Source organism: Lutra lutra, chromosome X (assembly GCF_902655055.1).
Source record: "Lutra lutra chromosome X, mLutLut1.2, whole genome shotgun sequence".
NCBI lineage: Eukaryota > Metazoa > Chordata > Mammalia > Carnivora > Mustelidae > Lutra > Lutra lutra.
Window position 1 is genome coordinate 11,819,856 of NC_062296.1, and position 72,089 is coordinate 11,891,944.

Below are 72,089 nucleotides of genomic sequence, written 5' to 3' on the forward strand. Positions count from 1 at the left end.
AGCTATGAATTTAACACAAGTTACCCAGTATGCCTCCTGAGATTGTTGAGAACATTAAATTTTTAAAAGTCTAAAAAACAGGGATGCTTGGGTGGCTCAGTTGGTTGGACGACTGCCTTCGGCTCAGGTCATGATCCTGGAGTCCTGGGATCGAGTCCCGCATCGGGCTCCTGGCTCCGCGGGAGTCTGCTTCTCTCTTTGACCTTCTCCTCGCTCATCCTCTCTCTCACTGTCTCTCTCTCAAATAAATAAAATCTTTAAAAAAAAAAGTCTAAAAAACACACCAAGCAGGTTCTCAAGGGCTGATTCTACTGCCTGGAATTCTCCTCCTCCAGGTATTTATCTAACGGTCCCCCATTTGCTCAAATGGTACCTCCTCCGAGACCCATTCCCTGACCACCCAGCTTCATTTTCTTAAGAACACTTATTACTATATGCTGTTAAATTAATATTAAATTATGCATTTATAGTCTCTTACCAACTAGAAAGTAGTTCCGTAAGAGCAAGGACTTTTTTTCATTATATCCCCAATACCTAAAACAGTTCCTTGTACACAATGGGCCCCGGTGTGATGAAGAAATGAGTCTTGTGTCCCTTTCCTGCTCACTCCTTCAGTCACTGGGAGACATTGGTCTCCTTTCAATGCTCTGGGCTCTTTCCCATTTCAAGGGCTGTGCCTCTAGAGTTCTCTGCCTGGCACACTCTTTCTCCTACTCTGTGTCTATTGAAACTCTACTCATTCTTCCAATCTTGGCCAAAATGGACAATTCCTTAGAGTGGGCTTCCCTGATCCTGGACTAGGCCAGTTCTCCCTATTATAAGCTCTAATAGCACAATGTACTTTTCCTTCATGGCACTTATCACAGTTCTTAATTATTAATTTACTTGGGTGATTAATTACTTAAGATCTGTCCCCACCACTGGGGAATCTATGAGTTCATTGCTGTTTATATCTAGCACCTAACACATAGTAGACACTGAATAAGTATATACAAAATGGATAAAGGAAAAAAGGCATGCACGTGCAGGAAACTCAGCAGTCCTATAGAACATTTGCTTGTTTATTAAAAACCCAAAGGATTGGTTTTGGAGAAAAAAGGATTCATTTCATGAGAATTATGAATGCAAGACTATAAATTGGGGCCATGTTTCCCCTTGCACAAGCAGAAAGGATCCACTGGCAAGAAGGTAAAGCTGTTCTAGTCACATGAGTAAGTAGCTAATCCAAAGGTCATTTCAAAATATTGTCCAATGGGCACACAAGCAATTTCCCCTGAAATTGTTTTTTCTGTTGAACCTATTTTCTTTCAAAAAATCAACCAAGAGGGCTTGCACTCTCTATGTAACTTCTTATAAACAAGTATGTGGTTCATTGACTCCCAACTCTGAAAACCGTTCCAATTTCATCGTGATACTGCAGAGTAAATATAATGGTTAACTAGGTAGCTATGCCTCCAGCTCAAGAACAAACTTCATTAAGAATTGGAATCTTTGGGTCATGGGTCTTCTATATAGGGCCTTCTACCCTTCAACAGGAGAGGATATGAAGAACCACATATTTCACTTGACATTTATATGTGCACTTGACATTTGTAAGTATACTTGACATTTAAGATTAAAATCTGGCCCTTGGCACTAAATTGACTTAAAAATGAGAGATACTGAGAGAGGGGAGCATTTTTCCCAAGTAAGGAGTGAGTCAACACAATCAAACTTTATAATCCAAATGCTTGCTTTCTTTAGAAGAAAAAGAACAGAACTCAGTATTTGCTAGATTTCACTCTCCAAGGTCAATAGCAATGGAGGCAACATATATCCATTTTGTCTTGGTTATGTAACTTGTCCTTTGTTAAATAGTAAAAAATTAAAATTATTGGATAATGCACTTCTATGTACATAAGTCAAGTTGTACCAAACCATCCTATCTCCTTCAAGCATCTCAGACACCCTAATCTGTGACTCACCTACTCCCCAATTTTTCTCCTATGGCATCCTGGCACAGTGGAGAATATCAGGGGAGACAAAAGGAAGACATTAAGAAATCAGGATTATTGAAAATGTAGAGGAGACAATGAATTGGATAGCAGTTCCCATCTTGCAAGGTTGGATGACTGATCTACTTTATTACTCTGATTTTTAAGGCTTATTATCAAATCAAGTTAGTCAATTGACTTTATTTCTTGTCCCCTAGACTAGGGGTGAAAAAACTACAGCCTGCCCACAGGACAAATATGGCCCTCCAGCTATTTTTGTAATAAAGTTTGTTGGAACATGGCCATGCCTATCCATTTATGCAGTGTCTATGGTTGCTTTTATGATATGATGGCAGAGTTGAGTAGGTTTCCTTAACTATCCAAAAGTAGAGAAAAAAGAAAAAATTGAGCAGAGTAAAGGGGGCTGAAATGTGAAAAAGGTGGTTGCTATTTTAAATAGGCTGGGTACAATGGGCTCCATTAAGAAAGCAGCATTTGAGGAGAGACTTGAAGGAAATGTGAACATTAGCTGTGGAGCTCTGAAAACTTTCATAAGCCAAAATGGCATAAAGCAAAGCAAAGGAGCAATTACTATTAATTTACACAGAAACATTTGTGAGTGTTCCCGGGCCCCCCAAAATAATCTCTCTTGGGCTTTTCTGATACCTTAGGACACATCTTGCTAACAGGTGCACAAAATAAACCAAGGTAAAAACATACATGCTCACAGACCCAGTTCAAGCACAGGCACCTTGATGCTGAGAGGCTGAGTGCGGTTCCTGGAGAAGGAGCTAGGCGGTGCCACTCTCACTGCTCAGGGAGCACAACTGCCCAACAGCTAGCCGCCTGCAAGACAAACGCTCAGTGCTCTTTTTGCTTTGGGGTTTTTTTTCATAAAAGCCAAAATCCTCTTCAAATTTCTTTCAGTTAGCAAAAACAGGTACTAATGTAGGTCTTTCCTCAAAGCTAGGTAGTTTCATGGGAACTTTTAAAAAAGTGGGGGCTACCTAGAGTTGCAACAGAGACTATCTGTCCCACAATGCCCAAAATACTCACTCTATTGTTCTTTACAGAAAAAGTTTATTGACCCCTTGCCTTAGACTATGGTTACCTGACAACTGAAAAAAAAAATCTGGACAATTTAGGATATCAAATTGTGTTAATAAATGAAATATAGTAATGTCTTCTCTCTGTTGGTCAGTATTTCAACAACCAAAAGCCTTTAACTTTTAAGCAATAAATTGTTTTTATTTTTGCTTCAGATCATTATAAAATTTAACCAGATTGCCCTCATTCCACACATTGAACAGAAGATACTGAGCATAATTTAATAATGCAATGCAACAGAATAAGCCTGGGCTCTGGAGTCCAACCAGAGATTTTACAGGATTTATGCTAATTCCATTAACAAATAGCCCAATGGGTGTTTAGATAAGGACTTAGGAGTTCCAACGCCTATCAGATATTTCCCTTTTCTATTCCTCTATTTTGAGCAGACTATATGTTCCCAAGAATTTGTCAGCCATTGGTCCTTTCTGCAAAAGGAAAAATTAAGGTCCCATCCTCCATTTGGTGGCAATTTGCTCACCCAACCTGCTGACCTTTCTCTGTGTTCTCCATGCTCACCAGCACTGATTTAATCTAGATCAAATTTCCCAGTGCCTAATAAAAACCAATCAACATCAAAACCAGAAGTATCGCCCTGCTCTGAGCAATACTAGGACAGAAATAGAAGTTGCAGGAGACATTACAAAGAACTAAGTAGTGATTATAAACTAACAGCAGTGGGATGCCTTGGTGGCTCAGTCGGTTAGGCATCCAACTCTTAACTTTGGCTCAGGGCATGATCTCAGGGTTGTGAGATAGAGCCCCGCATTGGGTTCCATGCTGGGCATGGAGCCTGCCTAAGATTTTCTCCCTCTGCCCTGCCCTCCACTCACTCACTCTCTGTCTCAAAAAATAAGTTAATTAATTAATTAACAGCAGAATTTTACCAATTTACTTAACTGTCTCCAGTAATGACTCTCTTTACAACAATGAATCACCTGGAGTGTGGCTATTTACTGTAGGAATTGGAAGGGTCAGGAGATAGTTTTGCCTCATTGAGCTTTTGCAAATGATAAATGAGATTTTTTGCCACAAAAGAGGGATCCTTTACTCCTAGATCTCCAGAAACAGTTTGAATTAATGGCCCTGGAACACTTGAAAGAGACTTTTTCTTTTTATTTAAATTCAATTTGTGAGCATATAATACATCCTTAATTTTTGTCATATACTCTTTTTTTATTATTATGTTCAGTTAGCTAACATATAGTACATTAGTAGTTTTTGATGTAGTGTTCAACAATTCATTAGTTGTGTATAACACCCAGTGCTCATCACAACACATTCCCTCCTTAATACACATCACCCGGCTACCCCGTCCCCCCCACCCCCTTCCCTTCGGTAACCCTCAGTTTGTTTCCCAGAGTCCAGAGTCTCTCATGGTTTGTCTCCCTCTCTGATTTCTTCCCATTCAGTTTTCCCTCCCTTCCCCTATGGTCCTCTGTGCTATTTCTTATGTTCCGTATATGAGTGAAACCAAATGATAAACACTTTCTGATTTTTCTCTCCTGTTTTATTTCTGTTCTTAGCTTTGTTTAGGGAAAGGGGAATAGAGCAAGTTGTAAAAGTACATCTGTCTGCTGACTTGAGCACTTAGAAGGTATTTGGTTTCTCTGTCATCTGTGCAGAACCAATAAAAATATAAGCTACTCTAAAAAGTTCTTGGTTCTCCTGAAAAAATAATGCTCTTCTGCAGAAAGGCCTATCAGACTAGATAGCTATTGAGATTATACCCTTTACCCGCTCAACCACACCAGACGCCAAAATTCCCCGCCTCAGATGCTGGACTGGGAACAGTTCCTTTGGAACCTTTCACCAGGCTTCCCATAATCAGGAACACAGTTTTCCCCTCTTCTCTGGCACAAAATGTCCAGAGTTATCTGAAGGAGGCAATCCTGTTTGAGTGTTAGAAGCCTACTAGAAACCATCCTGGCTTGGTCCTGAAGTCCAAGTCCTGATGAAGACTTGAAATTGAAAGCCTAACAGCTGTCCTCCTGAGCTTCACCAGGTGATTCCTTAGTGACCCTGGCTCCATCTCAGTTCTTATGGAAGTAGCAGATATATTCATGAAGAAGCCATCATCACCATGTCTACCAGAGGATGAGCCTGGAAACAATTTTACTATACTTTCTCCCTGGCAGGCAGTATGTTCAGTGGCTTCTTCTTTTTAGGCTCTTCTTTTTAGGCTTCTTCTTTTAGGCTCTGGAACAGGAACTCCACTTTGCATTCCTTCAAAGGGCATTACTGAAATTGCAGTCCATGTGTGAGTGCTGCCCCCTTGGAACTGTATTGTGCACAACTTACACACCCACACTGTGGTAGGCAGAATAATGGTCCCAAAGATATTCATGAACTAATCCCTGGGAATGACAAAATGTTAAGTTACCTGTCAAGGTAAAATTAGGTTGAGGATGGAAAGGAGGCCACTAGTCTACTGACCCTGAGAGGGGAAATTACCCTGTGTGATGGGTAATTTTAAGTGTCAACATGGCTGGGTCACAGTGCCTAGTTATTTGATCAAACATTATTTTGGAGTTTCCTGTAGAGGTGTTTTTAGGTGAGAAGAACGTTTAAATCGGTGGACTTTGAGTAAGGCAGATTGCCCTCCAAAATGTGGGTGGGCTTCATCCAGTCAGCTGAAGGCCTTAATAGAACAAAACACTGACTCTCCTAAGCAAGAAAGAATCCTCCAGCAGACGGCCTTTTGACTTAAACTGCAATACTGGTGCTTCCTTGGTCCCCAGCCTGTTGGCCTACCCTGCAGATTTTGGACTTGCTCACCTCTATATTGGCATCAGCCAATTCCTTAAATCAATCTCTCTCTCTCTCTCTCTCTCTTTCTCTCCCCCTTTCCCTCTCTCTCTATCCAAACACACACACACACACACACACACACACACACACACACACACCCTGTGGGTTCTGTTTCTCTGGACAACCCTGGTCAGTACCCCTTGCTTTATCTAATTGGACCCAAGGTAATCACAAGAGCCCTTTAAATATGGAAGAGGGTGGTAGAAGAGAAGGTCTGAGTGATGGGATGTGAGAAGAATTCAAGTGCCATTGCTGGCTTTAAAGATAGAGGAAGGGCCATGAGTTGAGGAATGTGGGCAGTCTCTAGAAGCTAGAAAAGGCAAGAGAGTGGATTCTCCCTTCGAGTCCCCAGAAGAAACACAGCCCTACTAACACCTTGATTTTAGCCAAAGGAGATCCATCTTGGATTTCCAGTCTCCAGAACTGTAGGAGAACACATCTGCGTTGCTAAGCTCCTCACTTTGTAGTAACTTGTTCAACAGCAATGGGAACTCCTACAGCAAGGAAGTGGCCCTTTGCTGGAGTCTGACACCCCTGAGTTCTCACTTGTCTCTACTACCTACCAAAGGCCTATCATCCCTTATCTGGAATCCCAAAATCAAAAAAAGCTTTGAAAAATATGTCTTGTGACTTATTCGGCATTAATACCTGGCCTCATCTAGACTAATATGGAGCTACTTGTGGTCTTTATTTATATCACTAGCTGTGACTGTTCCCATACTTCAGTGTAGGAATATTAATGCATTTGACTATGTGGCATGACCACCGGAGTTACCTGTGGAAGATGTTATGTAGTCTGTGGGATACATAGCATATATCTTTCTAAAATCCAAAGGTTTCTGAATTTTGAAACATATCTGACTTCAGATCAGATTGTGGATCTGAGTATGAGTTCGGCATCCTCTTCAGCATGTACTAAACATTCAGTGATCGTAATGGGTGTTCGCTAGCATCACCCCCTTCTATCTTTGCCTCATCCTTTTCCTTCTGCCTATGTGTGCACCGCCCCCTGCTCCTAATATATTCTACGAATATTTGAATGCCTGCTCCATACCAGGCCTTCTTCCTCTCTCCTCTTCTTCGGTGCTTGTACTGAAATAAATCCCTCACAAACAACCATTAAAAAAAAAAAAACCTGGCCCAGATTGTCTGCAACAGATAATCTCTGAACCTGACAGAGAAACGACACTGAGGAACGTACTGGTCCAAGGACCAGAGGGATAAGTAGGAAGAAGAAACTTACTTGCTGAGCAGAGGCAAGTGAAAATCATTTATTACAAACCCAATGCATACTACAGAGCTGAGAACAAAGAATCCCACAGGTATGGTCCCTGGTCTCAGAAGCTTATAAAGAAAGCCAGTCTACACTAGAACAGAGACATCACAGTGACTTAACAAGACAAACATTTACAAATATCAGTTGCTTCAAATCATTCAACAAACATTTCTTAATCACCTATGAAGTGCCAGGACTGGCCCATACATTACTTCACTGAACCCTCAAATTGGTGTGACATACTTTCCTATGACAATATTTAATTGATAAGAAACTGGTACAGAGAGAGATGAAGTGACTTGCTCAGGGCGATGTAGTGGCAGAGTCAAGATTTGAAGACAATTCCTCCGTTTGCATTGCCTATGCTGCCCTGCTGCTGACTTTTTAAAAATGGCTCTTGATTTCAATACACTGACTGAGGTAGTAGATACGAGAAAACAAAGATTTCCACAGAAGGGATTAGGGAAGAGCTGAAAACTTTGTTGAGTTCTTTGCTTCGCTAAGGGTTACAGATACAATCCCTCGAATTTTTTTTTTTTTAAAGTGTTCCTCTTCCAGTTCTTAGAAAGAAAAGCCTTGGGCAAAATGCCTTCGAAGACCTTCTTTTGAACCTTTGAACGACTAGAAAACCAGCAAAAGCTCCTTTCCTTTGAGGGTTTTTTCCCCCTCTTCTTACACATGCAGATCACACCCCTTTGAGATGCTGATCTTTCTCCCATGATGCACTTGGCTGACAGAAAGACAAGCTTACGGCACAGAAATGCCAGTTGAGTTGACAAGCAAACCCCATCAGTATGCAATGTTTACACAGTACAGTTTAGCAACAGCAGTTCACACAGTCTGCTGTCTTGGATCAGAATTCTAATTAAGCCTTAAATCTTCTGAGTTCAGATTAATTCTTATCACCGAGGTCTTAGACTTTGTGTTGTAGAAATCTGAAGCCTTGTTTGTCTGCAAAGAAAACAGCTTGGTCTGAGCAGTTGTGTATAAACATCCCGGAGCAGGATTTGTGGTGTGAATGCAATTCGCTTTGGTCCGCCTCAGTTCTTTTTCTCATTAATTACCACCTTCAGTGGTTGCTGTGGATCACAGAACTGTACTTTTCTGGAGTTGCCTATCCTCCAACTAACACGCCAGATAAGTGGGTTTGTGAGACAGACTTGTGGTTGTTGGCAGTAATGACTACTCAGCCTCAGGTTACAAGCATCTCCCTACCACATTAAAAAAAAAAACTGTATTGGTAAGCTTAAAGCAAATAGTATCTTAATTCAAACAGTTTCTACCTATTAAAACTTCTGAAGTATACTTCAAAAGAGACAGCTGGAAAGCCAAATGCCAATTCCATCTCTTTGAGTTTTTATCTCTTCCACAAATTTCACCATCTCTGTCACAAAGGCACAAATGAAGCTTATGAAGTACCAATTACTGTGGAGCAGCCCTACTGAAGTCAATGCCTTCCCCTCCCTTAATTCAGACTCCATATCATCAACGTTTCCACCTAAGATGCTTTATTGGAAATTAAAAAGAAGTGATTAGCGCTAATCCTTTTCCAGAATTAGAAAGTGGCAAAAAAATAACACATTTAGAACTTCACTCTTTAAAAAGCAATTTTGTTTCCATTGCTATTCCTGAACAATGCACTCTGATGACAGTTCAAAAGGCGTGGGGGTGGGGAGAGCGATTATCCAGCTAACAAAAGGCTTGTGATTCTGAGACCAAAATGAAGGATTCCAAAGACTCAGCCACGTGCAGGACTTGGCTCCTGGTATTGCCAGAGATACACCACCCAGGAAGTTCTACAGGGTCAACAGGACATTCTACAATTTGAGATCCAGTTGAGAGACACTGCCATCTGGTAGGAGCACCACTAAAGGGAGGCAGAAATTGCTAGCCTGGACAAGAGACCTCATCAATCTGCTAACGGGTGGGGAAAGCGTGTTGTGCTTAAGTGTTATGCTGACAGTGTCAGAAAGAGAGGCGTAATTTCCTTTCTGCAAATATTGAGTTAAAAGAACATTTCAGAATCATTCCCATTTTGTTGGCTATGACCGTGCATTTCACATCTAAGCAAAACTGAGCTTGATTCCACAGAACTGAAGTATGGAGAGGACTATTCCAAAATTACTTAGAAAGAGGGAAGTTTCAAGGATTCTGGACTTGGGGGTTAGTTCCACACCACACAGATTATTATTGGTGGCGAAACATCACTGTCCCTCTCCATGGGCCTAGCGCAGGTTATGTCCCATAACAGACACTCAATAAATATCTGATAGAGCAAAGAGAAGATTTTTGATCAGGAAAATTTTTGATTAGGAATATTCACTAGGTAGCACTATGCAGGCTGACCTGGATCTCGAAGAAACAGGAGAAGGGGAGAAACTGATGAAGTGGCAGAATGATATATGAATGGAAATTATGAGTTAAAAATAAAGCAACAGGTCAACCTCATTAGTAATCAGAAAAATACAAATTAAAATAACAATGAAATAATTTTCCCCTGTCAGATTTGCAATGAATAAGAAGTCTAGCAATATCAAGTGGTAGCAAGGATTTGAGGAAAGAGACCTTTTAGAGAACAACTTGACGGTATCTCATAGGCTTTAAAATGTACAAGTCCTTCGACTCAGGAATTTTACATATAGAAATAATATCACTCGTGCACATCCATGTGTAGGATGCTCACTGCCGCATGGTTTATAATCAAATAAACACAAAATAACGACCAAAAACACTCTTGGAAAACAACCTAAATGTCTACCAGAAAAGGACTGGCAAAATTAATGACACATCCTTATTTTGTTGACACAGTTTCAACAGCAGTTTAAAAGAGTGAGGAAGACCTAAGTGTACTGACATGAGATGATGATCACAATGTGCTAATGGGGGAAAAAAAAAACAAGTTAACATACTACTGTATGTGGCACGATCCCATTTATATAAAATAACCCAAACCAACCAAATATGTATATATGTATAGAAAAAAGTCTGGTGGGATACACACCAAACTATTATTAACTGAAGCTATCTTTTTGTTGATTATTGAGTTGGAAGTATGCCTAAGACATATTGTTAAGTGGGAAAAAAAGCATGTCATAGTGAAATATGTATAGTATGATCCTATGTAGGTGTTGGAAAATCTGGTATGTACATTTCAGTTTCAACTGTTATAACAAATACCATAGACTGGATGGTTTAAATGATAGAAATTTATTTCTCACAGTTCTGGAGGCTGGAAAATCTGAGCTCAAGGTGCTGGCAGCTTCAGTGTCTGGTCAGAAACTCCCTCCTGATTTGTAGACAGCTACCTTCTTACTGTACCCTCGCATGGCCAAGAAAGAGAACGTCTCTCTTGTGTCTTACAAGGGCATTAACACCATTCACGGGGGCTCTACTGTCATGACCTAATTATCTCCCAAAGGCCCCAGTTCCAAATACCATCACACTGGAGACTAGGGCTTCAACATATGAATTTTGGGGAAGGGGGTCACCTTGCTATGCTCATATATAAATAGAAAATGGCCTGGGAGGACTCATACCAATGATTCCAAGCAGACATCAGTGGTTACCTCTGAGCAAAAAAGTAGGATGTGTGTGGAGGGTACTACATGGATAAGGTTGATGAAACTGGTTGATAAAAGGACATTTTCATTGTTTTTTATATATAATTTTGCTTTAGTTATATTTTTATAATAACCATGTATAATTTAGAAAATTTTGCTTGTTTTGAAAAAAATATATCAAAAAGAACAATCCCAGGTCTGTATAGTATTCATTTTTTTAAAAGATTTTTTATTGTTTTTTATTTGACACAGAGAGAGAGATCACAAGTAGTCAGAGAGTCAGGTAGAGAGAGAGGGGGGAAGCAGGCTCCCTGCCAAGCAGAGAGCTGGATGCACGGCTCGATCCCAGGACCCTGAGATCATGACCTGAACCGAAAGCAGATGCTCAACCCACTGAGCCACCCAGGCGCCCCATGTATGGTATTCATTCTGAACCCATCTACGAGCCATCTACGAGCCACCCCAGAGCCAGTCAGCTGCAGATCACCACTTGAAATACAGGTTGGCTCACTCTCCCCGGGGCCAAGTCTACCCCCTGAGGCAGTTAATCACAGCCTTCTGATAGTCTCACATATGGAGGCTCAAAAGGCCGATTGAGTAGATGAAGCTCCAATGATAAGTGCTGCCCAGAATCCCCATCCCCAACACACACACACACACACACACACACACACACACACACACACACTGCAGCAGTTATCTTGGTCCTTGGGAAATTCTGTACAAAATCACTGTGGCATAAGGCGTTGGGGCCCAGTCTGCTGATGCTCTGGATGATTGGTTAAACAGCAAATCGATCTGCTCTCATCCCTAGGCAATGTCTCACTACACTACACACTGTAGATCAAATGGCACATTGCTTACACACCTAGCTAAAGCACAGGGTAGGGTTTCCTTCAAGCAACTGTAATTTATACCGCTTCTTCTTAAATAAAGGGCCCCTGTGTTTCCTATAGGCACACAATTCTTCCCAACCGAGCATACTTCTTTTGGAGCTGTCCATATTTGGGGCACTGACTGTCTCCTGGGGATAATTGTAAGTCAGCAATCTGTACTGAATGAAGACGGCTTTAGCACAACCGTTGGCACCAGTTGTTTTATGATGCGTCACACTTTCAGACAATACAGTTCTGGGGAATTGGTATAAGCAAAGTGAAACTTATACTTAATAGAGACTTTTTTAAAGGATACCTAGGAGGCTTCCATCAGGATTCTTCACAAAGTTTTGTCTTAGCTGTTTTTAAAATTATTTTAGGGTAGAAAATGAAACCACTCATCCTCATTCTATCATATGATATTCAATCATTCATTCAATCATTTCACTTCATTCATTCATTCAACTAATGTTTTCTGAGTACCATTTATTTAACAGACATTCACTGCAACTTACTGTTCTAGGAACTGTGCCAGGTACTGAAATGCAGCATTCTCTGTGGATGACAGGACTGGTGATCAATGCGGGCATGGAAGAAAAAGAATCATCTCTGACCTCACTGCTATCAGAGAGATACTGACACTCAACTAACTTGGTTCAATTAGCTCTTCTTTTTTAAAAGATTTTATTTATTTATTTATTTATTTATTTATTTATTTGAAAGAGAATGCACGTGTTGGGTGGGGGCAGAAGGAGAGGGAAAGAAAGAATCTCAAGCAGACTCCGTGGTCAGCATAGAACCTAACATGGGGCTTGGATCTCATGACCCTGAAATCATGACCTGAGCCAAAACCAAGAGTCAGATACTTAACGGACTGAGCCACCCAGGCATCACCCAATTAGCTCTGCTTGGCTTCCGCCATCTATTCATTCATCAACACATGTATATATTGAGTTCCTAGCATTGTATTAGGCATTAGGGATGCAACTAGAAGCAGAATGAAATAAAGCTCCAGCCTGGAGTGCTCTCTGTTGGTCACATAATCACACTGCAGCAATGACACATACACCAAGATACCCATTTTGCCCCTCATTCCTGCCCCCAACCCTCTTAAAATCCAAATAAAGCAGCTTCACTTTAACTTATTTTTTGTATTGAACTTCCAAGTGAGATTTATTTAAGGCAAAGATGATGTTTGATTGTTTAAAGATGGAAAATTAACTTTGGGTTATGACATTGGCTATGAATTTTCTTTCTACTGAGTCTTCACAACTATATGTTTCAAATCTAGGAAGAAATGTGCTTTCTCAAAAATTATTTCTTAATCTTGCTGACAGGTTCTTACTTCCCTAGGATTTTACATTCTCTCATTTTATAATCATTTCCTCTGAGATTTTCATCTATCTTTACAGCCCAAATGAATTCTTATGAGTGCAAAAAAATCAAGCAAGAAGGAATTCATCTTGCTGACTCACCTACTTCATATATAAGGAGCTTGGTCTCTAATGCAAATTCAATTCATCCCTGATGATGGATATAACCTGTTAAACTGATTTAAGAGCAGACAGTAAACTCCTATGACTGCCCCCACTAGGTACAAACCTGTTTGATGTGTTGAACAAAAATGTCCTTACCTTCTACTTAGTGGGCATTTTTTGATAGCATCCAACGATGAGATTGTACTTGTTCCCACCCCTGCACAAATAACAATGATAATTCTTTATACTAGAATGACATAACACAATTTATAAAGAACTTCAAATCCATATTTTCTGTTTTATGAAATTTCAATTATGCCCTTACTTCCCATTTCCCATTTATAGGTTGATAATTATGGGATTATGCTGATTACAGGCAAACTTTAAGGATGTGGAAGCTGATTAGTTAAACATTATGTTTTGGTCAAACATGCTACCATAGCTAGCAAAACTACATCCATATCTTCATTATGCAAATAAGATATTGACATATTTCTCGGCTTCTCCTAATTACTTGAATGTTTCTGAGCAGAAGGTTCATCCTGAATCCCACTAAAAGAAACTGGAGTGGCTTGAATGGTAACCTCCCAAAGATACATACATATACATCCAAATACTTGGAACCTGTGAATGTTGCCTTATTTGGAAAAAAGGGTCTTTGCAGATATAATTGAAGATCTTAAGATGAGATCATACTGCATTATCCAGATTGGCCCCACATGCAACGACAAGTGTCCTAATAAGAAAACAGAAGGGGTCACAAAGATATGGAGGAGAAGGTAATAATGTAAAGACAGAGGCAGAAATTGGAGAAAAGCTGCCAAAGCCAAAGGAGACCTGGAGCCACCAGAAGCTGGGAAAGTAAAGGAAGAAACTCCTCTAGAGCCTCCAAAGGGAGGGTGACTCTACAGATGCCTTGATTTCAGACTTCTAACCCTCAGAGCTGTGAGAGAACAAATTTCTGTTATTTTAAAACACCCACTTTGTGGTGATGTGTTATAACAACCACTGGAGTCAAATACACTAACCAAGTGAAAATTTCAAGTACTTGTATCCATTCCCCACATTAAAGTCTGGACATTGACTCTGTTCTTACTCAGTCAGATCCCTCCTAAGACTAACCAGCTTTTATCACTGTCGAGCAAGAGTGACCTTTTAGCCTTTCTAAAATTGTAATTCTACCTCAGAAGCCTTTTAAAAATTAATCAATATTTTTAAATTCAAGCAAAAAAAAAAGATTAATTTTCTATATGAAACCACCACAAAGAAACTATTCATTTCAAAGGCCTCGATTAGGGGCGCCTGGGTGGCTCAGTGGGTTAAGCCGCTGCCTTCGGCTCAGGTCATGATCTCGGGGTCCTGAGATCGAGTCCCGCATCGGGCTCTCAGCTCAGCGGGGAGCCTGCTTCTGTCTCTCTCTCTCTCTCTGCCTGCCTCTCCGTCTACTTGTGATCTCGCTCTGTCAAATAAATAAATAAAATCTTAAAAAAAAAAAAACAAAGGCCTCGATTAAACCTTGTTATTTTGGGGGTGCCTGGGTGGCTCAGTAAGCCTCTGACTCTTGATTTCGGCTCAGGTCATGCCCACCCCCCACTCCCTATCCTAAAAAAAAGTTTAAACTTTACTATTTCGGTTTATTGTAGAAAACGTAAAATGCTGCATCTATAAACCTCTAAAAAGAAACTTCTAAAATCATTGCATTAAATCTTACTACAATATGGTTTTTGCTTGCTTCTGAAGTATTCTCTATTTTTATTGCTCTAATTCAGTTAGCTAGGATGTTTTCTATTTAGAAACTCTGTATATGTGTGTGCGAGTGTGTACGTGGCGGGGGGGCAGGTAGGTGTTTCAATAGACCACTAAGCTAGCTATTCAATGCTCTAGCTGGGCTTCACATATGATATTATTTACTGTATTCACTGTACATGAGGTAAAATAAAAGTGGAAATATAAAAATCAGTTTTACTTAGCACGCTAGCATAGATTTAAAAAACAAATAGCCAAATCTATCAGAGTTCACTAAATATTAAGCCTTTTATATTTATACCATAAAACACTCCAAACAAAAACTCTTTTCATATAGCTTATAATTATAATCCAGATCATAGAGAACAGTTCTCATTACGGGAGGAATACGAATATAAATTTGATCTGCATTAAAAAGGTCACAGTGTTATTTTACTTCAAAATCTACTCAAAACTTGTGACTATTTTTACTTTGAAATGATGTAAGGGATTTCTTTGAACTCTTGTTAATTACCCCAGTCCTGCTTAGTTTTGACAGCCTGGAATGGTAGAAAAGACCATTGTCTCTGAAGTTAGAAGACTTGACCATTATCCCTGCTCTGACAGTGTGAATGTGAACGTAGTCTCTCGAAACCCCCCGATTGTTAATCTGAAAATACAAAGGTAAAAGCATCAGTGCCACCCACCTCAGAGTCCTTACCAGCATCTTTACTGAAATTTCACTCATCCTTGGGTAAGACCATCACACCTCCATGTAAAGTCGATCCTATAGCTGCACATTGGAATTTCCTAGGAGGCTGGGACCACTCCCAGAGATCCCAAATTGACGGGTTTAGGTTTGGGTGTGGATACCAAAACATTTTTAAAGTCCCCTAGATGATTTTGATGTACACCCAGAGTTTAGAACCATTGCGGTAATGCCTTTTTTCGATCTACAGTCGCAGGATTCATCCTTATCTCACTAATACTCTTAACCTAATCAAACTCAGGTGATCAATTACTCCCTGAAAATGGCAACAGCTGAAGTTTATGTAAGGTACTGCTCCAGGAATTCTATAATTACTAACTCATACAATCCTCACAATGATAACAACATCATCCTCATTTAATTGATGAGCACGCTGGGCCCAGAGAAATTAAGTAAATTGCTCACAGTCAGCATGCAATACACTGAGCTGTGGTTTGAACCCGAGTAGTCACTAGGCAACACTGCAGCCCAGTGGAATGACAGCTCAATTTTATTCCCACCCAGGGGGTTATATGCCTAAGGAAAACAGGTATGGTTTGTTCCCAAACCTTCTTATACCTATTGTGTTATAATTTCATAATTTACTTAACTATTATGTCAATACCACCCCCAAAAAACTGGATGAGTGCAAAAAAAGAGTTATTATTCTTTTTTTTTAAATATTTTATTTATTTATTTGACAGACAGAGATCACAAGTAGGCAGAGAGCCAGGCAGAGAGAGAGGGGGAAGCAGGCTCCCTGCTGAGCAGAGAACCTGATGCGGGGCTCGATGCGGGGCTCGATCCCAGGACCCTGAGATCATGACCTGAGCCGAAGGCAGAGGCTTAACCCCCTGAGCCACCCAGGCGCCCCAGAGTTGCTATTCTTATGAAAACTGAGATGATTGTTTTAGAAGGAAATTCACTAAAAAATTGCTATCAAATTCAAGTGTGGGTGAGCCAACTATAAATTATTTGTGAAAAATCATTAAATTCTAGGATTCTGTGCCCTGATTGGTTTCCAGGTATTTTTTTAATTTAATTTTGTGTTCCAATTCAAAGAAGCTGACAGTATAAACCATAAGTAAAACATGGATATGGTTAAGCAAGAAGGAGGGGGGCAACTTTACTTGCAGATCCATAATCAAAGAAAAGCCCTTAGACCAGTATCAAAATATAAGCAAGTATATATACATGTAAATATTTAAATTGAAATAGAACATTTCAGGCATGTATGTATACATTTTTTATAATTATCGAATCTAATCAATTTTAAATGACCAATCACTAATACCCCTCACGTTGGCTAAAAGTCTAAAGAAATAGAATATTCTTTATTGTTTGCTATGCTGACTATCTATTTACAAGTCTGTTTACCTCACCTTATTATGAGTACCTTGAGGACAGGGACACCAACTGATTCATCATTTCATGTCCAGGCCTAAAACAGTGCCTGGCACAGAATAGAAATGCAATTAATACAAAATTAAAAGAGATCATGTGTATGAAAGTACTTCGAAGCTATAAAGAGCTGTGGTACTGCCAGCTGTGAATGGGCACACACATCAGTGTGTTATGGTTTCTCAAGGTAGACACTCAGGAATACAACCACTCCCAGGATTCATCAGAAATGTCAGGAGAACCTGTTGGCTCAAAGAGTAGGCTCTAGAGTCAGACCTAGTTTTGAATCGTGGCTTCACAACTTTCTAGCTGGGTGACCATGGAAGATGGTAGATGCTTAGCACTGAGACTATCACTCAGAGTGACTTCAAGTATGTTATTCTAAGAAAGCCAAAAGGGTTACAGCCCCAGTCTTTCCTATCTGAAACTAAAATCTCCACAGAGATAGCACCATAATGAACATTCCCACTTCATAATCTGGCATTTCTTTAACACTTTCCAAATCAGTACATTTTTACATCAATATGATTGGCAGTTTGGTTTTGTCTTGGCCCCACCACCTGGTGAGCTAGGCAGTGCAGATGTTATTAAATTCTACTGTGTCAATAAAACCCCCTGGTTGCTGAGCAATAAAGTGGCTTGCCTGGGATCACACACACTGAACTAGGATCCTGAGTTCATGACAATCAGTCTAGGGCTCTTTCCTTGAATGTCAGTTTAAGTGAAGGTGGGTTGATTGGTGACCCAAGCTAGGAGAGTAAAGAGTGAGGGATATGTATGTTATTATAGTGATGTGATCTATTTTGTATGCACTGGCTTATGGATTCTGAGGATCATTTAGATATGATAGGAATTAACTGAGCACCAACTACGTACCCAGCACTGTGCTGAGCAGTTTATGTTTATTGTCTCATTGAAGTTTTCTGTTGCGCAGACCAAAAAACATGAAGTTTCCTCAACTCCATTCTTTCTCTCTGACCCCACATCTCGTCTGTCAGAAAATCCTGTCACGCTGCTATCAAAATCTACCCAGGGTAGGTGTGCTTTTAACCCTCTTCAACACTGTATCTCATCATCTCTCTCTCAATGATGGCAATCACTTCCCCGCTGGCCTCCATCCTTCCACCTTTTCCCTAGCTCTATTCTCAATACGGCAGCCAGGATGATCTTTTGAAAAACTGAATTATACTATGTCACTACCCTCAAAACCCTCAAAACCCTGCTATGGCTCCCAATTTCACTCATAGTAAAAGCAAAAGTCTTGGCCTTTTGAGGCCTACATGATCTACCAAACTGCCTTCCATATGGTTCCCTTCCTTTTCCTGGTCTTTGTACTTGTTGTGCTCTCTCCTTGGAGAGTTCTTTTCCAAGAATCTGCATGGTCTTTCCCCTCACCTTCAGATTTCTGCTCATACTATCTAATCAGAGAAGCCTTCCCTGACCCCTCTAGTTAAAATGACTTTCTTCTCCCTACCCCAGTACTCTCTAACCTTTCATGCTTTTTTTCTACAGCACTTATTCCATATGATATACTAAAATTGTCTCTTACATATTTTGTTTATTTTGTGAATTCCCTTATAAGAATATAGGCCCATGAGGGGCCTCCAGCACCTAAAACAGTGCCAGATATAGAACAGGTTCTCGATTAATACAAAAAAAGAGTTGTGCGCCATAATTATTCTCATTTTCCAGAAAACAAAATGTAGGGTCACAGAGTTGAAGTGATTTGTTTAGGGTCACTCATCTAGTAAGAGAGGAATCAGGAGTTGAATGCAGGCCTAATTCTGTAAAGATAGCATTCTGCGTGCGTGTGCCTCTCTCTCATTTTTCTTTCTCCATCTTTTGTATGATAAGTTGAATCTTTTAAGAAAAAGTTCTTTTTCATGAGACTCATCAGCTCAGAATGCACTAAAATTTGTGTTTTGAAATGATTCATTAAAAATTTATCCCAATGTTGTCATAGCCTCAAAAATACTCTTAAAATCTCTAGATCCTTCTAGATCTAGAAAGATCCTTCTCAAAATTAAAAAAATCATCAAAACTTACTTGCAATCTTACATTTGCCAAAAACAATTGATGATTCTTTCAATTATATAAATTGAAAATAAACTTGTTAAGGGATGCCTGGGTGACTCAGTAGGTTAAGCAGCTGACTCTGGATTCCAGTTCAGGTCATGATCTCAGGGTCCTAGGATTGAGCCCCATGTTGGGCTCTGTGCTCAGTGGGGAGTCTGCTTGAGATTCTCTCTCTCCCTCTGCTCCTTCCCCCACTTGTGCATGCAAGTGATCTCTCTCTCTCTCTAAGATAAATAAATCTTTAAAAAAAGGAAAGGAAACTTGTTATAAGTATAAATTTGGATTATATAATTAATAAGTTTGCAGAAATGTGAACCAGAAGTCTTGTGATATGCTGACAAGTATTATCATCATAATCATGTATTGTATTTATCAAATTATGACACCAAAATATTATTATTTGCAATTTGAAAGGTTATATTCTTACTCATATGTCACTATTACTCCTAATATGTTTCACAAGTAATCAAATATTTTTAAAGGGAAAAACTTTATATTTTTGTTCCTTCAGTGTTACTTTTTCCCGCCCTTTGAACAAGGGGCTCTGTATTTTCATTTTGTGCTGCGTCTTTGATAAGAAATACATGGAGATAATACCCTAGGAAGATAATTCCCCTTCTGAGTTTGATATGTAGCTTGCCATGTTTTAGGACTGTACTATTCCCCCACCTCCTACCTGACTCTGCTGCCATATACACACAGCTAGTTAAGTGAACTTGCCCTTGCCTTTTAATCATTTAATTAAGGCCCAACATTAGCCAGGGACTAATCACCTGATTAATGTTGGAATGCTCCAGACTGATAGTAAACCTATTCTCTATCCCAGATAATATATGGGTTTTAACAGAGGCCTCCACTGATAAGTCTCAAAGAACTTAGTGCTTTGGATCTCTAGTTCCTGGCACCAGTTCTAACCCAGAGTTGATGCTTGATAAATGTCTGCTGAACTAAATGTATAATAGGAGGCTTTGGAGCTCCCTAGCCAACTGTTAGTGGTACTATTCTTAGTCAAGGGTACTTTTCTTGGTGCTCCTTTGCCAGTCCCCCTCAGATGATGATATGTAAATCAAAGTAAATAATTTATTATTGTCTATGAGGGCAGGAACTGCCTGTCTCATTTCCCATTATCCCTTCACCCTAAAACAGTACCCGGCACTCAATTAATAATTGGTACATGATAAATGAGTAAATTGAGTGCATGTAGATCACTGCTCTACTCTGGTCCCAAAGTATAATTGAAGTCTACATTGGGCTTTCCTGTGTGACTGGAGCCTAGTGAAGGAGGTAACTTGCACTCCTACCCAGGAACACTGTATCAAAAATAAGGGATGGCCTTCATTTTTAAAGCACCAAGATGTCCCTGAATTCCAAAGCAAGAGTCCCCAAAGAGTGCGCAGAATAAAAAAGTTGACTCTACTGTCAGCTCCTAATGCCTTCCTTCTTCTTTTATTTCCCAACAAGACTCCCTTATTAAAATGCCAGTCTACAGTTAGACAAGAATCCATTCTGTAGGGTGGAGCAGGGTGACATTAATCAAAAGTTTTACTACATGCGATGGAAATATAAAAATTAAATTGACACAAAATATAAATACACAACACAAACGGGAATAAACAATATTTATGGGGCACCTGGATGGCTCAGTTGGTATCTGCCTTTAGCTCAGGTCATGACACCAGGGTCCTGGAATTAAGCCCCTCATCAAGCTCCCTGCTCACACATCCTGCTCTCTCTCTCTTTCAAATAAATAAATAAAATCTTTTTTTAAAAAGGCAATATTTCCAAAGTACATGTTTTCGGTTCTAAGAATGTCAATAAGTGAATCAGTTTGACTGTCTCAAATCACCTGACAAAATTTTACCTTCCTAATCTATGCAATGAGCCTCTTTCCCTCCCAGCACCATGCCTATCTCTCGGGTTTTCTGCATCATATTGTCCCTCAACCTGAGACCCACACCCCAACTTCTACCACCAAAGACTTGTCAAATCCTCAGGTGCTTCCCAGTCCTTTCTAGAGCTACAGATAAGTTAGATTATTGGGTGCAAAAGAGGACTACTTTACAAATCTTTGCCAGATTGGGTGTTTACCCTAGTTTTAAACTCCATTCTATCACTCAGAAAAAATTTCACTAAAGAACATTAGCTTTTTGCAAAATTCCATAATAGCACTTTAAACATATAGCACTTGAAGTACAAATAGGTCGGCACATATACACAAGTGGTGGGGGTGTCAGAAATAAAATGATTCAGATCAAGGTACACAACGAGTACTAAGGTAAGATGAAATAAGTCCATGTTATGAATCACTTCTGATACCTGTAGAGATAAATGTGTGTCTGTGATGTGCTATGGTTCATACTTCACTGCATCTCCCATAGAACTCTGCACCTAGTATATGCTTTCCAACAATGGAGTGCTCCATAAAGGTCTAATAAGTGATTGACTCATTGTTAGTCCTTCTGCACCTAGCATATGCTTTCCAACAATGGAGTGCTCCATAAAGGTCTAATAAGTGAATCACATTCTAAAGTGGTTTGTATTTAAGATCCAAATCAGACATCTAGATTATTTTTCTTCAAAAATAGCAATCAATTACCATATTACAAATAAATATAGAATGCAATGTCTTCAAGGAAATATTTTGGATGTAGGGGTACAAAGTCAAAAGGAATACATTGAAAGAATACCCAAGGTGGGAGCTATGATGGTGGTGTGGTAGGGGGACCCCAGGCTTGCCGCATCCCTTGAACACAGCTAGGTAACTATCAAATCATTCTGAATACCCAAGAAATTGAACTGAGGACTTAAAGAACAAACTGCACAACTAGAGGAAGAGAAGATGCCACATCAAGGAAGGTAGGAAGTGCAGACACATGGTTTCAGAGAGAAATGGATTGAGTGTGCCACCTGTGGAGAGGAGAGAGCTCCAGTCTTAGAGAAAGGCAACAAACAGAGGAGCACATGGGGGAATTACAAAGGGATAACACTTCCCCAAAGCCACTGGTAGGGAAAACAAGAGGGGCTGAATTTTGCGAGTTCTTGCAATCAGTGGGACTTGAAGACTGGAGGGTTTTTTGGTTTTTTTTGTTTGTTTGTTTGTTTGTTTTAACATATAATGTATTATTTATTTCAGGGGTATAGGTCTGTGAATCATCAGTCTTACACAATGTGCAGCACTCACCATAGCACATACCCTCCCCAGTGTCCATCCCCCAGCCACCCCATCCCTCCCAACCCCCTCCACTCCAGCAACCCTCAGGCTGTTTCCTGATATTAAGAGTCTGTTATGGTTTATCTCCCTCCTTGGTCCCATCTTGTTTCATTTCTCCCTCCCTTCTCCCCATGACCCCATGTCCTACCTCTTAAATTCCTCAATCAGAGAGATCATGATATAGTTGTCTTTCTTTGATTGATTTGTTTCACTTAACATATCATCTAGTTCCATCCACGTCCTGCAAATGGCAAGATTTCATTTTTTAAAAGATTTCATTTATTTATTTGACAGAGAGAAAGAGATCACAAGTAGGCAGAGAGGCAGGCAGAGAGAGGGGGAAGCAGATTCCCTTCTGAGCAGAGAGCCTGATGTGGGACTTGATCCCAGAACCCTGAGATCATGACCTGAGCCGAAGGCAGAGGCTTAACCCACTGAGCCACCCAGGTGCCCCAAGATTTCATTTTTTGATGGCTGCATAATATTTATATATATGTATATATATACAACTTCTTCTTTATCCATTCATCTGTTGATGGACATCTAGGCTCTTTCCATAGTTTGGCTATTGTGGAAAGTGCTGCTATAAACATTTGGGTGCACGTGCCCCTTTGGATCACTACATTTACATCTTTAGGGTAGATACCCAGTAGTCCAGTTGCTGGGTCATAGAGTAGCTCTATTTTCAACTTTTTGAGGAACCTCCGTACTATTTCCCAGAGTGGCTACACCAGCTTGCATTCCCATCAACAATGTAGGAGGGTCCCCCTTTCTCTGCATCTTCGCCAACACCTGTTATTTCCTGACTTGTTAATTTTAGCCATTCTGACTGGTGTGAGGTGGTTTCTCATTGTGGTTTTGATTTGTATCTCTCTGATGCTGAGTGATGTTAGCATTTTCTCATGGGTCTGCTAGCCATTTGGATGTCTTCTTTGCAGAAATGTCTGTTCATGTCTTCTGCCCATTTCTTGATTGGATTATTTGTTCTTTGGGTGTTGAGTTTGATAAGTTCTTTTTTTTTTTAATTTTATTTATTTGACAGACAGAGATCACAAGTAGGCGGAGAGGCAGGCAGAGAGAGAGGAGGAAGCAGGCTCTCTGTGGAGCGGAGAGCCCAATGCAGGGCTCGATCCCAGGACCCTGGGATCATGACCTAAGCGGAAGGCAGAAACTTTAACCCACTGAGCCACCCAGGCGCCCCTGATAAGTTCTTTATAAATTTTGGATACTAGCCCTTTATCTGATATGTCATTTGCAAATAGCCTTTTCCATTCTGTTGGTTGTCTTTTGGTTTTGTTAACTGTTTCCTTTGCTGTGCAAATGTTTTTGATCTTGATGAAGTCCCAATAGTTCATTTTTGCCCTTGCTTCCCTTGCCTTTCGTAATGTTTCTAGAAAAAGTTGCTGTGGCTGAGGTCGAAGAGGTTGTTGCCTATGTTCTCCTCAAGGATTTTGATAGATTCCTGTCTCACACTGAGGTCTTGCATCCACTTTGAGTCTATTTTTGTGTGTGGTGTAAGGAAATGGTCCAGTTTCATTCTTCTGCATGTGGCTGTCCAATTTTCCCAACACCATTTGTTGAAGAAGCTGTCTTTTTCCATTGGACACTCTTTCCTGCTTTGTTGAAGATTAGTTGACCATAGAGTTGAGGGACCATTTCTGGGCTCTCTATTCCGTTGCATTGATCTATGTGTCTGGTTTTGTGAAGGTACCATACTGTCTTGATGATTACAGCTTTGTAATAGAGCTTGAAGTCTGGAATTGTGATGCTGCCGACTTTGGTTTTCTTTTTCAACACTCCTCTGGCTATTCGAGGTCTTTTCTGGTTCCATATAAATTTTACAATTATTTTTTCCATTTCTTTGAAAAAAGTGGATGGTATATGTAAAAGAATATGATCAGGCTGGTGAATAGAACAGAGCCACACACTAGATTATGGGTGTATTTTGGTCTGTTAGAAGAAACTGCCTCCCAAAATTTTAAAGAAAGAAAAACTTTTATGTATACAAAAATAAGGGTAAACACAATGGAGGGATGGAATATGACTGTAAAGATGAAAATTTAAAAAGATTTTTAAAAAGGAATTGATAAGATAAGAAGTTGGTCGAAAAAAGGGGGAAAAAAAGGAAAGAATGTAATGTGATCAGGCCAGAGACTAGAACAAAGCCATATGCTAGATTTAGGGTATATTTTGATCTGTTAGAAGAAATTCTATTCTAAAATTTGAAAGAAAGAAAAACTTATATGTATACAAAAATAAGGTTAAATGCAATGAAGGGATAGAATATGACTATAACAATGAAAATGTAAAAAGATTTTTTAAAAGGTATTGATAAGATTAAATAGTCAAAAAGGTTAAAATAGGGAAGAAGAAACATTTAAAAAAAGAATAAAAAAATAAAATCTTAAAAATTAACTTGGAAAGACTAAAGAATCATGGGAAAAAGCCATGAATTCTATGTGCTATATTCCTATATCTCTGAAGTTTTGCAGTTTTCATTGATCGGTGAACTTGGTCTTGGCTGGATGTTTTTGCTAATCTTCTGGGGGAGGGGCCTGTTGCCGTGAGTCTCAAATGTCTTTGCTCGAGGCAGAATTGCACCTCCCTTACCAGGGACCAGGCTAAGAAATCTGCTCGGGTTCGCTCTCGGAAGCTTTTGTTCCCTGAACGCTTTCCATAGAGTTCCGGAGGATGGGAATGAAAATGGCGGCCTACCAGTCTCCGGCTCAGAGGAGCTGAGGGCTTGGGGCCCCACTCCTCAGTGCATCCTCGGAGAAAAGCAGTCAATCCCTCCCATCTCCCTGGTCTCTGGCTGCGCTCCGAGCTCACCCAGCCAATGACTGAGCATCTCTGTTTCTGCCACACGGCCCCGTTTGGAGTCTCAAAACCCAGCAGATTCATGCCTTGTGCTCCTGCGCTTCTCCTCCCAAAGGAGGAAGGTGAGTCTCCCTGGCTCTGCCACTTGTGGGGTCCCTGCTCAAAGAGCAGTGATCCAACTGTGCCTTGGATCACAGTTTAAGGTAACTCCAAGCTGAGAGCCCATTGCTTGGCTTCATCTCTGTAGCCGGCTTCCCACTCCAATACCTGGCAGCTCTGCTGCACTCAGACACCCCTGGTATTTCTGTGACCCTGTGGGTCCTGAGACCACACTCTCCCTGCGAGGTCTCTACCCCCCACTTAGCCACTGGAGTGATGTCTCTCAGTGGAGCAGACTTCTAAAAATTCTGATTTTGTGCTCTGGTGCTCCTTTCCTTGCCAGGGGTCACCCCCACCACCTGCAGTCTAGCTTCCCGTGATCGCCTCGGATTCACTTTTCCACACATCCTACCTTCCAGATAGTGGTCGTTTTTCTCTCCCTAGAATTGTTGCTCTTCTTCTCTTCTATCTCCTGTTGAGTCTGTAGGTGTTTGGAATGGTCTGATAACTATCTAGCTGAATTCCTGAGACCCAATGAAATGTAGGTCTCCTACTCCTCCACCATCTTGCTCCTCCCCCCTGCCCTGGTTTTTTAAGATTTTATTTATGTGTCAGAGAGAGAGAGCACAAGTTGGGGGAGTGGCAGGGAAAGGAAGAAGCAGTATCCTTGCTGAGCAGGGAGCCTGATGTGGGACTCAATCCAGGACCCTGGGACCATGACCTGAGCAGAAAGCAGACATTTAACTGACTGAGTCACCCAGGCATCCGAAGACTGGAGTTTTAAAGGTTGGCAGGCTTGGCCGGGATAGAGCCTTAAGAGTGCTACCCTACTCCTGGAGAAAAGCTGGGCAAGCAACCTGGGGGGAGGATGGCACAATCTGAAGAATACCTGAGGCTCATAAGGGAGAGATTGTTTGCCCTTCTTGGAGCACATTTGTGAAAAGTGGCATTCACAGAGATGCTTCTCTGGGGACCAAAAACCAGCATGTGGCATTCCCCTCCCCAACCCCTCAGCATAGGCACAGATCCACCAGCTGAGGGTGGCTCTCCCAGACACTGACTGCCTAGCTTGCTTGCTACAGGTCCAACCCCACTGTGCTCTGGCACAACTGCCCTTCTCAGTCAAACCTGTATCTGTCTCAGTGTGGCAGACACTAGAAGACCAGTGCAGGCCCCTACCACGCCACATCCCTAAACTTTGGAGTTTTCAAAGTGAGCAAGTTTGGCTGGTATATAGCGCAAAGTGCTCTGTGCTGCCCCAGGCAGGCAAGGAACCTGGAAACAGAATGAAAACACCAATCTGAAAAATGCCAGGGACACACAGGGGGAGCTAATTCACTCTTCTGCGTGGGATTGCCTGAAAACAGCAAGCACAGAGACCCCCTCTCCCAGGACAAAAGAGCTTGTAGCACTATTTCCCTCTCTAACCCTTCAGCATAAGCATAGAATCGACTTCAGTAAAGAGCACAGTGCCAACACTGGTTGCCTAACCTGCTTACACCAACTCCCATCCCATGCGCTCTGCTGATACGCCCTTCTTGTGCAAGTGTGCCCAAGTCCCAACACAGTGGACCCATTTCCAAAAGACCATTAGGAACCCCACAAATGGGGCACCTGGGTGGCTCAGCAGGTTGGGCCTCTTCCTTTGGCTCAGGTCATGATCTTGGGGTACAGGGATCGAGCCCCACATCGGGCTCTTTGCTTGGTGGGGAGCCTGCTTCCCCCTCTTTCTCTGCCTGCCTCTCTGCCTACTTGTGATATCTCTTTGTGACAAATGACAAATGAATAAATAAAGTCTAAGAAAAGAAAAAAGTAAAAAGAAACCCCACAAACACCACAAATCCCAACCACAGAATTCTTCAAAGCTTCATTTCTAGCAGAAGTAGCATCAGGTCTCATTTAACAAGCAGATCAGAGCATGCCTAGTTAGAACTTGCCACACTCTGGCCAAGGTCCAAACACTCCCCAAGGCAGGCAAGGAAAGCCTCTTCCAACCACTGGCCTGAAGGATAGAGCAGCCAAAACACAGCAGCAGAGTGCATACAGCACACACCAGACACTCCCTGAAGCACCAGGCCCTGGACACTATATGGCCTCTTTTTCATAAAGCCATTACTCTCAAGATCAGGAAACATAACAGACTTTTCTAATACAGAGAAGAAGACAGAGATTTAGACAAAATGCCAAGACAGAGAAATTCATCTCAATTGAAACAACAAGAAAAGGTCATGGCCAGATATCTAATCAAAATAGATATAAGTAATATGCCTGACAGAGAATTTAAACCAACAGTCATTAAGGATACTCACTAGTCTTGAAAAAAGAATGGAAGATTTCAGGGAGGCCCTTACCAGAGAGATAAAAGAGTTAAAAAACAGAAATGAAAAATTGCAATAACTGAGATACAAAATATACTGGATGTAATGAACACAAGGACAGATTAAGCAGAAGAATGAATAAGTGATATAGAAGCTAGAATAATAGAAAATAATGAAGCTGAAAAGAAGAGGGAAAGAAGAACATTAGGCCATGAATATAGAATTAAGAAGCTCAGTGACTCCATGAAGCATAATACATTCAGATCATCAGAGTCCCAGAAGAAGAAGAGAGAGAAAAGAAAGCAGAAAATTTATTTGAGAAAATTATAGCTGAAAACTTCCCTTTATGGAAAAGGAAATAGACATCCAAATTCAGGAGGCATGGAGGACTCGCATCAAATTCAACAAACGCAGGCCAACACCAAGATATATTGCAATTAAATTTGCAAAATATAGTGATAAAGAAAAAATCCTTAAAAAAAGGCAAGAAAAAAGAAGTCCCTAACTTACAAGGAAAGACCCTAAGGGTAGCTGCAGATCAATCCACAGAAACCTGGCAACAAAAAAGAAAGTGGCATAATATATTTAACACACTGAATGGGAAAAATCTGTAGCCAAAAAACTCTATCCAGTAAGGCTTTCATTCAGATTAGAAGGAAGGATAGTTTCTCAAACAAACAAAAACCAAAGGAGTTCATAACCACTAAATAAGCCCTGCAAGAAATATTAAAGTGTACTCTGAGTGGAAAGGAAAGAACAAAAATGACAAAGAGTAGAAAGGAAGAAAGAAAATCTCCAGAAATGACAAAACAAGTAATAAAATGGCACCAAATTCATATCTATCAATAATTACTCTGAATGCAAATGTACTAAACACTCCAATCAAAGAAATAGGGTGGCAGAATGGATAAAAAACAAGATCCATCTCTGTGCTGTCTTTAAGACTCATTTTAGACCTAAATACAACTGCAGATTGAAAGTGAGGGGATGGAGAAATATTTATCATGCAAATGGACATCAAAAGAAAGCCAAAGTAGCAATACTTACATCAGAAAAACTACATTTTAAACCAAAGACTTAACAAGGGATGAAGAAGGGCACTATATCACAATAAAAGAGACTATCCGACAAGAAGATCTAACAATTGTAAATATTTCTTCACCAAACATGGGAGGACCCAATCATATAAAACAATTAGTAACAAAAATAAAGGAACTCATTGATAATAATACAGTAATAGTGGGGGACCTTAACACCCTACTTACATCAATGGACAGATCGTCTAAGCAGAAAATCAACAAGGAAACAATGGCTTTGAATGACACACTGGACCAAATGGACTTAACAGATATATTCAGAACATTTCATCCTAAAACAGTGGAATATATATTCTTCTCCAGTGCTTTTGGGACATTCTTCAGGATAGATGACATACTGGATCACAAAAAGATTGACATCATACCATGCATAATTTCAGACCAAATATTATGAAACTTTAAGTCAACCACAAGAAAAAATTTGGAAAGACCACACATACATTGGAGGTTAAAGAACATGCTACTAAAGAATGAACCAGATAATCAAAGAAGAAACTTTTAAAAATACATGGAAACAAAGGAAAATGAAATCCCAAAAACCTTTGGGATTCAGTAAAAGCAGTTTTAAGAGGGAATTATATAACAATACAGTCCTACCTCAAGAAGCAAGAAAAATCTCAAATATGGAACTTCACCTTACATCTAAAGGAGCTAGAAAAATAACAATAAATGAGGCCTAAAACCAGCTGAAGGGAAATAATAAAGATTAAAGCATATATAAATTATATAGAAACTAAAATAACAATAGAACAGATCAATGAAACCAAGAGCTGTTTTTTTAAAAAATTAATAAAATTGATAAACCACTAGCCAGATTTATCAAAAAGAAAGAGAAAGTAACCAAATAAATAAAATCACAAATGAGAATGGAGAAGTACCAACCAACACCACAAAAATACAATTACAAGAGAATATTATGAAAAATTATATGCCAAAAAATTGGACAATCTATGAGAAATGGATAAATTCCTAGTTTATATGTTTCTAGAAAGAAACAGAAAACTTGAACAGACCAATAAACAGCAAAGAAGTTGAATCAGTAATCAAACAACTCCCAACAAATGAAGTTCACATGGCTTCCCAGGGGAATTCTACCAAACATTTAAAGAAGAGTTACTACCTATTCTTCTCAAACTATTCCAAAAACTAGAAATGGAAGGAAAAGTCCCAAATTTATTCTGAGGCCAGCATCACCCTAATACCAAAACCAAAGACTCCACTGAAAAAGAGAACTACAGGCCAATATCCCTGATGAGCATGGTTGAAAAAATTCTCAATAAATACTAGTAAATCAAATCCAGCAGTATGTGAAAAGAATCATTCACCACAATCAAGTGGGATATATTCCTGGATTGTAAGGGTGGTTCAATATTCACAAACCAATCAATGTGATATACCACATTAATAAAAGAAAGGATAAAAACCATATGATCTCTCAATAGATGCAGAAAAAGCATTTGATAAAGTACAATATCCATTCATGATATAAACCCTCAACAAAGTAGGGCTAAAGGGAATATACCTCAATATAATAAAGGCCATATACAAAAACCCCACAGATAATATCATGCTCAATGGGGAAAAACTGAGAACTTTTCCTCTACACTCAGGAACAAGACAGGGAAGTCCACTCTCACCAGTTATTTAACATGGTGCTGGAAGTCCTAGCATCAGCAAACAGACAACAAAAAGAAATAAAAAGCATCCGGTCGGCAAGGAACAAGTCAAACTTTCACTATTTACAGATGACATGGCATGATACTCTATATAGTAAACCCAAAAGACTGCACCAAAAAATTGCTAGAATTCATATACAAATTCAGTAAATTTGCAGAAGACAAAATCAATGTACAGAAATCTGTTGCATTTTTATACACCACTAATGAAGCAGTAGAAAGAGAAATCAGGGAATTGATCCCATTTACAACCACGCCAAAAACCATAAGATGCCAGGAATAAACCTAATAAACCTGTTCTCTGAAAACTATAAAACACTGATGAAAGAAATTGAAGATGACACAAAGAAATTGAAAAACATTCTATGCTCAAAAATTGGAAGAACAAATATTGTTAAAATGTCTATATGGCCCAAAGCAAACTACACATTTAATGCAATCCCTATCAACATACCACCAGCATTTTTCATAGAGCTAGAAGAAATAATTCTAAAATTTACATGGAACCACAAAAGACCCTGTATAGCCAAAGCAATCTTGAAAAAGAAAAGTAAAGTTAGAAGCATCACAATTCAGGCTTTCAAGTAATATTACAAAGTTGTAGTGATCAAGACAGTATGGTACCGGCACAAAAACAGACACATCAATTAATGGAACAGAATAGAAAACCCAGAAATAAACCTACAGCTATGGTCAACTAATCTTTGACAAAATGGGAAAGATTATCCAATGGGAAAAAGATAATCTCTTCAACAAATGGTGTTGGGAAAACTGGACAGCAACATGCAAAAGAATGAAATTAGACCACTTTCTTACTCCATACAAAAAAATAAATTCAAAATGGATGAAAGACCTAAACATGAGACAGGAAACCATCAAAATCATAGAGGAAATCACAGGCAGTTACCTTTTTGACGTGGGCCTTAGCAACTTCTTACTAGATATGTCTCCTGAGGCAAGGGAAACAAAGCAAAAATGAACTATTGGGACTTCATCAAGATAAAGATCTTTTGCACATCAAAGGAAACAATCAACAAAACTAAAAGGCAACCTATGGAATGGGAGAAGATATTTGCAAATGGCATATATGATAAAGGATTAGTATCCAAAATATATAGAGAACTTATACAACTCAAAACCGCCAAAACAATCCAGATTAAAAAATGGGCAGAAGACAACAATAGACAGTTTTTCCAAAGAAGACATCCAGATGGCTAATAGATTCATGAAAAGATGCTCAATATCACTCATTATCAGGGAAATACAAATGAAAACTACATGGAAAGATCACCTCACCCCAGTCAGAATGGCCAAAATTAACAACACAGGAAATAACACCTGTTGGCAAGGATGCAGAGAAAGGGGAACCTCTTGCACTTTTGGTGGGAATGCAAACTGGTGCAGCCACTCTGGAAAACAGTATGGATGGTCCTCAAGAAGTTAAAAATGAAACTACCCAGCAATCCAGCAATTGCTCTACTAAGTATTTACCCAAAGGATAAAAAAATAGTGATTCGAGGGGATCCATGCATCCCAATGTTTATCACAGCATTATCAACAATAGCCAAGTTATGGAAAGAGCCCAAACAGCCATTGACTGATGAGTGGATAAAGAAGTTGTGGTATGTATGTTTGTGTGTATGTATACACACACACACACACACACACACACACACACTGGAATATTATTCAGCCGTAAAAAGAATGAAATCTTTCCATTTACAATGACGTGGATGGAACTACAGAGTATTGGGATAAGCGAAGTAAGTCAGTCAGAAAAACACAAATACCATATGATTTCATTCATATATGGAATTTAGGAAACAAAAGAGGGGTGCCTGGGTGACTCAGTCAGTTGGGCACCCGACTTGGTTTCAGCTCAGGCCATGATCTTGGGGTCCTGGGATCAGGCCCCAAGTCCGGCCCCATGCTCGGCAGGGAGTCTTCTTGAGGATTTTCTCTCTCTCTCCTTCTGCCCCTCTCCCATTCTCTATCTCTCAAATAAATAGATAAATCCTAAAAAAGAAAAAGAAAAAATATGTAACTCATTGCTATTAAAAGATAAGAAAAAATGATTTTTAAAAAAAGAAACAAAACAAATGAACATAAGGGGGAAAAGAGAGGCAAACCAAGAAGCAGACTCTTAAATAGAACAAACTGATAGTTACTGCAGGGGAGGTCGGTGGGGAGATGGGTTAATTAGTTGATGGGTATTAAGAAGGGCACTTGTGGGGCACCTGGGTGGCTCAGTGGTTAAGCCTCTGCCTTCAGCTCAGGTCATGATCTCAGGGTCCTGGGATCGAGTCCCACATCGGGCTCTCTGCTCTGCAGGGAGCCTGCTTCCTCCTCTCTCTCTCTCTCTGCTTGCCTGTCTGCCCACTTGTGATCTCTCTCTGTCAGATAAATAAAATCTTAAAAAAAAAAAAGAAAAAAAAAAAAAAGAAGGGAACTTGTGATGAGCACCAGGTGTTACATGTAACTGATGAATCACTAAATTCCAACCTGAAACTAATATTGCCCTGTATATTAACTGGCTGGAAATTAAATAAAAACTTCAAAGAAAAAAAATAATAGAACTAAGGAAAAATACCCTGAGAAGATATTCCCCTGTCCGAGTTTAATAAATGACTATTTTAACAAAAGCTTATGAAATGAAATTGCTGTATGAATGAGACATTTTATGTCAAGTTCCAGCCAGTAGCCAACATTTTCAATGCAATGTTAATAATTTGAAATATATTGAAATAATTTTATAAATTAATACTGTAGCTTTGAAAAGCTCAACCCCATAATCATTCTTCTCTGGAAACATTCTATCCCATCTTATTTTTATAAGCACTTTATATGGAAATATGATACGTTGTTCCTGTTAAACAAACTACTTTAGGAGGCACTAAATGGATTTATTAAATAATTAGCATGCAGATAGAGGAAAGCTATGTGCTTTGCAGAAGATCTAAAATTGTTATTGGAAGCCAAGTGATATTCATATTTTTAAACTATATCAGAAATTGCAGATGCCAAGCACATTCACAATAACGGTCAATTCAGTCATGGATTAGATATGGACACAGTGCTAGCATTTTAGTGTGAGAATAATTTTGGTAATATCAATGTGAGCAAACCTATGAGGATCTAGAAAGGCCAGATAAGGCATAAAATATATCCTGGCTGCAGCAGGGTAACAGAGTCATTCCAGGAAGAAGGTATATAAAGTATATTATTCATAACCTAAGAGAAGACTCAGCAACACATGGAAGACTCTTATGAATAGAAATAGAGATGATAATACACACATTTATTAAATGCCCAGAGGGTAGCAAGTATAATATTGGACATATAAAAAGGCCAAGTGTTTCTCTCTCAGCACTATAAAAGAAATATCAGAATGTCCCTAAAGATAGATAAAGCATAAGCCAGTGAGTTTTGTTTTAATAAAAGATGTGGTTGGCAGAGACAATGGAAATTAATGACAGACAAGCTCCATCTCTCTGTTAAAGAAAAACAAACAAACAAAAAGAAAACCCTAAAGATTTAGGATGACATCCAAATTATTCTTCATTTATATTCTCCTTCAGAATAACCATGAGGGAGGAAACATGAAAATATGACAATAAGGTGAAGTTTTAGAGATTAAGAAAATAATTACCTCAAAGTGCTTTTGTAGTTAGTAAATAACTAATGAAAAATAGTTTTATGATTTGTAGTACAGTCTTGTGATTTCCAATATGTTTTCAGATTCCTGTTCTGATTTAAGCCAGGTGTTCTCACATATCTATTATTTCATTTACTACTCAAAATGTTAATGATTCACATGGAAAACAGAGATTCCAAATAATAATAATAATAATAATAATAAATGACTTCCTTCTCTGGTCAGGCAAGCCAGTGAGTGGGTAGATCTAGAGGGTCAAACTCAAGTGCTCTGCTTCCTCGCCCAAAAACATGGCTATTAGAGCTTTACTTGGTTCTTGATTAATCCATCTCTCTTCTCACTCAGAAAGTCCCTATTTTCTCAAGGTAGAAGCCACCTCATGTTAGTAGTCTACCCAAAATGTAAACGCTGGCTTGGGACACAATTTTTTCATGTTCCTATGACTCCTTTAATTAATTTTTTCCTTTATTCTAAATAGTCTAAATCTTTGTTTTTAAATCACAAGAACAGTCACCCAATAACACTGATGAAATTCTGACTTGAAAATCCAGCATCATTTCAGTCAATACAACAAACAGAAACTAGTTAACCTATGAGGCAATGTGCAACTCTTAATGTCTCTTCCCTGAACATTCAGAGTTGCTGGCAGTAGAAACCAATGCAGTAAAAAATGCCTCTAAGAATAGGAGATGCTTGACTTTATTGAGCATACGCCATGTTAAACTGAACTGCAACTTTAGTGATAACAACTGCTAATCAGATCATTCTTTTAAATAATTTAAATGCATCTAACTCTTCAACTTAAAATTTGCTATTGTGTGATTTTCCAGTTTCTGCATTCCATGTTCAACTTAGTATGAAATATTTGCTATATACAAATAGGAAGAGAGGTAAATTATTATTTCAAGGCTTTTTGGTATGCCGTTGAAGTTTGGAAATATGCTGATTAGCATAAAAAACAATTCCCCTAGTAGCTGAAGGAAGTATTAGGTATATAGAAACATATCTCCCAGCCCTGCTGAGAATGAGAGCCAGTGAAACTTAGGGATTTCCCACATTCAGAAATAGCCTGGGAATGAGCAAGTGACAAGTAGGCTAAAAGGGAAATTCTTTCCTTCCTTTACTGAAAGATAGGAAGCTGAACTTCTCTAAAGTTTGCTCATGACTTAACAAATAAAATGTTTGTAATAATAAATCTGAATCATTGGCCCCTAATTCTCCTCCTTAATACTCATACAAAACAATTCCATAAAAGACAACACAGAGAAAAAAGATGCAAACATAGGCATAGCTTTATCAGATCTTCTGGGGAAAGTAAAACAAAACAAAACATAAAAGGAACAAAAGGTAGAAAGCAAAACTCAATAATGTCCTGTGGTATAAGCTATAAAAGTATGACAAACCAAAATGCTTGTGTCATATCCTGAAGGGTCATATGTATATTTTCCTTGTGCTCAAGGTGAAGGTCCTGGCTTCTGTCTCCCATGTAAGCCAATTGGGTTTTATTTACCTCCCAAGTCTCTCTATCTGTGCCTCTAACCCCACAGGCGATCCTATTGCAAAGGTGTACCTGTGGCCAAAAAAAGCTAAGTGATACAGTGAAGGGAACTCACCATGAGAAAAGTAATCAAAAGCACAAGTTACCAGCCATTTAAACAAACTACTGTGGTGAAACAGAGCCTACAGAAAACTGGTAGACATAAGTTCTATCCTTAGACCACTTAGAAGTAAGCTGGAGGAGGTGACAGATTTAAAACAATAAAGGGGGAACCTCAAAAAGACTCTTGGGACAATTCAACTTCAAAGAAGAAAAAGATCAGGGCATACCAGATTTGTCCACAAAGTCCACATGGAGAACACAGGTATTGAATTGCCTCTTAAAGACTGGGTAGGATTTGAGGCACCTGGGTGGCTCAGTGGGTTAAGACTGGGCAGGATTTAACTCAGAAGAGAATGACAGTATCCATGGCTTGAGCACTTACTCTCTACCAAACACTGGTATCACATTATGTGATTGACTTCTTATCTAGGGGACATTACATTACCCCCATGTTACAAATCAGGAAAAAGAGGCTCAGGAAGATTAAAAGACTTTCCCAAAGTCAGACTGCTACAAAGTGCCTTCAGGAAAATGTCACAATCATGATTTACATGGTTTTGCATAGTCGACCCCTGCTTGACTCTCCGGCCTCATCTCACACCAATCACATGCACATTCAACACACTCCAACCATAAATGAACCAATCTCTTTCATCATAGATTGTTCACAGTTTGAGTTACTTCTCCTTTCACAAATCTGTCTTCTTTGCTTACAAAACTTCTATGTATCTAGCAAATTTTTTAAAAAGTTACTTCTTTAAAGAGACATCCTCTGACTGCTGAATTACCTTAGGTCCCACTTAGAGACATACAATTCATAGCACTTATCATAATCTATATATAAATAATTACATACATGTTGTGTTAGATTTTTTTCAGTCCAGCAAGCTGGAAATTCAGGTAAGAGTTGATATTGGAGTCTTGAGTCTGAATTCTGCATGTTGGAAACACAGACAGGATATATGTGTTGCAGTCTTGAGATTAATTCCCTCTCCTTGTGGGACCATCAGTCTTTGTCTTCTCAAAGCTTTCAGTTGATTTGATGAGGCCTACCCACTCCATGGAGAGCAATCTGCTTTTTTCAATGTATTTTAAGTAATATGTTTTTTTTATTTGTTTGTTTTTAGAGAGAGAGAGAAAGAATGCACACAAGTAGCAGAGGGAGGGCAGAGGGAGAAGGAGAGAGAAAATCTTAAGCAGGCTCCACACCCAGCACAGAGCCTGTCATGGGACTTGATCTCACAACCCTGAGATCATGAACTGAACTGAAATCAAGAGTAGGATGCCTAATCAACTGAGCCACTCAGGTACCCCTATTAAGTTATATGTTAATCACATATTCTTAAAAAAAAAACTCCATAGCAATATCTACATTGCTATTTGACTGGAACAATGTTGCACTATAGCCTGGCCAAGTTGACATATAAAATTAAACATCAGATATGTCTGTTTAAGGACTGTTATCCCTATTTGACTATAAGCTCCATGAGGATAGAGATCCAGTCCATTTTTTTCTTTTTTTTAAATTATGTTCAGTTAGCTAACATATAGTACATCATTAGTTTTTGATGTAGTGTTCAACAATTCATTATTTGCATATAATACCCAATGCTTATCACAACACATGCCCTCCTTAATACCCATCACCTGGTTACTCCATCCCCCTACCCAACCCTTCTGTAACCTTCAACTTGTTTCCTAGAGTCCAGAGTCTCTCGTGGTTTGTCTCCCTCTCTGATTTCTTCCCATTCAGTTTTCTCTTACTTTCCTTCTGCTCCTCTGCACTTTTCCTTATGTTCCACATATAAGTGAATGTATCCACAATGCCTAGAACAGTGTTTGACATATAACATATGCTCAAAATTTATTCATTGCTGAATGAAAGAAATACCCACTAAGTCTTGTTGACTGGTTGATCTAGCACTGGCACAAAATGGAAAACAGCAAGTGACAACAGTAAGCATTTCTAGACAGTCAGATTTAATTCAGTAACCAATAATTATGTACTGGCTTTCTTCAGCACAAAACTATCTTAGGCATACAAAGAATACCAAAATGAATATAACAGAAGTCAAACAAAGATTATAATACAAAGATGTTTTTTGTTGCACTATTTATAGCATCAAAGGTTGAAAACAATCTCTGTGTCCAACAATAGGGAACTGAATAAATGATTATTGGTGTTACAGTGAGTGCCAATAACTACGTTTGAAGAATTTATGTATAGCATACATTTTCTACTATGGACCTGTAATAACTCATTCATATATATGCAAAATTAGGTGCCATGAAGCAGCACTGAATGGCAGTTCTAGTACATCATCATATTAGTATTCATGGTCAGCATGGGCTCACTTAGAAACAAGGTTGCTTCAACAGGGTGATCCCATCTTCAGATATTGATATTTACTATGTGCCAAGCACTGTTTCAGGTGTTAGACATACAATGATGAACAAAACAGATAAACAAATATTCATGTACTTGTGGAGAAAAAAATAAAGCATGAAAAGGGAAAACAAAATGTTTGGAATGAGGATTAACATATTAGATAGAAACATCCAAGAAAGCCTTCACAGAGAAAGTCACAATTTAAAAATTTAAAGAAGTGTGGGGGTGAGCTATTTGTATAGCTATAGGGGAGAGTTCCATGCAGAAGGAACAGCAAGTGCAAAGTTCCAGGATGGGAGTTGTCCTGGCATGTTTAGGTGCAAGCAAGGTGAAAAAGAGGAAGAACAGTAGTACATGAGATCAGAGATGTAATGGTAAGGGTGAGGGGAAGATGAGAGGGAAACATGGTATCATGTGTGAATGTGAGAAGAAAACTAATTTTGGAACTGATTGGAGCATGAGGTACAAGATGGTGGGGAAAGTTAAACCCAAATGTAATATCTATCCCTATTAAGCACAAAGAAAGACCTTGTCCCCATAAGCAACTTATCTAGACCCTAGTCAAACTAGAAAACCCTTGAAATTAGCTTATATAACATTTTAGGCCAAGCTGTAGATCACACCATTTTAGTAACCATGCCTAAAAATATCCCACCAACATCAGAATGTCTCTCTTGCTGCCCAAGCATTATGGGAAATTCCTCTTATTTTTAATAGGCTTCATAATTAGATTATTCAAATTAGAAAGAATATTGACTTTGAGTTGCTGGATGAAGTGCTTCAAATATCCCAAATCAGAAAGTCTACAATACGGTCTTGCTTTCTGTAAGGAGACAGTAAACTGGGTAGACATAACCGACCTTCATTAAGTCTACTGAGAAGACTGGGAGTGGAGAAAAAGAGACACTGAAAGCAGTATAAAATTCAGGATGGTAGTTACTTTGGTAGGAGGGGCATAGTGACAGGGAAGGATCATAAAGATGGTCTGAGGGGTACATGATATGATTGATGTGTAAATAAGTGTATTTACATTATAAAAATTTATAGAATTACATGCCTATGATTTGTGCACCTTTTTTTATTCATGCCTACTTAAAAGAAGTGTGCTTAAATATATATCAGAATGTAAACCAGAGGTAGAGCTGTCAAGGTAAATGAATGATCACAATCAGCAAATACTGTCCAGGAGCTCGTGAAGACAGATCCAATCCTACCCTAGGAAACCTGGCAGAGTTGAAAGAAAGTATCTCTAATATGGGCCCAAAAAAAGCCCTTCCCAGTTCTAGAGGATGAATGTGAGGCTAAATGTAGGATGGGAAAATAAGTAGAGGGAAGAATGAGGGTAGTTGGCTCCCCAGAATGGGAAGTGGAAATCCTACCATGAAGGGTGGTATAATAATTGCCATCCAGCCATGAGGTGATGGAGGATAAGATGCAACCCAACTTCCTTGTAATCCCAAAGCAATACTCATGTGTCTTTGTAGTATACTTCTGAATCACCAAAAATAATTCTACCAGAGCAGAGTTTGGCTGAATTTCTGAAGGAGTGAAGTTAATGCCTGAAAGCAGGACATTTACCTTATATCTCTTTGGCTTATGATGGGTCATACATTCTCGGTAGAAAACACATTCCAAGTGGTCAGAAGCTGCCCATTATGTAGAACTCAGGGACAATATATTAGGCACCAGCATTTCTCCATGCTCATAAGCACAAAGAGAATCTCTCCCAGTCTATTTTTTGGAAAGATTCAACTACTCCACTAGAAGAGAGTGTCCATCATATGACCTCCTGCTCTGGATAGATAAAGCATGATAAACTGCAGGACTGCCTATTCACCCACAAAGCCACCGAATCACATACATACAACTATAAAACCATTAAACTAAGTATAATATTTGGATGTGTAACTTGAACATATTGCCAATCTGCCCATAAAAATTTATGACTGGTTTCATAATGCCTCGCATCCCTGTTTACCCTCTCTCTTAGACTTTCCTCCCTATACTCCTTTCTATATTCCTTAATCTGACCCAGTCTCCTGCCTGTCCTATTTAAATTCTTGGGAACTTGTTTCCTATTTAATCTAGTCTCTTATATCTTCAACCCCTTCCTAGAACTATCCCTTCATCCCCTTACCTTAATTGAGAACTGGCTGTCCCATGAGAACATGCAGCTGTAAAAACTGAATATTTTTCTCTCATAATCTTAGAATCCAGAGCCAGGGACAGACTTATTCCTCACTGCTACTTCAAAATCATGTCTTTTCTTCAAAATCTCAAGCTCCATTAAAGCCCAGGGCATCAGACAAAACCACCTGCTACCCTTCCTGGTTGCTGCCAACTACTGACCTCTCAGTGCCTCTTCTTCATTCATTAGAGACTTGTGCTATGGTTTGCTGACACCATTTCCAATTCTGTTCCAGTCATAATGTTTATAGAACATTATGTCAATAACCACATATATTGAATGTCCAATACTGTATATATACAGCTTCTTAACTTTCTCCAGTACTTTTTCCCCTCCACCTCACCTAAGTCACTTACTCTCATGTACACATACTCAAGTTTAGTATTATAAATAACTCTGAAATCTTGATTTCAACCTCTCATCCTTCCTCCTGTACCCCCACTCCAACAATTTCTCAACCAACTTATAGTCTCCAATCCATCAACCCCATTGCATTTTCAAGTCCCATCACCATTTTTTGCATCCTCCTTTCTTTATCCAAATTAAATTCCATTATCACTCTCTTTCTCTTAGCCCTTCTAGGGATAGAAGGGATCTAAGCAAGGAGTAAAATCTCAACCTTGGTTTAACCCAAAAATATCACTTCCTCACATGTAAAACTTAACAGCTGAACATTGTTTGGGAAAATTCTCTTTAAATCCATCATCCTAAGCCTCACATGGTCAATTTACAGTGCCCAGCAATCCTACACTTCCCTAGCAAATTTGCTTTCACTATATCCATTATGTACCTTTTCTTCTTTCCTCAAACCTATAATAGCCTCACTCACACACTCACAGCAGATGGCTTCACCTTATTCTTCTTTGAGAAATTAGAAGTAACTGACTTGAATTCCTAATCTTCTTCTTAAGGTAACCAATGATCCCCATGCTTCCAAATCCCAGAGACCCTTCTCTGTTTCTGTCTTAAACTCTCCTTCTTAAACTCCTCTCACCTGTCAACACTCAGGACATTACACTCTTCTGATGTTCTTCACACCCAGCTGGCCAAACCTCAATATCATCTTCCTTTTCTTGGCCTTTCATTGTTGAAGAGCCCCAATATTGAAGTACTCTGCTCTAAAAATACTTTATCTCTAAAAAAATCTCACCCAAGTGTATGGCTTTAACTATCATCCATATACCAAATTTATAACTTCAGCTTTGACATTTTCTATGAACTTCAGATTGCTTTATTCATAATATTTCCACACAGTTCTCTATTACTGTTTAAACTCAATATGACTCAAGATCCTGATTTTTCACTCCAAAATTAATGCTTACTCATTCGTCAGTCTTTGTGTTCTAGTAAATGGCACTACCATCCATCCAGTTGCTCAAACCAAGAATCAAGAGGCCATCCTTCATTCTTTCCATTCTCTAATCATTGATATCCAATCCAACAAGTTTTGTTAATCTACCTTCAAGATATATCCCTGAACCCAAGCACTTCTCTCCAGCCTTACTGGGGTCATGATAATCCAAATCACTATTATCTCTCTCCAGTTTGCTTTCACTCTTGCCCCTCACACCTGAGAGTCTAATCACCAAACACAGTTAACTCCCAAACATAAATCAGATCATATCGTTCTCCTGTTTAAATCCCCTAAGTGGTTTCCCATCGCACTCAGAATATGGTTCCACATTGTTCTCATAAGTTACCTGGTCGCAGAGGATCTGCTCTTGCTAGTTTTCCGATCTTACTTTAGCCATCTCTTCTTATTTTAACTACACTGGCCTCGTTTTTGTTCCTTAAAGCAGCAAAGCTCTTTCTGACCTCAGAATCTATGTGCTTGCTGATTTCTCTACCTGAGTGTTCTTTTCTTAGCTTTTCATGTAACTGGCCTTTTTTCTGATCTTTTAAATCTTAAGACAAAGGTGATGTCTTCAGAGAGGTCTTTCCTGAGAAGTCTTTCCATCCCTCTTCCACCACACTAACACACCACTCTGTTCATTCTTTCATATCAAAACAACCTGTATTTATATTTTTTGTTTGTTAATTGGATTATTTTCTTATAATCCAGCTAGAATACAAGCTTTTAGAAGACATTTCTTGTTTTTCACATTCTGGGCATATGGAGAACCTTAATTATATGTCCAATGAGTTGTAAGGAGTATGCCCCAACAAGAGACAACTCAATGGGAAAAAAAAATGACAATTCCAACTTTTCTCCTCCTAATAGGGTCACTAGAAGCATTGCTTAAAGATATCTGCCACCTGAGTCTCATACTATCCTCTGCTTCACTATGCAGAAAATAAATCTATAGTGAAACTAACTTGAAAAAATATTTTGTTGCTGCATATATCTAGAACCAAAATCTACTCTTCAATTCCATTAAGCAAATATTTATTTCATGCCCACATTAGTACTGAACCCCTTCCCTCAACATATGTGATACAGTGATCAATTACACAGGGACTCTGTCCTCAAGAAACACACAGCCTGGTGGGCAAGGGAGGAAGAAGCTGTAAAACTGAAATATCTCTACTATAACTCCTTTATAAAGCAGTGAGAAATGCTGTCCTAAAGGTGCAAAAGGAGGTCAGAACACAAAAACTGTAGGATCTGTGAAAGCTTTTGCCAAAAAGAGACATACTTAGACTACTCTTTGAAGCCAACATCACTGAAGCAAAGACATAAATCATACACAAACTAACCCAGAGTGCATCTGGAGGTTTCTTGAATGGAAATGGAAACACACTAACTGAGGCATTTTCTATACCTGTTAGCAAGATCAAGTCCAACCCTGAGGTCCCTAGACTGTTTGAAAGCTTCATGCATCAGAAGCACTTCTGTGTCCTTGAACTTTCTTTGCAGTCAGAACCACAGAGTGTCGGGGCAGGGAAATAACTTAGTGGAAATCATTTATCTGTTCAGCTATCAAAGAATCAGGTACTCACCATGTCGTGTCTAAAGGGTCAAGATGTCAGAAAAAGTACAACTCCCTGATGTGCAATTGATTACATAAAAGCAAAAGGACAGTTTTTCAGAAACTTCTATTCTAACACTTGAACACCAGTAGGACAATATATAAAACTACCATATAATATAGACTGGTCTTAGCACTTACAGAAGAGGCCAGGGTTTCCCCAACTCATAAATCAGGATCTCTAAATAGATCAGTGATTCTTGGAGCATTGAATGAGAACTCATAAGTATGTGTAAGTTTAGGTAGAATCTTCTATTGTCTGAATTCTAGTTTTTCTATATGTAAAAAGAAGTTAGTGATACCAATATCTGTGAGTTATTCTAAGCACCAAATGAAATAGATGTTCTGTAATATCACTTGATATTACAAGTGTACTTGTACTTGTGTACAATATTACTTCCATGCTACAATTCCTTCTGAAAAAAATTGCCATTTTTTTCTCTTCAATTCAGGGGATGGATTTTACTATTGACTCCTGCCTCAATGAAGAACATTAATGGTTTTACCCTCATTCCATCAATACAATGGAAACTCTGTCAAGAAATGTTGGAGTCTCTTTGAACAATCAGTCTCATCACTCAGTAAGTACTTTCTAGAAACCCTGTCAATGTATCATTGAAAATTGATCCCAGAACCCTTAATAAAATATTATTTTTTACTTAAAGATAAAAGTAAGACCTAGCCAGTGTAATAAGTCAAGAAAAAGTAATAAAATGCATACCTATTGGAGAGGAAGAAATACAACTGTCTCTATTCACAGATGACTTGGCTGTCTCCACAGAAAATCCCAAGGAATCTGAATATACATGTATATCTTAGAACTAAGTGAGTTCAGCAAAGTTGTGGGATACAACATGATGTAAGGACAATATACAAAAGTCAAGTGCATTCTTACATACCAGCAAGGAAAAATTGGAAATTAAAATTTGAAGTAAAAAATACCACTTGCAACAGCACTAAAATGTGAAGAATTTAGATATGAATCTAACAAAATACATTCAGGATCTGTACATAGAAATGATAAAGCACTGATGAAAGAAATTTTTAAAAGCTATATAAGTAGATATATAGTCCATATTTTTATGGATTAGAAGACTCAATATTGTTAAGATGTTGATTCTTCCTCACTTCATTTGTAGATTCAGTGCAAATCCAATCAATTCCCAGCAAAAATTTGTAGCTATTGACAAGCCAACTGTAAGATTTATGTGGAAATATAAAGGACATAGAGCAGCCAAAACAACTTTGAATAAGAACAAAGTTGTAAGATACTACCTGATATTACAGTTTTTTATAAAACTACATTAAGCAATACAGCATAGCATTAGCATAACAATAGACAAGTAGTTTGATGGAAGAAAATAGAGTCCATAAATTAGCACACATGTATATGGACAACTGATTTTTAACAATTACACAAAGGCAATACTGATGTGATAGAATGGTCTTTTCCATAAGTGGAGCTGGAAGAATGAATATTCAAGTGCAAAAAAATAAAAAAAAAAAGAAATAACTTAAATCTATACCTCACACCATTGGTGGGAATGCAAGTTAGTGCAGCCACTTTGGAAAACAGTATGGAGATTCCTCAAAAAATTAAAAATAGAGCTACCCTATGACCCTGCAATTACACTGCTGGGTATTTACCCCACAGATACAGATGTAGTGAAAAGCAGGGCCATGTGTACCCCAATGTTTATAGCAGCAATGGCCACAATCATCAAACTGTGGAAAGAGCCAAGATGCCCTTCAACAGGTGAATGGATAAAGAAAATATGGTACATATATACTATGGAATATTATGCAGTCAGAAAAGATGAATATCCAACTTTGTATGAACACAGACAGGACTAGAGGAGATTATCCTGAGTGAAATAAGTCAAGCAGATAAAGTCAATTATCATATGGTTTCACTTACTTGTGGAACATAACAAATAACATGGAGGACATTAGAAGAAGGAAAGGAAAAGTGAATTGGGGCAAATTGGAGGGGGAGAGGAAACATGAGAGACTGTGGACCCTGAGAAACAAACTGAGGGTTTTGGAGGGGAGGGGGGGTGGGGGGATAGGTGAGCCTGGTGGTGGGTATTAAGGAGGGCACAAATTACATGGAATACTGGGTGTGGTGCATAAACAATGAATCTTGGAACACTGAAAAAAATAAAATTAAATTAAGATGTTAAAAAAATTAATCCAGGGGCGCCTGGGTGGCTCAGTGGGTTAAGCCGCTGCCTTCTGCTCGGGTCATGATCCCAGGGTCCTGGGATCGAGCCCCGCATCGGGCTCTCTGCACAGCGGGGAGCCTGCTTCCCTTCCTCTCTCTCTGCCTGCCTCTCTGCCTACTTGTGATCTCTCTGTCAAATAAATAAATAAAATCTTAAAAAAAAATTAATCCAAAAAGAAACATAGACCTAAATGTAAACTTTAAAACTATGAAACTTCTAGACCAAAGCATAGAAGAAAATCTTTGTGATTCTAAGTTAGACAGCCATTTCTTAGATATGATGCCAAAACACCAAATCCATAAAAAATAAACTGATAGATCGGGCTTCAAAATTTTAAAAATCCTCTCTTAACTGTTGTTAAGAAAATGTTAAGCCAAAACCTGGGAGAAAATATTGGAAAATCACATATCTAATCAAAGACATGTGTCCAGTTTATATATATAGAATTTTCAAAACTCAACAATAAGAAAACTAGTAACCCAATAAAAATAGGTTAAAAATTTGAACATACATAGCAACAAATAAGAGTCAAAAATGGCCAATATGCACATGAAAAGATGCTCAGTGTGGTAATTTGGAAAATACAGGTTAAAACCACAAGGTAATACCATTACATACTTACCAAATGGCTGAACTGAAAAGACTAATCATATGAAGTGTTGGTGAGTGCACACTAATCTTTCCACTTTCCCATTCCCACTATTACTCTTCAAATTCTTATGAATGCTTGTCTTTACTGTTCAAATAATTTCACAACAGGTCTCCCCATTCTTATTACTGCCACCCTCCAGTTGTTGACACTGCAAAGAGTGTGCTCTGATCTGAATGTTTGTGTCCCCCACAAAATTTACATGTTGAAATCCTAACATCCATTGTGATGGATTAATAGGTGTAGCCTTTGGGGGTGATTAGGTCATGTGAATAAAGCCCTCATGAATGAGATTAATCCCCTTATAAAATCATGAGACCTGAGAGAGCTCTCTTGCCACTTTTCACCATGTAAGGATGACCCAGAAGAGGGCTTTCATCCAACTGTGCTGGTGCCCAGATCTCAGACTTTCAGCCTCCAGAACTATGAGAAATAAACTTGCTATTTATAAGCTATCCATTCTGTGGTATTTTGTTATAGTGGCCTAAACAAACTAAAACAGAAAACTGGTCCTGGAAGTGAGGTTGCTGCTATAACAAATAGCCAAAAATGAGGAATCAGCTTTGGAACTGGGTAATGGGCAGAGGCTGAAAGAGCTGGAGGTACATTTTAGAAAAAATCTACATTTCAGTGAATAGATGTTTAGGGCAATTCTCACTGAAGACTCAGAAAGAGAAGAGAAAGGATAGAGAAAGCCTCAATCTTTTTTTTTTCTGTTTTCTTCAATTGTTTTTTTTTCTTTTCTTTTTTTATTTTATGTTTTTCTTTTTCTTTTTCTTTTTTTTTGCAATTTTTTTTTATTTTCAGCATAACAGTATTCGTTGTTTTTGCACTACATCCAGTGCTCCATGCAATTTGTGCCCTCTCTAATACCCACCACCTGGTTCCCCCAACCTCCCAGCCCCTGCCGCTTCAAACCCCTCAGATTGTTTTTCAGAGTCCATGGTCTCTCATGGTTCACCTCCCCTTCCAATTTCCCCCAACTCCCTTCTCCTCTCTAACTCCCCTTGTCCTCTCTAACTCCCCTTGTCCTCCATGTTATTTGTTATGCTCCACAAATAAGTGAAACCAAATGATAATTGACTCTCTCTGCTTGACTTATTTCATTCAGCATAATCTCTGCCAGTCCCGTCCATGTTGCTACAAAAGTTGGGGATTCATCCTTTCTGATGGAGGCATAATACTCCATAGTGTATATGGACCACATCTTCCTTATCCATTTGTCTGTTGAAGGGCATCTTGGTTCTTTCCACAGTTTGGCGACCGTGGCCATTGTTGCTATAAACATTGGGGTACAGATGGCCCTTCTTTTCACTACATCTGTATCTTTGGGGTAAATACCCAGTAGTGCAATTGAAGGCTCATAGGGAAGCTCTATTTTTAATTTCTTGAGGAATCTCCACACTGTTCTCCAAAGAGGCTGCACTAACTTGCATTCCCACCAACAGTGTAAGAGGGTTCCCCTTTCTCCACATCCCCTCCAACACATGTTGTTTCCTGTCTTGCTAATTTTGGCCATTCTAACTGGTGTAAGGTGGTATCTCAATGTGGTTTTAATTTGAATCTCCCTGATGGCTAGTGATGATGAACATTTTTTCATGTGTCTGATAGCCATTTGTATGTCTTCATTGGAGAAGTGTCTGTTCATATCTTCTGCCCATTTTTTGATATGCTTATCTGTTTTGTGTGTGTTGAGTTTGAGGAGTTCTTTATAGATCCTGGATATCAACCTTTTGTCTGTACTGTCATTTGCAAATATCTTCTCCCATTCCGTGGGTTGCCTCTTTGTTTTCTTGACTATTTCCTTTGCTGTGCAGAAGCTTTTGATTTTGATGAAGTCCCAAAAGTTTATTTTGGCTTTTGTTTCCTTTGCCTTTGGAGACATATCTTGAAAGAAGTTGCTGTGGCTGATATTGAGAGATTACTGCCTATGTTCTCCTCTAGGATTCTGATGGATTCCTGTCTCACGTTGAGGTCTTTTATCCATTTTGAGTTTATCTTTGTGTACAGTGTAAGAGAATGGTCGAGTTTCATTCTTCTACATATAGCTGTCCAGTTTTCCCAGCAATCTTGCGAATGGAACCAGCGTTCATGTACTAGAGGCAGAATGGTCTCCACCCAAGATTATAGATTCCAAAAAAATCAAGGCACCTGATAGTCAAATTGAGGAATCATAATTGTAGATATAATCTCTTGAAAGCCGCTAGGACAAAGAGGCTCCTTCCTTACAGAGGAAAGCCCATCAGAATAATGTCAGACCTGTCCACAGAGACTTGGCAAGCTAGAAAGGGCTGGCAAGATATATTCAGGGCACTAAATGAGAAGAACATGCAGCCAAGAATACTTTATCCAGCAAGACTGACATTCAAAATGGATGGAGAGATAAAGAGTTTCCAAGACCGGCAAGGCTTAAAAGACTATGCAACCAACCAAGCCAACACTGCAGGAAATATTAAGGGGGGGCTCTATAAAAGAGAAAAAATCTTAAAAATATCATTGAACAGAAATATAGAGACAATCTACAGAAAGAAAGACTTCGAAGGTAACACGATGTCAATAAAAATGTATCTATCAATAATCACTCTCAATGTGAATGGCCTAAATGCACCCAAAAAATGGCACAGGGTTGCAGATTGGATAAAACAACAGGACCCATCCATATGTTGTTTACAAGAGACCCATTTTGAACCTAAAGATACACCAAGACTGAAGGTGAAGGGATGGAGAAGCATCTTTCATGCTAATGGGCCTCAAAAGAAGGCCGGGTAGCGATTCTCATATCAGATAAATTAGATTTTAAACTAAAGACTGTAGTCAGAGATATGGAAGGACACTACATCATTCTTAAAGGGACTATCCACCAAGATGATCTAACAATTGTAAATATCTATGCCCCCAATATGGGAGCAGCAATTACATAAGAAAACTGTTAATCAAGATAGAGTCATATTGATATGAATACATTAATAGTAGGAGATCTTAACACACCTCTCTCAGAAATAGATCATCGAAGCAGAAAATCAATAAAGAAACAAGAGCATTGAATGACACATTGGACCAGATGGACCTCATAGATATATATAGAACATTCCACCCTAAAACAATAGAATACTCATTCCTCTCAAGTGCACATGGAACCTTCTCAAGAATAGAACACATACTGGGTCACAAATCAGGACTCAACTGATACCAAAAGACTGAGATTATTCCCTGCATATTCTCAGATCACAGTGCTTTGAAACTGGAGTTCAATCACAAGGAAAAGTTCAGAAGGAACTCAAACACCCGGAAGCTAAAGACCACCTTGCTTAAGAATGCTTGGATCAACCAGGAGATCAAAGAAGAACTGAAACAATTCATGGAAACCAATGAGAATGAAGACACTTCAGTCCAAAACCTATGGGATACAGCAAAGGCAGTCCTAAGGGGAAATACATAACCATCCAAGCCTCCCTCAAAAAAATTGAAAAATCCAGAACACACCAGCTGTCTCTACACCTTAAAGAACTGGAGAATCAACAACAAATCAAACCAACTCCACACATAAGAAGGGAAATAATCAAGATTAGAGCTGAGATCAATGAGGTAGAAACCAGAGATACAGTAGAACGTATCAATGAAACTAGAAGCTGGTTTTTTGTAAGAATCAATAAGATCGATAAACCATTGGCCACACTAATCCAAAAGAAAAGAGAGAAAGCCCAAATTCATAAAATTATGAATGAAAAGGGAGAGATCACAACTATCATCAAGGAAGTAGAAACAATCATCAGAAGTTATTATCAACAGTTATATGCCAATAAGCTAAGCAACCTAGATGAAATGGATGCATTCCTGGAAAACTATAAACTCCCAAAATTGAACCAGGAAGAAATTGACAACCTGAATAGACCGATATCTAGTAATGAGATTGAAGCAGTGATCAAAAACTTCCCAAAAAACAAGAGCCCAGGACCTGATGGATTCCCTGGGGAATTCTACCAAACTTTCAAAGAAGAAATAACACCTATTCTTTTTTTTTTTTTTAATTGAAATCTAGTTGATGCACAATGTTACATTAGTTTCAGGTGTACAACATAGCGATGTGGCAAGTTCATATGTTATATTATACTCTCCACAGGTGTAGCTACCACATGTCACCATACAAAGCTATTACAATACCATTGACTATATTCCCTATTTTGTATATTTCATCCCCATGACTTATTCATTCTGTGACTGGAAGGCTGCACCTCCCACTCCTCTTCATTCATTGTGCCAATCCCCCACACCCACTCCTGTCCCTTCTGCCAATCATCAGTTTGTTCCCAGTTGTTTATGAGTCTGGTTTTTTGGGTTTTTTTTTAAGATTTTTATTTATTTATTTGACAGAGAAAGATCATAAGCAGGCAGAGAGGCAGGCAGAGAGAGAGAGAGAAACAGGCTCCCTGCTGAGCAAAGAGCCAGATGCAGGACTCGATCCCAGGAACCTGACATCATGACCTGAGCTGAAGGCCGTGGCCCAACCCACTGAGCCACCCAGGCGCCCCTATGAGTCTTTTTGAAGAAAGCCTCAATCTTCTCTTATACCTTCTCTCTTCTTCCTTGTATCTTATGCCTCCTTACCTTTATGTATCTTATCTATCCCGTCAGACAAAACCACGTTATATTTCCTAAGCACACTACTTTTTTCATTTATGAATATTTTAATAAATATCGTCACTAACTTTTTTAAATTTTTAAATTTTTTATTTTTTATTAACATATAATGTATTATTAGCCCCAGGGGTACAGGTCTGTGAATCATCAGGCTTACACACTTCACAGCACTCACCATAGCACATACCCTTCCCAATATCCATAACCCAACCACCCTCTCCCTACCCCCTCCCCCGGCCAACCCTAAGTTTGTTTTATGAAATTAAGAGTCTCTTATGATCTATCCCATCTTGTTTCATGTTTTCCTTCCCTACCCCCAAACCCCTCACGTTGCCTCTCAGACTCTTCATATCAGGGAGATCATATGATAATTGTCTCTCTGACTTATTTCACTCAGCATAATACCCTCTAGTTCCATCCACGTTGTTGCAAATGTCAAGATTTTATCTCCTTTGATGGCTGCATATTATTCCATTGTGTGTGTATATATATATATATATATATATATATATATATATATATATACCCCATCTTCTTTATCTATTCATCTGTTGATGGACATCGAGGTTCTTTCCATAGTTTGGCTATTGTGGACATTACTGCTATAAACATTTGAGTGCATGTGCCCCTTCAGATCACTACATTTCTGTCTTTAGGGTACATACTCAGTAGTGCGATTGCTGCATCATAGGGTAGCTCTATTTTCAACTTTTTGAGGACCCTCCATGCTGTTTTCCAGAGTGACTGCACCAGCTTACATTCCCACCAACAGTGTAGGAGGGTTCCCCTTTCTCTGCATCCTTGCCAGCATCTACCTTTTCTTGACTTGTTAATTTTAGCCATTCTGATTGGTGTGAGGTGGTATCTCATTGTGGTTTTGATTTGTATTTCCCTGCTGCTGAGTGATATGTAGCACTTTTTTCATGTGTCTGTTGGCCATCTGGATGTCTTCTTTGCAGAAATGTCTGTTCATGTCCTCTGCCCATTTCTTGATTGGATTATTTGTTCTTTGGGTTTTGAGTTTGATAAGTTATTTATACATTTTGGATACTAGCCCTTTATCTGATATGTCATTTGCAAATAGCTTCTCCCATTCTGTTGGTTGTCTTTGGTTTTGTTCACTGTTTCCTTTGCTGTGAAAAAGCTTTTGGTCTTGATGAAGTCCCAATAGTTCATTTTGGCCCTTGTTTCCCTTGCCTTTGGTGAAGTTTCTAGGAAGAAGTTGCTGTGGCGGAGGTCGAAGAGCTTGCTGCCTGTGTTCTCCTCAAAGGTTTTGAAGGATTCCTGTCTCACATTGAGATCCTTCATCCATTTTGAGTCTATTTTTGTGTGTGGTGTAAGGAAATGGTCCAGTTTCATTTTTCTGCATGTGGCTGTCCAATTTTCCCAATACCATTTGTTGAAGAGACTGTCTTTTTTCCACTGGACATTCTTTCCTGCTTTCTTGAAGATTAATTGACCATAGAGTTGAGGGTCTATTTCTGGATTCTTTATTCTGTTCCATTGATCTATGTGTCTGTTTTTGTGCCAGTACCATACTGTCTTGATGATTACAGCATTGTAATTGAGCTTGAAGTCTGAAATTGTGAGCCACCAGCTTTGGTTTTCTTTTTCAACATTCCTCTGGCTCTTCAAGGTCTTTTCTGGTTCCATATAAATTTTAAGATTATTTGTTCCATTTCTTTGAAAAAAAATTGATGGTACTTTGATAGGGATTGTATTAAATGTGTAGATCGCTTTAGGTAGCATAGACATTTTCACAGTATTTGTTCTTCCAATACATGAGCATGGAACTTTTTTCTATTTCTTTGTGTCTTCCTCAATTTCTTTCATGAGTACTTTATAGTTTTCTGAGTTCAGATTCTTTGCCTCTTTGGTTACGTTTATTCCTAGGTATTTTATGGTTTGGGGTGCATTTGCAAATGGGATTGACTCCTTAATTTCTCTTTCTTCTGTCTTGTTGTTGATGTATAGGAATGCAACTGATTTCTGTGCATTGATTTTACATCCTGACACTTTACTGAATTCCTGTACAAGTTCTAGCAGATTTGGAGTGGAGTCTTTTGGGTTTTCCACATAAAATATCATATCATCTGCAAAGAGTGATAGCTTGACTTCTTCTTTGCCAATTTGGATGCCTTTAATTTCTTTTTGTTGTCTGATTTCTGAGGCGAGGACTTCTAGTACTATGTTGAATAGCAGTAGTGATAATGGAGAACCCTGCCATGTTCCTGACCTTAGCGGAAAAGGTCTCAGTTTTTCTCCATTGAGAATGATACTCACTGTGGATTTTTCATAGATGGCTTTGATGATATGAGGTAGTAACCTCTTTCCCTACACTTTGAAGAGTTTTGATCAAGAAAGGATGCTGTTCTTTGTAAAATGCTTTTTCAGCATCTATTTAGAGTACCATATGGTTCTTATTCTTTCTTTTATTAATGTATTGTATCACATTGATTGATTTGCAGATGTTGAACCAACCTTGCAGCCCAGGAATAAATCCCACTTGGTCATGGTGAATAATCCTTTTAATGTACTGTTGGATCCTATTGGCTAGTATTTTGGTGAGAATTTTTGCATTGTGTTCATGAAGGATATTGGTCTGTAATTCTCTTTTTTTGATGGGGTCTTTGTCTTTTTTGATGGGGTTTTGGGATCAAGGTAACGTTGGCCTCATACAATGAGTTTGGAAGTTTTCCTTCCATTTCTATTTTTTGGAACAGTGACAGGAAAATAGGAATTAATTCTTCTTTAAATGCTTGATAGAATTTCCCTGGGAAGCTCTCTGGCCCTGGGCTCTTGTTTTTTGGGAGATTTTTGATGACTGCTTCAATCTCCTTACTGGTTACGGGTCTATTCAGGTTCTCTATTTATTCCTGGTTCAGTTTTTGTAGTTTATACATCTCTAGGAATGCATCCATTTCTTCCAGATTGTCAAATTTGCTGGTGTATAGTTGCTCATCATATGTTCTTATAATTGTTTGTATTTCTTTGGTGTTGGTTGTGATCTCTCCACTTTCCTTCATGATTTTATTTATTTGGGTCCTTTCTCTTTTCTTTGTGATAAGTCTGGCCAGGGGTTTAGCAATCTTATTAATTCTTTCAAAGAACAAGCTCCTAGTTTCATTGATTTGCTCTATTGTTTTTTGGTGGGGTTTTTTGTTTGTTTGTTTCTATTTCATTGATTTCTGCTCTGATCTTTATGATTTCTCTTCTCCTGCTGGGTTTAGGCTTTCTTTGTTGTTCTTTCTCCAGCTCCTTTAGGTGTAGGGTTAGGTTGTTTGAGACCTTTCTTATTTCTTGAGAAAGGCTTGTATCACTATATATTTTCCTCTCAGGACTGCCTTTGCTGTGTCCCACGGGTTTTGAACAGTTGTGTTTTCATTATCATTTGTTTCCATTAATTTTTTCAATTCTTCTTTAATTTCCTGGCTGACCCATTCATTCTTTAGTAGGATGCTCTTTAGCCTCCATGTATTTGGGTTCTTTCCAAATTTCCTCTTCTGATTGAGTTCTAGCTTCAGAGCATTGTGGTCTGAAAATATGCAGGGAATGATCCCAATCTTTTGGTACCATTGAGACTTGATTTGTGACCCAGGATGTGATCTATTCTGGAGAATATTCCATGTGCACTAGAGAAGAATGTGTATTCTGTTCCTTTGGGATGGAATGTTCTGAATATATCTGTGAAGTCCATCTGGTCTAGTGTGTCATTTAAGGCCTTTATTTCCTTGTTGGTCCTTTGCTTGGATGATCTGTCCATTTCAGTGAGGGGGTGTTAAAGTCCCCTGCTATTATTGTATTATTTTTGATGTATTTCTTTGATTTTGTTATTAATTAGTTTATGTAGTTAGCTGCTCCCATGTTAGGGGCATAGATATTTAAAATTGTTAGATCTTCTTGTTGGACAGACCCTTTAAGTATGACATATTTTCCTTCCTCATCTCTTCTTATAGTCTTTGGCTTAAAATCTAATTTATCTGATATAAGGATTGCCACCCAACTTTCTTTTGATGTCCATTAGCATGGTAAATTGTTTTCCACCCTCTCACTTTAAATCTGGAGGTGTCTTTGGGTCTAAAATGAGTTTCTTATAGACAGCATATTGATGTTTTTTTTTTAATCCATTCTGATACCCTATGTCTTTTAATTGGGGCATTTATCCCATTTACATTTAGGGTAACTATTGAGTGATATGAATTTAGTGCCATTGTATTGCCTGTATGGTGACTGTTACTGTATATTGTCTCTGTTCCTTTCTGGTCTACTACTTTTAGGATCTCTCTTTGCTTAGAGGACCCCTTTCAATATTTTTGCCATTGTATGTTACAGACTTCTTGTCCTGGGCTGCTTTCAGGATTTTCTCTTTATCACTAAGACTTGTAAGTTTTACTATTAGATGATAGCGTGTGGAGCTATTCTTACTGATTTTGAGGGGGATTCTCTGCACCTCCTGGATTTTGATACTTGTTCCCTTTGCCATATTAGGGAAATTCTCTACAATAATTTGCTCCAATATACTTTCTGCCCCACTCTCTTTCTTCTTCTTCTGGAATCCCAATTATTCTAATATTGTTTCATCTTATGGTATCACTTATCTCTCGAATTCTCCCCTCCTGGTCCAGTAGTTGTTTGTCTCTCTTTTGCTCAGCTTCTTTGTTCTCCATCATTTTGTCTTCTATATCACTAATTCTCTTCTCTGTCTCATTTATCCTAGCAGTAAGAGCCTCCATTTATTTATTGCACCTCATTAATACCTTTTTTTATTTCAGCTTGTTTAGATTTTTGTTCTTTTATTTCTCCAGAAAGGGCTTTTATTTCTCTAAACAGGGTTTCTCTAATATCTTCCATGCCTTTTCGAGCCCAGCTGGCACCTTAGAGAATTGTCATTCTGAACTCTAGATCTGACATATTACCAATGTCTATATTGATTGGATCCCTAGCTGTTGGTACTGCATCTTGTTCTTTGTGTGTGTGTGTGTGGTAAGTTTTTCCACCTTGTCATTTTATCCAGATAAGAATATATGAATGAGAGAATAAAATACTAGAATGGTGGCAAAGACCCCAGAAAAATGTGCATTAATCAAATCAGAAGAGACCCCAAATCATGGGGAGAAAAAAGGGGTAAAAAGAATACATGGAATACTGGGTGTGGTGCATAAACAATGAATCTTGGAACACTGAAAAAAATAAAATTAAATTAAGATGTTAAAAAAATTAATTCAGGGGTGCCTGGGTGGCTCAGTGGGTTAAGCCGCTGCCTTCGGCTCAGGTCATGATCTCAGGGTCCTGGGATCGAGTCCCGCATCGGGCTCTCTGCTCAGCAGGGAGCCTGCTTCCCTTCCTCTCTCTCTCTGCCTGCCTCTCTGCCTACTTGTGATCTCTGTCTGTCAAATAAATAAAGAAAATCTTAAAAAAAAAAAAAGAAGTTCAAAAAAAATTTTTTTAATTATATTTATATAATTATAAATTATATAATATAATTATATATTCACAGATATATTCAGAACATTCCATCCCAAAGGAACAGAATACACATTCTTCTCTGGTGCACATGGAATATTCTCCAGAATAGATCACATCCTGGGTCACAAATCAAGTCTCAATGGTACCAAAAGATTGGGATCATTCCCTGCATATTTTCAGACCACAATGCTCTGAAGCTAGAACTCAATCAGAAGAGGAAATTTGGAAAGAACCCAATATAAATTATATTTTGTATTTTTTATACAAAAAATAAAATTAGATACAATGAAGGATAAAATATGAGTATAATAATGAAATTTCAAAAAGATTTTAAGAAAGCTATTGTTAAGATAAACTAGTTAAAAAACTTTAAAAGAGGAAAGAGTAAAAGTTAAAAAATTAGAATAAAAAAATAAAATTAAAAAATTTAATTAACTTTGCAAGACTAAAGCATCATGGGGAGAAAGCCATGAATTCCATGCTTTGCTTCCCCTCCTCTTGAATTCCGCTGTTCTCCTTGATAAGTGAGCTTGGTCTTGGCTGGATTTCTTGTTGATCTTCTGGGGGAGGGGCCTGTTGTAGTGATTCTCAAGTGTCTTTGCCGGAGGCAGAATTGCACTGCCCTTGTCAGGGGCTGGGCTAAGTAATCTTCTTGGGTTTGCTCTTGGGAGCTTTTGTTCCCTGAACGCTTTCCGTAGAGCTCTGGAGGACGGGAATGAAAATGGCAGCCTCCCAATCTCTGGCCCAGAGGAACCGAGAGCTTGGAGCCCAATCCTCAGTGCACCCTTGGAGAAAAGCCATCAGTCCCTCCCATCTCCCTGGTCTCCGGCCGCGCTCCAAGCTCACCCAGCCTGTGACTGAGTGTTTCTGTCTCTGTCACACAGCCTCGCCCGGAGTCTCCAAATCCAGCAGATCCCTGCCACTCTTCTGGGGGGATGTCCCAGATCTGCTGCTTGTGGGGTCCCTGCTCAAAGAGCAGTTGCCTGACTGTGCCACGGATCACAGTTTAAGGTAACCCAGAGCTGAGAGCTCACTCCTTGGCTCCATCTCTGTAGCCAGCTTCCCTGCTCTAATACCTGCGAGCTCTGCTACACTCAGTCCCAATCCTTCTGTGACCCCACAGGACCTGAAACCATGCTGACCTCACGAGGGCTCCACCCCCACTTAGCCTCTCAGGCAATGTCCCTCAGTGGAACAGACTTCTGAAAGTTCAGATTTTGTGCTCCATTGCTTCACCGTTTGCTAGGACCCAGCCCCTCCCCGCTCAGTCTATCTTCCCGTCACTTCGGATTCACTTCTCCCCACATCCTACTTTTCAGAAAGTGGTTGATTTTCTGTTTCTAGAATTTCTGCTCTTCTTCTCTTCGATCTCCTGTTGGATTTGTAGGTGTTCAGAATGGTTTGATAATTATCCAACTGAACTCCTGCGACCTGATGTCATCTCAGCCTGCTGCTCCTCTGCCATCTTGACACCTCCTCTGAGCACATTATTTTATTTCAGACTGCTGTGCCCTTTACAAATCCATTCTTTTTACATGGAATGTAAAAACTTATAACCATTTGCCAAGATTCTGCAACAACATCACTTATTCTGTGATGCTGTCCTCCAAGCATCATGTCTTCTGTGTTCTCATAACACTTTGTTTCTTCAGTCTATAACAACTCTCTTGGTGTGTTATAAGAACTAACTTACATGTCTGCATCTTCTATGCTGTGAGCCCTTTAATGGTATTAATTAAAATCACAATTAATTCATGGTAGGTGCTCAGTAAATGTTGGAGAAAGATGAAATATTCTTTTTTTTAAAATTACTTATTTATTTATTTGAGAGAGAGAGACAGTGAGAGAGAGCATGAGAGGGGAGGTCAGAAGTAGAAGCAGACTCCCCATGGAGCTGGGAGCCCGATGTGGGACTCAGTCCCAGGTCTCCAGGATCATGACCTGAGCCAAAGGCAGTTTTTTAACCAACTGAGCTACCCAGGCGCCCAAGATGAGATATTCTTAAACATACTTTAATTTATATCTACTCTAAAGCATTCTTTCATTTTTATGTCTAAGCTGTCCTTAGTGTGGGAATGATTTGCAATTTAGAAAGACACTTGCTTGAAGTACAAGTTTAATTCTTTTTTTTTTTCCTTTTTTTTGTCTACAAATAGGAGAGGATCATCAAATGTCATCTGGGGACTTCTCCACTCCCTGCACCTTGGTACCAAGCAAGATGGTCCTTTCCAAAAATTGCAAATTTAATTAAAACAAATGAGCTCTCAGATACGGAAGAGATTCCTGACCTTGGACTCTTTCACAGGAGGTGAAAGGCAAGTCAGAGATTGTTTCAAGGTGAAATTTTTGGATTTTTTACTTTCCTTCACTTTCTTTTTGTCTAAATCGCTTTTCTTTTCGGTGCTCACTAGCATCAATACAGGCAGGTTCACACAGGTGAAAATTGAAATTTAAACCATCTTTTTCTTATTTGGGTGTGTTGATGGAGTCCTGGTTTTCACTTCCTTTTGCTGCCTGTTTTGCATGCATCAGCCATTTACAAAACGTCTGAACATTCATGGGGAGGAAGTTACATAAGAAGGGAGGCTAGGGAATGGAAATCCAAGAAACTTTTTTTGGCCTCAGCATGATGTTATGAAATATTTATAGCTTCCCTGTAGTCCTGAACTGATGATCATTTTCTCCATAAGATTTCTAGGGGGGTTTGTCATTGTCATATATTACCTTCAAACAACTACCTTAATAGTCCTCCAAGGACATCAACCTTACTCTCCTTAAAGTAAGGAGAGTTTGTTTATAGAGTTGTTTACTGCTGTGTGACCTGTGTTTTTAACATAAATCTGGCCCCTGGATCATTGAGTTTTAGATTTTCTTACTGCAATGGATGATTCTCTCAGAAGTTTATATTTTTAATTTAATTGTCTCCAGCCCCATTGGGAGCTTCAGTTTTGGGGGGGAATGGTTACAAGAAGTGTGACCCAACCTTAAACCAATTAGGCAATAATTAAGTGAACCCCACCCAAACTTGCCATTTCTTGCCACTCAGGGATACTTAAAATTCTTTGAAACACACATGAGAGTTGAACTTCAGATATGTCAAGAGCATTGGGGGCAGAAAGGTCAGTTTATTTGTTCAGCAGTCCTAATATGAGTAGAAAACTAGGACTAGGGGCAGAGTTAAGAGTGAAGTAAACTTTGGCTCAGTGTCAGAATACATGTTGTAATAGTCAAACTGGATGAGGCCAGTACTCTTTCTTACTGAGACCCAGTAGATTTTTTTAAGAATAATGACAACTCCATAATTTTCAATATAGAGATGCCACTCTAGTCACAAGTGGATCCTAAGGAATTGGATTGGAAGCTACTTTTGCTTAGCAATTTATATAAAATTGTGAAAACATCATTTACCCATATCAGTGAATTGAGCAACAGTAATAAATGTTTGGAGAAGCTAAAGGGCTCCAAGCCACTTTTGCTGCTGCTGCTCAGGGAACAAATAGTGCATTCTCTATAATGGAAAGTGTTTAACTTCTTGGTGCAATTATTGGAGAAAGAATTCTTGCTTAGAATAGATTCTATTCTTCTCTGTTTCCATGAATTTACTTTTTTAGAAAGCAATTTATGACATAAATTCTAGATGTGATTCTTGGATAATTCTGCTATTTTAAGGAGGAGTAGATGTGGCATTTCACTGGTTGTTATAAATACACAGAAAAAATAAATGATAAGGTAGATAAGATAGGAAGTTTAGTCCTATTTTAGAAAAGGAGAAATGTAAAGTTGCTAACTAACTTTAATATTGAGCACAGGTAATACTTTATAAGAGGAGAAAACAAAGTTTAGGTGGCCTAAAGTTTCTGTTTAACATACTGGTAGACCCAATGAAGGCACTGATCACTTTTTCCATTTTTCTTGCACCAGATAACTTTGATACCTATAAACAGGTGAGTTTATAGATTTATAGGTAGGATTCCAGAATTTTTGACAATCAAAAGAGTGCCTGAAGTTAAAAGTAACTTTTATTTCTACTTTGTTAAGTTTTTTATTTTAGTAGTTTATCAGTTTCATACATACACATATACACACATGTATGCCCATTAACATATATACACATGTACACTTACCCTCCTGTATCAAAACTTCACAGTTACTGTACATTGGAAAAGAACTAAAGAATGACCAGAAAGGCAGCAGGCAAGATGAGTTTAAGGTGAGAACACCAGGTTTGCTTCTTTTTTTTTAATTGAAGTATAGTTGACACACAATGTCACATTAGTTTCAAGTGTACAACATAGTTATTCAACATGTTTCTACTTTATGCCATGCTCACCACAAATGTAGCTACCATCTGTCACCATACAGTGCTATTACAGCATCATTAACCATATTCCCTATGCTGTACCTTTTATTCTTGGGAATTATTCATTCCATAAATGGAAGACAATATCTACCACTCCCATTTACCCATTTTGCCCATCACCCACAACCTTTCCCTCTGGCAACCATCAGTTTGTTCTCTGTCTTTATGGGTTTGTGTCTGCTTTTTGCTTGTTTATTCATCTTGTCTTTTAGATTCCACATGTAAGTAAAATCATACAACATTTGTCTTTCTCTTTCTGGTTTATTTCACTTAGCCTAATACTCTCTAGGCCTATCCATGTTGTCACAAATCACAAATGCAAAGATCTCATCCTTTTTGTCACTGAATAATATTCCATTATATATGTATGTGTGTATATATATATATATACACACATATATAAAAAATTTCACTATATATATATATATATAAAACCTCTTCTTTATTTATTAATGGACAATCGGGCTTCTTCCATAATTTTACTTTGGAAATAATGCTGCAATAAAACATAGGGGTGCATATATCCATATATCCTTTTGAATTAGTGTTTTCATAGTTTTTGGGTAAATACCAAGTAGTGGAACTACTGCATCATATGGTAGATCTATTTCTGTTTTTTGTTTTGTTTTTTTTTTTTTTTTTAAGGAAACTCCACACCGTTTTTTCAGCATGGCTGTGCCAGTTTGCCTTTCTGCCAATAGTGCACAAGAATCCCTCTTTCTCCTCATCCTCATCAACGCTTGTTGTTTCTTGTGTTTTTTTTTTTTTATTTTAGTTATTCTGACAGGTGTGAGATGATACCTCATTGCAGTTTTGATTTGCATTTCCCTGATGATGAGTGATTTTGAGCAGCTTTTCATGTGTCTATTGGCCATCTGGATGCCTTCTTTGGAGAATTGTCTGTTCATGTCTTTTGTTCATTTTTATTGCGTTTGTTCCCTTGCTTCTGGAAACATATCTAGGAAAGGGTTGTTAGAGCCAATGTCAGAGAAAGTACTGCCTGTGCTCTCTATATTTTTTATGGTTTCAGGTCTCATGTTTAGGTCTTTAATCCATTTTGAGTTTATTTTTGTATATGGTGTAAGAAACTGATCCAGTTTCATTCTTTTGCCTGGAGCTCTTTAATTTTCCCAATACCATTTGTTGAAAAGACTTTTTCCCATTGGATATTCTTCCTTGCTTTGTTGAATATTAATTTGCCATATAATTGTGGGTTTATTTCTGAGTTTTCTATTATGTTATATTGATAGGTGTCTATTTTTGTGCTAGTACCATACTGTTTTGATTACTACAGCTTTGTAATATATCTTGAAATCTGGAATTGTGATACCTTCAGTTTTATTCTTTTTCAAGAATGCTTTGTATATCTGAGGTCTTTTGTGATTCCATACATGTTTTAGGATCATTTGTTCTAGTTCTATGAAAAATGCTGTTGGTATTTTGATAGGGATTGCAATAAATGTGTAGATTGCCTTGGATAATATAGGTATTTCTAAAATATTTGTTCCTCCACTCCATGAGAATGAACTATCCTTCCATTTGTTTGTGTCTCTTCAACATCTTTCATTAGTGTTTTATAGTTTTCAGAGCACAGGTCTTTCACCTCCTTGGTTAGGTTTATTCCTAGGTATCTTATCATTTTTGGTCCAACTGTAAATGGATTGTATTCTTAATTTTTCCTTGTGCTATTTTATTATTGGTGTATAGAAATGCAATAGTTTTCTGCATATTGATTTTGTATCCTGAGAACTTACTAAATTCATCTATCAATTATAGTAGCTTCTTGGTGGAGTCCTTAGGGTTTTCTATATATATCATGTCATCTGCAAATAAGGAAAGTTTTACTTCTTCCTTATCAATTTGGGTGCATTTTGTTTCTTTTTCTTCTCTGATTACTGTGGCTAGAACTTCACAGTAATGTGTTGAAAGAAGTGGTGAGAGTGGGCATCCTTGTTTTGTTCCTTATCTTAGGAGAAAAGCTCTCAGTTTTTCACCATTGAGAATGGTGTTAGCAGTGGGTTTTTCATATATGACATTTATTATGTTGAGGTATATTCCCTCTAAACCTACTCTGCTGAGTACGGATTTTTATCATGAATGAATGTCTTACTTTGTCACACGCTTCTTCTGCATCTATGGAAATGATCATATGGTTCCTATCCTTTCTCTTATTGATATGATGTATCATGTTGATTGATTCATGAAAACTGAACCATCCTTGCAGCCCAGGAATAAATCTCACTTGATTTGGTGAATGATTTTTTTAGTGTATTTGTTTAAAGATTTTATTTATTTGACAGAGAGAGAGAGAGATCACAAGTGGTCAGAGAGGCAGGCAGAGAGGGGAAAGCAGGCTTCCCGCTGAGTAGGGAGCCCTATGAGGGGCCCAATCCCAAGACCTTGAGACCATAACCTGAGCGGAAGGCAGAGGCTTAACCCACTTAGTCACCCATGTGACCCTTTTTTAATGTTGATAGATTTTGTTTGCTATTTTTTTGTTGGGATTTTGTGTCTATGTTCATTAGAGATATTGGCCTATAGTTCTCTTCTTTGTACTATCTTTATCTGGTTTTAGTATCAGGGTAATGCTGGCTTCATAAATTGAATTTGGAAGCTTTCTTTCCTTTTCTATTTTTTGTAATAGTTTGACAAGAATGAGTATTAACATTTCTTTAAATATTTGGTAGAATTCACCTGTGAAGCCATCTGGTCCTGTTGGGAGTTTTTTGATTACTGATTCCATTTCATTGTTGGTAATCAGTCTGTTCAAATTTTCTATTTCTTTCTGCTTCACTTTTTGTACATTATATGTTTATAATAATTTATCCATTTCTTCTAGGCTGTCCAATTTTTTGGCATGATTTTTCATAATATTCTTTTATAATCCTTTGTATTTCTGTGGTGGTGGTGGTGATTTCTCTTCTGACACTTCTGATTTTGTTTGAGTCCTCTCTATTTCTCCTTTTTTTGATGAGTCTGGCTAAAGTTTTATCAATGTAATTTATTTTTTTCAAAGAACCAGCTCCTGGTTTCATTGATCTGTTCTATTATTTTTTAGTTTCCCTTTCACTCATATTTTGCTCTAATCTTTATTATTTCCTTCCTTCTACTGGTTTTGGGTTTTCTTTGTTCTTTTTCTAGCTCTTTAGGTATAAGTTTAGGTTGTTATTTGGGATTTTTCTTGCTTCTGGACATGGGCCTGTATTGCTATAAACTTCCCTCTTAGAATAGCTTTTGCTGCATCCCAATGATTTTGGACCATTGTGTTTTAATTTTCATTTGTCTCCATGTATTTTTTATTTCCTCTGTGATTTCTTGGTTGACCCATGCATTGTTTAGTTGAATATTGTTTAACTACCACGTGCTTGTGTATTTTCCAAATTTTTTCTCGTGGCTGATTTCTAGCTTCATAGCATTGTGGTGAGGAAAGATGCATGGTATGACTTCAATCTTTTTTTTTTTTAATTTTATTTATTTGTTTGACAGAGAGAGAGAGATCACAAGCAGGCAGAGAGGCAGGCAGAGAGAGAGGAGGAAGCAGGCTCCCTGCTGAGCAGAGAGCCCGATGTGGGGCTCGATCTCAGGATCCTGAGATCATGACCTGAGCTGAAGGCAGAGGCTTAACCCACTGAGCCACCCAGGTGCCCCATGACTTCAATCTTTTTAAAAAATTTTATTTATTTACTTGACAGAGAGAGAGAGACAGAGAGCATAAACAGGAGGAGTGGCAGGCAGAGGGAGAAGGGTTAGCAGGCCTCCCACTGAGCAGGGAGCCTGATGTGGCTCTCCATCCCAGGACCCCAGGTCATGACCTGAGCTAAAGGCAGATGTTTAACCAACTGAACCACCAAGGTACCCCTAACTTCAATCCTTTTTGATTTGTTGACACTTGTTTTGTGGGCTAACATATGATTTATTCTGAAGAATGTTCCATGTGCACTTGAAAAAAATATGTATTCTGCTATTTTAGTATGGAATGTTCTAAATATATCTGTTAGATCAGGTCCAGTGTTTCATTGAAAGCCAGTTTCCTTGTTGATTTTTTTAAAGATTTTATTTATTTATTTGTTTATTTATTTATTTGACAGAGAGAGTAGGGGGAGGGCCAGAGGAAGAAAATCTCAAGTAGACTCCATGCTGAGTGTGAAGCCTGATGTGGGGCTTGATCTCACCACTCCAAAATATGACCTGAGCTGAAATCAAGAGTCAGAGGCTTAACCAACTAAACCACCCAGGAACCCCTCCTTGTTGATTTTCTATCTGGATGTTGTATCTGTTGAGGTAAGTGGGGTATTAGAGTCTCCTAATATTATTGCATTACTATTGATTACTTCCCTTATGCTTATTATTAGCTGCTTTATGTATTTGGGTACTCCCATGTTGGTTGCACAAATATTTACTATTGTTGTTTGTTCTTGTTGGATGTTCCCTTTATGGTCATATATTATCCTTCTTTGTCTCTCCTTTTTTTTTTTTTTTAAGATTTTTCTTATTTATTTGACAGACGGAGATCACAAGTAGGCAGAGAGGCAGGCAGAGAGAGAGGGGAGGAATCAGGCTCCCTGCTAAGCAGAGAGCCCGATGCGGGGCTCGATCCCAGGACCCTGAGATCATGACCAAAGCTGAAGGTAGAGGCTTTAACCCACTGAGCCACCCAGGCACCTCCTTCTTTGTCTCTTCTGTCTTTTTTTTTTTTAAGTTTATTTTGTCCTATATAAGTATTGCTATCTTAGTTTTCTTTTTACTTCCATTTGCATAAATTTTTTTTCCATCCTTTCAAATCTGCACATGTCCTTAGGTCTGAAATGAGTCTCTTATAGGCAGCATGTAGATGGGTCTTTTTATTTATCCATTCTGTCATCTTATTTTTTTGATTGGGGTGTTTAATCCGTTTATATTCAAAGTATTTATTGATAGGTATGTACTTATTGCCATTTTGTTCCTTGTTTTCTGGTTGTTTTTGTAGTTCTTCTCCATTCTTATTTTCTCTTGCTCTCTTCTCTCATGATTTGCTGGCTTTCTTTAATAGTATACTTGGGTTCCTTTCTCATAAAGTTTTGCATATTTATTACTGTTTTTTTATTTGCATTTACCATTAAGTTTATATATTAACATCTTAGACTTATAGCAGTCTATATTAAGGTGATGGCCATTTAAGTTTGAATACTTCTTAAAGTACTGAATTTTTACTCATACCCCTCCCCCACTATGTTTTAGGTATATGGTGTCTTACATGCTTTTATTTTGTGAATCCCTTGACTGGTTTGTACAGATATTGCTAATTTTATACCTTTTGTGCTTTCTACTTTTCTAACTCCTTCTTATGGTCTTTCGGTCTTTCATTTCCACTCACAGAGTCCCCTCTAACATTTCTTGTAAGGTTGTCTTAATGGTGATGAATTCCTTTACTTTTGTTTGGGAAAATCCTTATCTCTTTTATTCTGAATAATAGCCTTGCCAAATAGGGCATTCTTGGTTGCAGGGTTTTGTTTGTTTGGTTTTTTTCCTCTTTCAGCACTTTGACTATGTCATGTCACTCTCTTCTGGCTACCAAAGTTTCTGCTGAAAATCAGCTGATAGCCTTACAGCATCCCTTGTATGTAACTGTCTCCTTTTCTCTTGTTGCTTTTAAATTGCTCTTTATCAGTACTTTTTGCCATTTTAATTACTATTTTTCTTGGTGTGGACCTCCTTGGGTTGATTTTGTTGGAGGCTCTCTGTGCCTCCTGAATCTAAATTTCTGTTTCCTTCCCCAGATTTGGAGAATTTTCAGCTATTATTTTTTCAAATAAATTTTCTGTCCCCTTTTCTCTCTCCTCTTCTGGGATCCCTATAATGGAAATGTTATTATGCTTGATGGTGTCACTCGGTTCCCTAAGTTTATTTTCATATTTTTTTTTCTGTTCAGCTTGATCGCTTTCTATTACTTTGTCCTCCAAGTCACTGATCCATTTTTCTGCTTCTTCTAGCATACCTAGTCTCCCTTCAGTGTATTTTTCATATCAATCATTGAGTTCTTCATCTCTGACCTTTTTTTAATGTTTTCTATATCTTTGTTGATTGTCTCACTGAGATCCTCCAGTCTTCTCAAGTCCAGTGAATATTTTCATGGCCATTACTTTAAATTCTCTATTTAAATTCTCTACTCTACTTTACTTTAAATTTACTCTACTTTAAATTCTCTATTTAGCATTAGCATTAACATTAGCATCTCTATATTAGCATTAGATAAGCATATTACTTATCTCTGTTTTGTTTAGAACTTTTGCTATGATTTTGTCCTGTTCTTTCATTTGGGACATAGTCCTCTGTCTCCTCATATTGTCTAAATCTCTGTGTCTGTTTCTATATGTTAGTAATGTCAGCTACCTGGCCTGCTCTTGAAAGTAGTGGCCCTATGAAGAAGAGATCCTGTGGTGCCCTGCAGAGCAATGTTCCTTGTTCACCAGAACCTGGCACTTCAAGGGTATCTCCTAAGTGGGTTACATATTTCCTATTATTGTGGCTGAGCCACATTTGCCTTCAGTCAAGTTGTCTGCAATGGATCTCTTTGCCTGTTTGTGGGCATGGTTTGGGCCCAGTGTTGTTAGCGGGCCAGTCCACAGCCACCTAGGGCTTGAGCTGAGTTAGGCCAGGCTTTCACCAGAGCTGCGGTCCCATCAAACTGCAGGGTGCTCTCCTGCTCTGTCTCCCAAGTTTCCCCTGGGAAACTGTCATTGTTGAGTGGGGCATTCATTCAGACTCAAGGCCTGCCCCCAGCCCACTGCTGGGGCCTACAGTCAGACCAGTCAGACCTGTGTTTATATGTGGTTATCTTCCCCTATCCCAGGGCCAGGAGTCACTTTGGAGTGCTACTGACCCCTGCTGGGGCTGCTTGCACACTCCTAGACTGTGGCACCACTTAGGATGGGTTCCACTCAAGGGCATATTGGAGGGGGCAAGTCCAGAGGAGAGCACAGTGCCAGCAAAGTCTGTGCTGGTCCATTGCAGAAGGGGAGCTACAGCCATCCAGGAAATCTCCTGCTGAGTCTGTCCAGGTTGGATGGGGCAGATCCATAGAAGCATGCAGGGGCAGGGTGCACCGTTAGCAAGGTAAGTGAAGTGTGTTGGCACTGCTCTGATTCCTGCACATGTTTATGTATCTAGGATGGGAAGCAGGGGAAGGAAATGGCACCCGCTGGCTCTTTTGTTCTTGAAGAAGTCTCCCAAAGTTCCCTGAGCCTCCAGCACATACTCTGATATTACTAAATAAATCTCCTTCCTGTGCACCCTAAACATTTTCAAACTGCTGCTTCTAAGCTCTATCTCAGTGGGGCTTTAAGGGCAAGGACTCTGTTTCTTTTCACCCTCCTAGCCCATTGATTTTTTAAGTTCCAGGTGTTAAGCCCCACTGATTGTCAAAAACTCACAAAGCCAGGCCCTTCTGGCCTTCAAAGCCCAATTTTATGAGGATTCATCTTCTCAGTGCTTACTGTGCCTAGGGTGTCTAGTGCAGGTTTTCTCCTCTCCTCTCCCCACACCTGCTGTGCCCCTCCCTCCTGCGGACTCTCCCATAGGTCAGTTTGACTCCCAACCATGTCTCTGCCCTTCCTACCCTCTACATTTATATGTGGAGGGTCCGTTCTGTCAGTCTTTGGGTCATTTTCTGGGTTATTTACACTGATGTGGGTGTTATCTAGGAATATCGGTAGGATAAGATGAGCCCAAGATCTTCCTACTCTGCCATCTTCCCCAGAAGTACCAGATCCACTTGTTTTTAAAGAAATGAAGGGATTGGGGCTCAGGTTCTACCCTCTCAGAGAAGGCAATAAACTGTATATATCATGCCATCTCTGCCAATTCTCACAAGTCAAATATTTAGGCAATAAAACACCATGAGAATGTTAAAAAGTTACTATTGAAGAAAATCTCGAAGACATACAAAAGTAGGGAGAGTAGTATAATGAAAACCATGTATTCATCATCCAGTTTCAACTATTACTAACTCCTAGCCAATTTTATCTATACTATATTGTATTTGTTTTCTACTGTTGCATAGCAAATTATCAATATCCTTAAAGACTCCAAGCAACATTCATTTATTATCTCACAGAAAGTCAGAAGTCTGGGAATAGTGTAACTGATTTCTCTACTCGTGGTCTTACAAAGCTGCAAAGTATTGCCTGGACTTACAGTCTTATGTGGGGCTGGGGACCCTCTGCCAAGCTTATGTGATTGCCGGCACATTTCAATTCCTTGTGGTTATAGGACTGAAGTCCCTGTTTTCTTGCTGGCTATCAGCCAGCAGCTTCTTTCATCTCCTAGAGAGCACTCTCAAATCTGTGGCATGTGGCCCTCTGCATAAGCAGTTTACAACATTGTTGTTTGCTTCTTCAAGGACAGCAGAAAAGCATTTACTGCTGCTTCTTATCTCCTTTTCATGACTACCCTCATTAGGTCAGGCCCAACTAGGAAAACCTTCCATTTTGTTAATTCAAAGTCAGCCCATTAAGTATCTTAATTCAATCTGGAAAAGTCTTATGCCATATAGAATAACATAATCATGGGAGCAATATCTTATCATATTCACAGTCTCACCCATATTCAAGGGGTAGAGTTTACAGAGTGCATGTCATCAGGGGTGGGATTCATGGGGGCCATCTGAGAATTATGTCTAATTTAATCACCTAAATTATTTTGAAGCAAACACCTGAAAGAATATCAGTTAATATTTGTGTGTATCTCTAAAATATAAAGACTGATTCTTAAACATGACCACTATGCTGTTATCACATTAAAATAAAAATAATTCATTAATATCATCTGATATACAGTAAACATTCAAATTTTTCCTACTTTTATTATTTTTAAAGTTTGTTTGCTCATACCAGGATCTTAATGAGCTTCAACTATTGAAGTTGGGTTATATGTCTCTTAAATCTCTTTAAATATGTAGTTTCCTTCTCCATCTTTTTTTCCCCTTTGTAATTTATTTGAAGAAACAGGGCCATTTTTCACATAAATTCTTAGAATGGATTTTTGTTTTTACTATTAAACATTTTATTTTGAGATAACTATAGATTCACATGAAATTATAAGAAATAATGCAGAGACATCACATTTACATTTACCCAGTTTCTCCAAGAATATCAATTTGCAAAACTTTATTACAATATAGAGTGAAAATACAGAATATTCCCATCATCACAAGAATTCTTCGTGTGCCTTTTAAAAGCTACATCAACTTCCCTCCTGCCCCAACCCTCCCTAATCACTATCAACCAATAATCTGATCTCCATTTCTATACATTTGTCATTTGAAGAATGATATATACATGCAATCATACAGTATGTAACCATTTAAAATGGGCTGTTTGACTCAGCAAAATTCTCTAAAGACCCATCCAACTTGTTGCGTTTATCAGTAGTTCATTCCTTGTTATTGCTGAGTGCTGTCTCATGGTATGTATATACCACAGTTTGTTTAACCAATCTGGGACATCTAGATTGTTTCCTGTTTGGGGCTTTTATTAATAAAGCTACTATAAATTTTCATGTACAGTTTTCCATGAACATCATTTTTCATTTCTCTGGGATAAATGCCCAGAAGCGTAATTTCTGGGTCATGTGGTAAGAGTATGTTTGGGATTTTTTTAAATTTAATTTAATTAATCAAACTAATTTGATTAATTAATTAATTAATTAATTTAAGAAACTGTCAACTGTTTTCTAGACTAGCTATACCATTTTACATTCCCATCAATAATTTATACATGATTGATAGGCTTTAAACTGAATTTCCCTAATAGCTAGCACATCTTTTCAGGTGCTTTTTGGCCATCTGTATATAAGAGATAAAATGTTGGGGCGCCTGGGTGGCTCAGTGGGTTAAGCCGCTGCCTTCGGCTCAGGTCATGATCTCAGGGTCCTGGGATCGAGTCCCACATCGGGCTCTCTGCTCAGCAAGAAGCCTGCTTCCCTCTCTCTCTCTCTCTCTCTGCCTTCCTCTCCGTCTACTTGTGATCTCTCTCTGTCAAATAAGTAAATAAAATCTTTAAAAAAAAAAAGAGAGATAAAATGTTTTTCATGTTTTCTGCCCACTTTCTACCAGATGTTTGTTTTTTGCTGTTAAATTTTGAATTATTTATTTATTCTAGATATGAGTTCCTTATCAGATGTGTGGTTTACAAATATTTTCTCCCAGTCTGTAGCTTATGTTTTCATCTTCTCAACAGGGCCATTCACAGAGCAAAAGTTTTAAATTTGAGGAGATCCAATTTATGAATTCCTTTTATACATCGTGCTTTTGGTGTCAAGGTTAAGAACTCTTTGCCAAGCACTAGATCCCAAAGATTTTCTATTTCTTTCCTATTAGTTTTATAGTTTTTCATCTTACATTTGTCTTTGTGATCTGTTTTAAGTTGATTTTTGTATAAGTTGTGATGTTTAGGTCAATGTTCCCTTTTTTTGTCTATGGATTTCAGTACCATTTGTTGAAAAGGCTCTTCATTCTGCATTAAATTGCTTTTGCAACTTTGTCAAAAATCACCTTGGCATAGTTAAATAGGTCTATTTTTGAGTAGTATATTCTATTCCATTGATTTATAACATAGATTAATGTCTACCCCTCCAACAATGTCTATCCCTCCAACAGAACCATGCAATGTTTACTACTGTAGCTACAAAATTCTTTTATTATTACTAATATTACTATTATTATTGTTCAGCTAACCAACAAAATAATTCTTGAAAATGGGGTTGACTGATTCCTACCAGTTTATTCTTTTCTGAGGTTGTTTTAGTTATTCTACTTCCTTTCCCCTTCCATATAAATTTTACAATTATCTTGTCTATATCTATAAAAAAAATCTTGCTGAGATTTTTATGGTAATTATACTAAACATGTATATCTGTTTGGTGGAAAACTGGTTTCTTTACTATGTTGAGTCTTTTGATCAAAAGTATGGTATGTTTCTATTTATTTAGATCTTTGGGATTAACTCAGCTTTTTAAATCTGTGGGATTAGGTTTTTTACCAAATTTGGAAAGTTTTTAGTCATTATTCCTTAGGGTATTTTTTCAACCCTTCTTTCTCCTCTTATTCTGAGACTCCAGTGACATGGATTTATATTATATTTTCACAAGTCATTTAGTCTTTCTTTTTTAGTTTATTTTTCCTTTGTGTTCAGATTGGATAATTTCTACTGTTCTTTTTTTTTCAAGTTTGTTCTTTTGTTCACTGATTGTTTCCTCTGTCTCTTCCATTTTGCTGTTAACCCAGTCACTCGATTTTTATTTTAGTTATTGTATTTTTTCCAGTTATAAAACTTCTGCTTTTTTTACATCATTTATTTCTTTGCTGAAACTATGTTTCTTTTCTGAGGCTATCTTTAATTTGTTTTAATCATGCTCATAATTTTTCACTGAAACATTGTTATGATGGCTGCTTTAAATTTTCTTTTTTTTTTTTTTTTTTGGCTGCTTTAAATTCTATCCTCTTATCGTTAGCCTCCATTCATTGCCTGTCTCATTCAGTCTGAGATCTTCATAGTTTTTGGTATGATGATTTTCGGTGGAAATCTGGACATATTGTATATTATATTATGAGACTCTGAATCTTGTTTAAACTTTGTTTTAGGTGGCTTTCTCTAACACTGCTCTGGCAGGGTAAAAGGGAGTGTTACCACCTTGTTACTGACAGGTGAGGGTAGAAGTCTAGGTTC

At 38.4% G+C, this 72,089-nt stretch overlaps 1 long non-coding RNA gene across 1 annotated transcript; it reads left to right on the forward strand.

The window, feature by feature from the left end:
• Positions 1 to 24,880: 24,880 nt before the first annotated feature.
• LOC125092316 (uncharacterized) lies at positions 24,881 to 57,038 on the forward strand. The gene is made up of 3 exons (XR_007124872.1): positions 24,881 to 25,180; positions 43,502 to 43,630; positions 56,912 to 57,038. It is a non-coding gene; the product is annotated as an uncharacterized LOC125092316 (long non-coding RNA).
• Positions 57,039 to 72,089: the final 15,051 nt, after the last annotated feature.